This window comes from Dipteris shenzhenensis, chromosome 18 (genome assembly GCF_047967505.1).
Source record: "Dipteris shenzhenensis isolate YYH24624 ecotype China chromosome 18, Dip_SZ_1.0, whole genome shotgun sequence".
In the NCBI taxonomy this organism is placed as follows: domain Eukaryota; kingdom Viridiplantae; phylum Streptophyta; class Polypodiopsida; order Gleicheniales; family Dipteridaceae; genus Dipteris; species Dipteris shenzhenensis.
In genome coordinates this window covers 28,542,606-28,614,694 of record NC_141613.1, presented here as the reverse complement: position 1 = coordinate 28,614,694, position 72,089 = coordinate 28,542,606, and the positions used below count along the sequence as shown (strand labels likewise).

The 72,089-nt window shown below is 40.3% G+C and overlaps 2 protein-coding genes across 2 annotated transcripts; one reads left to right on the top strand and one right to left on the bottom strand.

The window, feature by feature from the left end:
• Positions 1–15,795: 15,795 nt before the first annotated feature.
• Positions 15,796–20,134, bottom strand: LOC147891054 (UDP-glucuronate 4-epimerase 1-like). Its single transcript, XM_087390037.1, has 12 exons — positions 19,917–20,134; positions 19,667–19,748; positions 19,378–19,550; positions 19,160–19,253; positions 18,941–19,027; positions 18,687–18,752; positions 18,530–18,589; positions 18,333–18,397; positions 18,157–18,235; positions 17,827–18,068; positions 16,698–16,772; positions 15,796–15,913 (listed from the first exon to the last, which is right to left on the bottom strand). Exons 1-12 carry the CDS (start codon positions 20,132–20,134, stop codon positions 15,796–15,798), a joined length of 1,359 nt encoding a protein of 452 aa, XP_087246163.1.
• Positions 20,135–49,603: 29,469 nt separating this feature from the next.
• LOC147891053 (pentatricopeptide repeat-containing protein At2g13600-like) lies at positions 49,604–51,379 on the top strand. The gene has a single exon (XM_087389137.1). It carries the CDS (start codon positions 49,604–49,606, stop codon positions 51,377–51,379), a length of 1,776 nt encoding a protein of 591 aa, XP_087245263.1.
• The last annotated feature ends 20,710 nt before the right edge of the window (positions 51,380–72,089 follow it).

The following is a 72,089-nucleotide window of genomic DNA, read 5'->3' as shown; positions in this document are numbered from 1 at the left end:
GTTCCAAAATCTTAGTAAGAACCTTTTATCAATTGGAAAAGTGACGAAACACAACTATCGAGTCATCTTTGATGGAGATGAATGCATGAGAAGAGACAAATCCAGAGGATATCAGCTAGTGGGAAAAGCAGTCAAGGAAGGATGCTAGCTTTGTTACTAGACTTCCATGCCATGTCAACTCAACAACAACCGATGCCAATTTTTGCAATATCGCATAAGAGATATGGTCATGTTAATTTCAAAAGCTTGATGTAGTTGAGAAATCATAATATGGCACTTGGCATCCGAAAAGTTTAGTTTCTTGGAAAAGTTTGTGAAGCCTGTTGCTTTGGAAAATAGAAAAGAGCAAACTTTAGGAGAAGCACCTCTCAAGCAAGAGGTATTCTTGATTTGATACATATAGGTGTATGGGGTTATGCACATAGCCGCAGCATCAATGGTTCACTGTACTACTTAACTTTCATTGACGACTACAACAGATATTGTTGGTTCTATTTTGTGGAAGAGAAATCTAAAGTCTTTTCCAAATTTCAAGAATTCAAAGCCATGGTAGAAAACCAGATGGGCAGAAAGATCAAAGTCATGAGATTAGAAAGTGGATATGAATACATGTCTTCAGTCTTCATGAACTTTTGGAAGAGTAATGGCATTGAAGGCAATTCACATGTGTAGATATTCCTCAACAGAATGCAATAGCTAAAAGGAAGAATGGGACTTTAGTAGACAATGCTAGATCAATGCTTAGAGAGAAGCATCTTCTGAATTAGTATTGGGGAGAGGCAATTTATAATACAGACAACTTGCTTAATCACTTTCGACCGAACGGATTTAGGGCATGACACCTTATGAGGCATTCATTGGATATAAGCCACGCATTGGGCATCTACACATATTTTGATGCATAGCGTATGCCCACATACATGATAAACATCACAAAAAGCTTGCTTAATCGGCTTCCTATCGAACCGATTTAGGGTATGACACCTTATGAGACATTCACTTGATATAAGCCATGCATTGGGCATCTTCGCATATTGGATGCATAGCATATGCACATGTAGATGACAATTGTCGTAGAAAGATGGATGTCAAGTCAACTAAATGGATCATGGTTGGCTATAGTGAAGAGAGCAAAGCTTACAAGTTGTATGATCCCATCAACCAAAAGGTCATAATATCTAGAGATTGTTTATGAATAATATGAAAGGAAAACATCAAATACACAGGAGATAGATACACAAATTAACTAGCCAGCTATAGATAAGGTTGATGAAGAAGAGCAAGAATTGCTAGAGAATCCACGAGAAGAGCAACAACTTAGATGGTCTACTTGAGAAAGCAAACCACCAGCAAGGTTGCTCACAAAGTAAAAGCCAAGGAAGTCTACATGCAGCAACCAGTAGGGCATGTCGAACCAACAAAAGACAATCAAGTTTGCCTCTATGGCTTAAAGCAAGCACCTAGAAGTTGGTATAGTAGAATTGACAAATATTTTGCTAATTTGGGATACATCAAGTCCAATGTAGATCATAATCTCTACAACAAGATTCAAGGAGAAGACATTATTATTGCACTCTGTATGTAGATGATCATTCATCTCAAGCTAAAACAAGACTTATCTATAGAGTTCGAGATGAAAGATCTTGGCTTATGCACTATTATCTTGGTATTGAGTTCTGGAGAGACTTAGGTAGCACCTTCATGAGCCAGCAAAAGTATGTTGATATCTGTGACATGAAGTTGCTTTGCCCTGATATAAATTTCATCAAAATCAGACTAACGAGCAAAAAGTTATGAGCAAAAGACTAACAGGGGGTTAAACTGTCATGAAAACTACTGCCCTCCACCCAAGCTAATTTCGCATGAGCAGGATGCTCCCTCAAGACTCCATCTTCATCAACGATCAACCACTCATAGATTTCTCCTAAGGGAGAGTAAGTAACTCCCTTGGTGGCTCGAGAAATGGATGGACCATGTGTGTGCAATGAGCGGCCGAATAGAAAGAATTTTTAAGGCTTTGAAAGAAAGAAAAGGGAAGAGAGACTCAAGAGAAGGAATACAAAGTGATCTTCATTGGCAATAGAGTGAGACTCCAATCCCATGCAACTCAAAATACTACAAACACAAGGGAGAAGAAGAGGTTTCATATGTACAATAGGGAGCAGAAGCTCCAAGACTACTCATAGAGAGAGAATGAACTAGAGAGAGATGGACTAAAGAGTCTACATAAGAGAATATCTACAAGAGGGAGAGAAGGCTCATGGAAGAGGCTTGAGGAGACTAGAGCTACAGCAACACGAGGCCTAATGGTGGAAGAGATGATGAACAAGGGAGAGGAGGGCTCCTTTTATAGAAATTTTGTCACCCTCCTTCACCCATTTACAACTACTACCTGTAGATTCTTTTCCCCATCAATCACATAAGCCTGTATGTCATCATCCATGTCCTTTTTGGCTACTCTTGCCATGTGTCCCATCAAAAGATTCTCAAGACTCTTAAAATATTAAGAAAGTCACCCAGGGGATTCACTCTTCATTAAAGGGGGACGTCACCTGCGTGCATGAACTTCAAGAAAACCCCCTATTTAAGATCCATGTAGGATTATAAAACACCCCTATTTAAGCTTATAAGGTACAAGAAAAAGTCTAGTGTTCTCCCCCCCTTTCCTTAAACCTATGTCAAGACGGCTATCCTATTTTGTCAAACAACAAGACTATAAGACGGCTATCATATTTTGTCAAACATCCATTTGTCATCCGCACACCCTCCGCACACTTGTTACCATACATGGTTAGAATGGTAATTCTTGATTCAAGCCCAATAATGATGATAACAGCATTTGTTAAAGTTACATCTATCAAAATAGATGTTCTTGATTCATGCCTAATAGTGATGATAAGAGCACTCATTTGTTGGCATTACATCCATTACATGCTAATCACCTACATTGACATGCTAGCCAAGGCAACATTATACCATTTTGCATACGTATTGACTGTACATCTACAAAGAGTATACATATCCACCAATGTATTTCCATAGGATGGGCGACCACCAACCCTCTTCACTTGATTACTAGAATCAATGCCACTAGCCTTTGTGATATGTAGCTTGGATTTCATATGCTCAATCATGCATTGTCGTAGAGATCCTATCTTTGGAAATAGTGGTATCCACTTGTTATCTAGCATGCAGCTTATATAGACTTTTGATAGAGTGTTATAATCTCCAATAGTCTCTGTTACTAGTTGAAACACCACATTACTCTCACTTGCAAAGGTTGAAACCTCCAACATTGCTTCATTTACTTTTTCTTTTCCTAATTCCATAATGTCATCCAATGAACCAAGGCTGTCTTTTCTATGGGTCTCTTGCTCACATAACCCAATAATCCTCATATGGGATGCTGAGTTGATGTGTGAGTGTGTGTAATTATACAAAGTGTCAGGACCCCCTTGACCATAAGAGCAATCACACTCCTCACACCAAATCTGAAACAATGCTTTACCATCCTTGTCCTTTGACATGAGCTCAAATCTATCATGTCGGCCTTTTGCTCTTAACTTTTCTTTGGCTATCTTAATCTCCCTCTGCCATTTTTTGACCTCAGATGGTGTTGCAAGGTGACTCTTCAATTGATTCTTAGAAACACTACCACACGTAGTCGAATCATCCACCATATTGTACCTCTCACACCCTTGAGCAAGATCATGCATACATAAATCTGGAGACACTGTACACTTTGGCTGCATTTTATTGCTATCTCCAACTGAGTCCACTTTTTGGTGTTTGCCTTGTGTATCATATTCCATTTTCAATTGGATGGTTACTTCTGCAACATCAACTATCCATCTCTCCTCTTGCTTGGCCCCTATTGGAATTTTCCTAGATCCTCCTAAAAATATAAACTCATCTATGATGAGATTATCAAGGATGATCTCTTCTCTCAAGTCCTTGTAGGTACCACCGGTTTTAAGATGAACATATCCCAACACATGATTTACAGCCACACCCTCATCTAACACAATCACAATATCATGCCTCTCCATGCTCCTATAAAAGGGCTAGATAACAAAAAAGGTGCCCAACAAGATAATCTCAAATGGACAGCAAAACCTATTGTAAAGTAAAGAAAATGAGGAGAAAATTACATCAAAACCATCTTTAACATGTTCAAAATGAAGGATGAAATGGACATAAAACCTGGAGCAAAGTATGGAAGAATCAGAGCTACTTCAAGCCAACAATGATCTCCTTTTGAAGCTTACAGCTACTCTAGCAACTAGTAACAAATTACAGCACCTGTAAACAAATTCCAACCAAAAACATGTGAGTTGAAGTAGAAACATAGGCCTTCTCAATGCATTATTTGCAGTAGCAGCAAAAGCTATTGTAAAGTAAAGGAAATGAGGAACAAATTACAGCAAAATCATCATTAACATGTTCAAAATGAAGCATGAAATGGACATAAAACTGTTGACATGTATGTGATATACAGCTACAAATGTGATTATGGAAGCGTGTAGACAAGGAGTACGATTCTCAAGCCCACCTTGTCAACCACACATAAGGCCAAGTAGGCTGAGAGCACACTAATAGCACCAAGTCCTAGCTGAAAGCTGGCTGGTTTGAACTAAAAAGATTGCAAAAGAGTATGGAGTCATTGCCAGTTAATTGTGTAGAGAATGGGAATGACCAAGGTGGTATATACAGCTAGCTGTGGCCATTTGAAGGTCTTTTAACATGCTTTTGAAAGGATTTTATGGCTCTTTGGCAAGTCCCCTACTCTATCAGACTCATGGGCAATAATCAATGGCAGGATTCGATGATCAGAGACTCCCAAAGATTAGGGTGTTACGCTAGATAATAATTGAAAACGGGAGTTGGCAGGCAAAAAGACTCGGTCAAATCAGTGGTTTGCCGCCCACGTGGCCAAAAGGGCTAGCTCATCGAGGACCCATGTTTAGCGAGATTCTAAAGGTATTGACTTGATCAATAACGACACCCACCATTTTAATATGCTCAGCTTTGTATTAGTCAAGCTTTCTATGCACGGACAAATGGCACTGCTAGATTTAGCTCTGTGCTGCGACAAATGGCACTTTCAAACACCATTCATGTTGATTCAAAATCTTTGGAGGGGAAAAAATAGCAAACGGCACTCCCAAAAGTCTACCATGTAGGTTTGAGTCTGAGCGGAAGCTAAGCTCCGTTTTTGAATTGTTGTGAGCTGTTGAATAGCAATATGGGTTCTGAGCACGCGTTCACATTTGAGGAGATTATAGTGGGAGCTTGTTAATTATGAGAAGGCTGATGAATGCCCAGAATTGGAATGAGCTAAGGCATGTTGAGACGGCTCTGTAGATTTCAAAACTCTTGTCACTTGAAATCTGGAAGGAAAGTTGCTTTAAAATATGATGGCGTGATGCGGTGGTAGGGGCAGTGCAGTGTGGAGTACGATATTGCTTTGCATGTGGGGATGGTCGAAGAGAACACACTCACACACACACACACACACACATGGATTGTGGGAATGAAAGGGGAAAGGAAGGAATCAAAGATAATGAGCAAATAATCACGACGATCAAGTGCCCGAACAAAGCAAAATCACTTACCTTGCGAGGGATAGTCGCTTCAGTGGAGATGGCGGGGGTGTTGTTGCCTTCTCTACAGGCGCAGCAGGAGCACTGCGACCATCAAGGGCAACATTAATGCAAGAAGGTAAAATGCTAGATCCCAAAAAAGAAGAAAGTAGTAGCCACGAAGAGAAGGTCTCCCAGGACGGGAAAGTGGTAAGTCTGCTGTCCGTCCGAAGACGCCCGACATGGGCTAGCCTCAAAGATGAAAATGGGGAAGAGAGGAGAGGATTGAAAGGCAGAGGTGGAATGAAGCAAAGGGGTAGAGGCGGAACAAAGCTAAAGGGTATAAGATAGGGCAAAAGTACAGGGCATAAGATAGGGCAAAAGTCATGTGCAGGATAGGAAACCCATTTTCCCTCGCTTCCCCATTTCCCCCCTCCATTTTTGGGGATAAAATTGGCTCCATTTCACCATGGTTAAGAAAACATAGAGTATGGTCAACCGTGTGAAAAGCCCTCACTCATGGGATCGGCCACATGTGTACACATACTTGGGAGGGCAATTAATTTCTACTTTTGTTGGCAAGCCAACTAACCTAATTACTTTATAACATCTTTTCCAAGCCCAAATCTATCATGGTTTCCTTAGTTATTAGGTTCACCGCCACTGATCCATAGTGTATTAAGGCATTTGTAAAGGTGTCCTTCAATGCACATCTTTGCTTTGATAGTTCTAGGGTCATCGTCTCTCATAGATTGTCCCAAGACTTACACATAGCGGTCACATGACTTCCTTCCTATCACAAATTCTGAATGAAGGGTTCTATTAAGAAATTCACTATTCAAATAGTGGTCACACAGTCGTAATATTAAAAAGACACATGTATATTACACTACTATAGACACTAGAATAAAATAGTAAACCTATATTAAAGAGAGAATGATTTAATGATATATTTGTTTTATATTATGAAAGACTATTTATATCATGACTTACAAGGTTGGATCTCAAGTTCCTTGATTTGAACCACCCTTAAAACCCATTTCTTGGATCTACAACATTGGGACTCCATGCCCACTCCATGTAGCCTTCCATTACTCCATTTTTTATTTAATCCTCTGATAGATAGTCTCTTTGTCTTTGGGTGATTGGGCAATTTTGCAAAGTGTGCAAAGCAAAGTGTACTAGAAAGATAGAGTGAATATTTACAAATGCCAAAAGAGAATAAGGACAACTTAGGAGAACTAGCTTGTGGTCAAAATCAAAGAGTGAAAGAGTGAGAGGGTATAGGTGTGGGTGTGGTGGTGTTCATGTGGCCATGTTATGCTTAATTTGCTTGTAGGAATGCATTACTATGGAACATTTCTTACACCTTTTTCCATAGCCTTTTCTCTTATTTTCTCTAAACATTAGCCCCTTTAATTAGCCACGATTAGTTCTTTGATTACCATAATTAACAATAAGAATCACCATCAATGAAGGAGACCTAGTGTTAGTTTTGGGCTTAGTTCATGAACACCAAGTGACTGACTTATCGAATGAGTATTTGTGTGTCATTTCTACATTGGGTCTACATCTAGGGTAAAGATTAGTCCCCCCCCCCCCCTCCCACCCCCCTAACTTAAATTTAAGATTAGCCAAAACATAAAAGGGCCCCCACCCCTAATGTATAAGCTCATGCATCATCTGCAAAAAACCCCCCTAGTGTACACTCACGTGATATCGTACAGTTCCCCTTCTGAATCCCCCGAGGAAAGTCAAGAGTCTCCCCACATGGAGCCCATAGGGACGCTCTCTTTTCCATATGTCCACATCCTCCTTATTCTACATAGGAATTCTAGAAGGATTCCTCTTGACTCCACACTCCTCCACATGCCTTCCACACGTTTGGCATGTGATCTCTCTTATATTATTGGAACACATGGACATGAGCCCACCTCTTATATGACTCACTCTTCCTATTTCCTAAAAACCCCATAATATCCCATACACAAATAACTCTCACCCCATACCAAGGTATTTATCATTCATACACATGGTATTTACAATGATCCATTCCACTCATCCTCTCAATCCCATACAATATCTTAGAAAATAGAAATAAGTGAGAGGCGCTAGGCTATCACTTAATACTTACACTCTTATCAAACATAGAAGAAAACAATACCAATGCCAAATAAAAACATATCAATTTTTGGCGTCAGAGATGTGTTCTTGGACTTGTAGAGAGCTGCAAACATATACCATGCTTCTTTCGATGTCTTGACTGTGTTGAGCTATCCTAGCATGACATCTTGCACATTCTACTTGATCATGTGATAGGCATACTTGTCTTTCTTATCCCATTCTACCTGAGCTCAGGCAATGGTAGGATCTGCTACTGGTGCGGAAACTATTTGTGTAGTTGTAGATCGCGTTGTAGATCCTGCTGCTAGTGCTATGACAACAGGTGGAGTAGAGCTACCACTGGCTGGATCATGCAATGGTCTAGGTGTAGATCCATCAACATACTCCCATTTTCCCTGAAGTACAAGAATGGTCTCCATTCGGCATTTCCATGTACCGTAATTGGAGTTATCTAACTTAGCAGATGCCTCCAGATTGAGGTTGCTAGTGGTAGACATGGTGCAAGAAATGTACTCAAAGTGTCGTGAAAATCTATGTATGAATCAACTGCAAAATACACTAACTGTGCCAAGTGAAATCTCTAAACCATCGGTGAAGATAGAACTACAATATATAAAATTTGATTTGTATTACAAGGCTTGTGGCAATGATGTCAGGAATAGCCAAGAGGCTTTACAAGGCTGAAATGATGTGCACAATGCTGTGAAATAGCCGTATAGGCTTTACAATGGTGGCATGTGTGTGTGAAATCAAATGCTATCTACCCACTAAAACAACGTGCAATGCCTTTGTACACTCTGAAGTCGGCTCACTAAATTGATGATTGTCAAGTTTCAGGTAATGTGCTGATGTGAAACCGTATGTGAGCATATGGACTGACTCCAAGTAGGTACTAGTCAGGAATTTTGAGCATGGCTAAGATTGGCAACTTGGAGAAATTCAAAGCGTCCCCTCTATGGTGATCTAGTCTACTTTGATCTAGATCTATACCAACCATCGATCGAAGAAAGAACATCAAATAATTCCTTTTCTTTTGTTCTTTTTAAGTGCTAGGTCAGATGCATCGATGTAGAGGCAGATGTGCGTGTAGGAAGTGGTTTTGTCATCGGCGAGGCTAAAATGTGAGTGTAACTTGTGCCGAAATGTGTGTGTGATGTGATGAGCATGTACAGCACAAAAAATCGAGCAACTTTTCTTTTTGGAGCACCCTCAAATTCTTCCTGGATCAAGAGATATGACCTGATCTATGTGGAGGGACAAAAGGAGTGCAAATGGTGCTCAATGATGATGTGTCACTGTGGGTCACATGCAGTGATTATGTGGCATTGTGTCTAGCAAGAGGTGTGCCTTGGGAGCCCTGTGCTGAGGTGGCAGGAGTGGTCACATGCAGTGACTGTGAAGCACTGTGTGCCTGCAAAAAGGATCAGTGTGCCATGTGGCACTGATGATGTGGCAAGTGACGTGTCACTGATGATGTGGCAGGTGACATGTCACTGATGACATGGTAGATAATGTGGCAATTGAGCTAGTAGGGGTGATGTGGTAGCTGACGTGTCACTGATGACGTGGTTGATGAGCTGGCAGGCTGAGTTGGCAAGATGATGTGCTGAGCTAGCAGATGATGATGATGTGGTAGATTTGATGATGCAGCACCTAACCAATTACTGATGACATGGTAGATGGGATAGAGTGCCACATGGTTGGTCCTTGACCAAGCCCTAAGGTGTGGTTGGGTGAACTCCTTGAAGATAAGGAGAAGGCCACGTGTTGGGTGTTGGGGATAATCGAATCTATGGAGATTCCATCAGAATCACGTAGATTCCATTGTCCTCTAAGGTGCAGGAGGCATAGGAGCTCATAGCTCCATTTGTGGAGGCGGTGGCATTGACCAAGAGCTCTCCTCCCGACTGCTTGGTTGTCAGGCTGTTACTATGTTAGGAGCCGCTCATCATTAGATGAAGCTTGCCAGGAGATGGTTGCTGTCGTGAAGTTGTTGAAGGACTGTCGTAGAGTAGTCATGAGGCTATATTAGAGAGAGCCGCACTAGGCAGATGGGTGCTGAGAGTATGCTGGAGAAGCATGCTAGAGCTTTAGTTGAGCGTTGAGGCAGAAGTCATGGTGGCTTCTGTGTCGCGCAAATAAAGTATCTATGTGCAGGTGGAGCTAGTTGGCCATATGAGTCTATTCGGCTATAGAAAGCTCATTGCTCTTCACTGGAGGTTTGAACATTTAGACCATAATTGCATGTAGATCTACTAGTCGAACGGTGGGATGTTGATGCAGAGGCTCGTTTGCTTGATGGCGCTGCCCATTTGAGACATGGGGTGTGGTAGACTAGCTACTTGTTAAAGTCATCGGGGGTGTCTGTGGTTGTGAATAGGTCATAGTTGGCCATTTGCTGCTATGAATCGACCGGTTGGAGAGCTCTTTTGCAGAAGAGGTCTGCTAGTTGCTGGTCGTGTGTAGTGTCTCGAAGCTGTTGGCTAGAGAAGGAACCGTTTTCCTTACAACGACTTCCCTCTTCTAAAGTCTTCAAAGGGATCACTCAATCAAAATCTCTCAAGGAGAATGGTCTCTCTCTCTCACGGAATAAGGAACACTCAAGCTCACAATGAACTGAACATAAATTCTTCAATATATGAATGGAATTTCATAAAGGAATGAACAAAAATCTTTCATCAATGGAATGAAAGAACTCTCAATCACTCTCGATCTCTCAATCACTCTCACAAGAAGGATGGTGCCTCAGCGGAAGGAAGAACCATGCTCTGATACCATGACAAAATATGAAGAGGGTAGAGGAGAAGAGTGGAGTCAAGGAGAGAGGGCATAGCTAGAGAGCACACCACAAATGACTAACTGTACACTAGATTTTGTTGAAAATGTAGAATATATACAAACCCATTTAGGGTTAGGGTTAGGGTTAGGGGATCTAACCCTTTCCTTTATAGCACTTTATTGGGTTAGTGCTATGCACATATGATCACATGATGGTGCTATGCACACATGATCACATGATGTTGAGCGTGAACTCTCAACAGAGGGGGGGGTGCGCTCTATCGCTATCGAAGAAAACCTTTTCCTTCCCCCCAATGTTGTAAAGTTGTGTTGTAATTCAAGCAACACAAGTCCCCCCATAGAACCCTCACCACACACCTTAATACTACATCATTTCCTCATTGCATGCTTTTGAATGGAATAGCTCCAAGCATGGACCCTCTTAACCACCATTGACAATCGCCATCTACTCCTTTCATGAGTATGAGTCTGTCCCCATCTGTGTGAAGAATGATTGAGATTTATTATAATGGTAAGGAGCACCAACTCATAAAGATCATGTAGTCACTAAAGGGATGTTGACATCTTACTTGCCATTTGGAACATGACTCTCTTAATCAATGGCCCAATGTTTCTTGTACTACCATCTAGTATTTTCATTCATAGCCACTCACTCGACAATCTTTTTGGAAAGCAATTAAACTTACCTAATCATTCTATTTGATGACATATTTTTAAGTCCTAAAGATTATGTCACTGGGCAAGGTCCCCTTAAGCAGATTATTGCATGGTAGAGAATTTTGATAATCAACACATGAAAAGACTAGAAAGTACTTATATAACATGAATATCTATTGTCATCTAGGGCTTCATTACATTAATGCTACAAGAGGAAAGTATAGCAACCATCAATATGATGGCTTGGATTGCAAGTCTAAAAGGATATACAAGCACATTGTAATAATAATGATAAGTGGCAACGAGTTACTCTTTGAATCTGATGATCAGCTGTTTAGTTAGAAACCCACATGAATTATGCCTCGGACTAGGATGGAGCTTTTCTTAGAAGAATCCTAGATAAAATTTAGGTGCATGATGATGTGAATGGAAGGGTGACCTAATCCAATTCCTCTGTAAAGGTATGTATGTTGATACGATGTGGTATTTTCATTCATACCCACTCACTCAACAATCTTTTTAGAAAGGAGCTAAGATAAGCTTACCTAATCATTCTATTTGATGACATTTTTTTAATTCCTTGTGTAGAAGATCCACTTTCAAAATACCAAATGACTTACTTCTCATTGACATTGAGAGACAATTGCTCCCGTGATGCACCATAATTATAAATTGAAAAAGCCCAATCATCCAACACAAAATTATCTTTAGCTCTTTGCAATAATGACACTTTCCTTTCTTCTTAGGCTATTTTGCATCACTCTTTCCTTTGCTATATGGTTATAAATAGAATCAACCTTAGATTGATTGGAGCCACTCTTGGCTTTGTCCCTACCTTTATCGTTGGCAACAAATGCTTGATATATGATGGAAGACTTATTCTTCCTAGTGTTCTCCTCCTATAGTTTCAAACTGTAAGGCATTTCTATCAGCCCTTAAAGACAAAGTAAGAGAAGTATGGAACGGCAAGTCTGACCTTGCTGCTCTCGAAGATCATGCAACTCTCTAAGATGATTAGACATACTGTCACATTCACATTCATATGCATTTGGAATAACTATGGCAATCATTATTTGGGTCTCAAGCACATCCCGTGCATGTTTTATAATTTTGCATGAGGTAAAGCACAAGAATCTCGGTGGTAGGGCAACAATGCAATCTTAGTCCCAAATGTCCTCCACCAAGTAGAAGCATGACAATAAAAAGGCATGATTGAAGTAGGTAGATGGAGCCACATCAAGAACAAGTGATAAGCAACTATGTAGCCTTAACAATGCAGTGTAACTAAGGTGCTACATGCATATGAGCATGCATGCATGTACATAGGAATTGAAGTAGATCATCCTTCCATTCACATCATCATGCACCTACATGTCATCTAGGCTTCTTCTAAGAAAGGCTCCATCATAGTCCTAGCATAGTTCATATCGATTTCTAAATAAACATTTGATCATTTTATTCAAAGAGTAGCTCATTGCCACTTATTTGTTATTATTACAATCATGTGCTTGTACATCCTTTTAGCTTACAATCCAAGCCCTCATATTGATAGTTGCTATTGCTACTGCAATTACTTTCCTCTTGTAGCATTGCGATGGAGCCCTAGATGAATATAATACAAGTACTTTCTAGTCTTTTCATGCCGCTAATTATCAATCACTCCCATGTAATAATCTTGCTTAAGGGGATCCTATCTAGCATGTCTTGTATCTCTTAGACTCATTTGAGAAGATAGTACACGATGCATGCGTGGCCACTTCTATGCCAAAGGTGGGGTTATTGCATGAAATATAGAGAGAACGAACATGAGATAGTCAGTTTTGGGACACTGCACCATGGCTTGTTTCTCTTGGAAATATTTCAGAAGAGAGTACACAATGCATGTTTATTCGCTTTACTTCTGCTATGCCAAGGCTGTGCCAGCAGAGGTAGCCCATGGCATGCCAAATTTGGACATGTGAATTATGGCCATTTGTTTTTGCTATATAAAAGCATCAAATGGTGCAGGATATGCCTCATGTTGAATGCCACCAAGACATAGGAATGCCTTCCCAAGAGATGGATCTATAAGGTATGTCTAGAGATTACAACTCATTCATAGTGATGTCTGCTGGCCTGAGGTTTTCCTTAATAATGTAATGCCTCAATTTGTCAAAAGGTGTCAAACACCTGATATGAAAAACTTTACACCAATAAGCTTATTATTCATGCAATTGTCTTAGTCTTGTAGTAAAGAAGGCTTATTTAGAATTGAAGTTCATGAGTGGAAATGGGTATCCATTATTCGCTCAATTATTGCCTTTTAGAGCTAATAAATGTATTAGGCAAGTATGCACCAAAGGAAAATATAAATTTTTCCAATCATCCTAAGACAATGTTTGGCACTTATTATTGTATGGTGTTGAAATTTTATTCTCAGGAGAGGCTATGAAGTGGGAGACTTGGGTAGGCATATATGGAATTATGGGATGCGTTCTCCAAGCATGGGAACATCTCATAGGATCAAGATGCCAACATAGGAAGAGCCATATGATAATAGGTGCCATACTATGGTAGGGCCAAATAAGTTAGAGCCCACATTAATGGTGATTATCCATTAAGCATTAAATTGCTTAGCATCCATATGATAATTTTCTATTGATTTATAAACAGTCTTTACATAAGATTGATCTCACCCCTTTTCCCAATTTTCATGTGTCTAGATCTTGAATTCCTTAAGACCTTAATGTCTTATGGGGAGCATAGCCTAAGTTAAAATCACACTTTGCTTATGATTATCGGTCTTTGGCTAGGTGGAAAGAGATCCAACTTTGCAAAGTACTCATAGGATAGGTCCAATATGTCCCTCTTAAGAAAGGAGATCTTTAGGGCCATTATATCCAATTAGAAAGCTCCTTTAAAGAAGCGAAAATATTGCATGAACTAAGCTATGTATAGAGCTAATAGAATGAGCAATAGAAAATGTTCTATGAGTGCTAAGGAAAGGAAACTTTGCCTAAATCTAGTAGATCTTAGGAAAAAAGTTACCACAACATGTCCTATGCATGCCAAGGCACATTCGTAATACAAATAATTAATAATTAGATGATCGTAAAGAAGAATTCTTAATGTAGATATTGCAATTATAAATGTGGTAAGAAAAATAATTAAGAGTCAAGGGTGTAAAGGATTTTATCATTTGAAAATACATGGATTGTAGAGTGGCCAATCTAGTGCATAAAAGAAGATCCAAAAAGGCAGTTTTCACTAGTAGAGTTTTCCCTGATATGGTCCAAGTGGAAGCAATGTACAATTGCGAGTTCTTGGAATTTGCATGAACATCAGTATAAGTCCTCCTGATATAAGACTGTATATGTTCTTATCCACATGTAGCAAAGTTTCTTCAAGAGTTATAACAAGGTGGTAGCTTTTGAGATGGTGATCTATAAATTGGAAAAATGTTAATTTTAAAAGCATGGCTCTTACAAATGTTATGATAAAGCATGGCTCTTACAAATGTTATGATAAAGCAAGAAAACCCATTAGAGATAAGGAGGCTTTTTACCATGTAGCATATTAGGCTCTAGCCTAATGGCTCCTAGATTTCAACAAAATCATAAGTCAATGAAAAACCATCAAATACATGATATATAACTTTTGAACTAAGATTAAAATAGGAAGGAAATTCACATACAAAACAATTCATATTGCAATTTGTTATTTAATCAACACCATGGAAAGAGCTTTTTTTTCTAATCTTTGCCTTAATATTGTTTCTTTCTAATAGTGTTGGCTTTGGATGATTAGCTCAACCCATAAAAAATGTACTATTAACCTAGAATTATCAAAATACAAGCAAAAAAAGGAAAAAAATTGCATCCACTTTCTATTAGCTAGGATCTAATTGAATATTAAATAATAAGAAGAAGCAATAAAATATTGTAATACCTTCCTCACCTCCTCATGGCATGAATCGTGGACTTACAATTGGCTACAATGGTGAAGAGGATGGGAAGCAACTTATAAGATTATGGACTCAAGTTAAGTTGTTAATTGTAATGCACATTTGCTTTGTTCTTAACAACTCATACATTAAATGAGTGGTAAGGGTTCAATACCTCACGAAGAAATGAATATTCCACGTCTTGAGGTTTGAAAAAAAGATAGTTGTGGTCTAGATGTTTTTGGGATGACATTTTTATATCACAAGTTTAAAGATCTTTTGTTTTTCAATATAACAAAAACATTAAAAATATGGGAGACAATGTAGGCTTTATAACAACTTAACCTATTTAATTTAGCACAATGTGATGATAGAGTTTAAAATCTCTTCACAAATGCTAGCAAAATATGGCCATTCACCCTCCATTCAAGAAATATTGAGCATGGAAGAGCATATGTGAAGAGTTGTACTTTATATGCTGCAACAGTGACCAGTCTTGCCTTTGGGCAAATTCAACATTAAAATATGGATGTGGATTCTTATGTGGCTACACATGGCATAGCGATGTATCTCTTTAGCATGCAATAACCCAAGGTAGACAACCCTCGATGTGTTATTACAAGCAAACAATATAAAAAGCAACAGAGCATAAAAGCATGCACAAGATTCTCAATGGAACATAAATATTTAGGTCCATAAGCCTTGAAAATGTTAATATGGCTTGTAACCCTTGAGCATGTCTGTATGTTCTCCTCCTTGTTTATAATATGATTTATACCATTTGACAAAAATTTGTAGGCCACTATCCAAATCAGTAGTTGGATTATACCTGTACATCAAGAGATATTCATGGAGATTAGAAGCCCGTGATTTATTAGACTCTCTCTCTCTCTCTCTCTCTCTCTCTCCCCAAGATATTTACCCCTTGATTGATTAGAAATTGCCTCTCGCCCCCCCGCCTCTCTCTCTAAAGTAAATTCAGGTAATCAATATATAAGTAAAGGCCATCCACGAAATTGGTGATTCCTTTAGAAAAAATAAAAAGCATCCTCAAGATTAAAATTGGAGTCCATTCATAACCATTAAAATACAACTCATTGCCCATTTATATGGATTCTTTTGATAAAAGTCCTATCATGAAATCAACACTCCATTGAAATTATACTATATACCTTTGTAAGACTAGAACATATGCAATCGTATAAATTGAGATTTTTTTTTGTTCTAAATCCAATCGTAGAATCCATTGAAATTACACTAGCCCATTTAAAACGGTCATCCAAATTATGAAAATATAATGAAGATAGAGAAAGAGTCTAGTAGGCAAGATCAAAACTCCTCATTGCTAGAAATTAGCTAGATAGCACTACGCAACATTGAAAATCAAAATCCATTCGTACCATAAAAAACAAAGTTAGTTCCTTTTGAAATAATTCAACAATAGAGTCAAAACTAATGAAGGTCTATTTAGCAAAATCCATTAATAAAGTAGAAATCAACTCCTTTGTAAGAGAAACTCATTCAATCAAAGGGATTATGCTTTTCTTGTAAAGTCATCACATTTAGATTATGTAATTCTTTTGAAGTTTTCTTGGTAATGGTTTTAGACTTACCCCAAAGCTGTTTTGGCCCTCGTCACATTGGCATGAGTGAACATCACATCTCCTGTGCTTGGCATTGGAACAATCCTGCAACATCAACAATGTACAATAAGTGTCCTTTCCTACATTAGAAGAAATCCAACAAGGGCCTAGAGATCAAAATGGGTGCGTGTATGCGACCCTGACTATGGGCCTTATGTCATGGAAAAGAAATATGTAAGAAATAGCTATTTCTGTTATGCTGTGCAAATGCACCATGGGAAATAGAAGGAAAATAGGTGGGAAACAAGGTGGGACCATGGGAAATAGCAGTCCATGCTCTAGACCTCAAGGTTCTATTTCCCACACTCTTGAGAACCGTTGATGTGACATTTCCTTTATAGCGTGTCTCATTTTCCCTTGGATCATTATGTCATGCATCATAGGAAAAACGTTCGAATTAGGCTCTTCCAAGGGAAAAGCATCCAAAATAGCAGTCATTATTTCCCCCCTTTTTCCCCTCCACAATGTGCCCCTCGTAGGAACAATGGAGTGGGATGAATTTTTATTTTTGTTTTAACATAAAGACGAAGAAGAGATCCAACACACCAATTTAAGCTAAAGCAAGCACATTTCTCGTGGACTCGTCCTTTGTGGACTCTTCGGATTCTGAAGAGTCTCTTAGAAATTTCACAATCGTCGTCCACAAATGGGTCTTCCCCATCATATGCAATTCCGAATCGCAAAGTTGCGAATCTCTAATGCAAAATCAAAGCGACAGTTGAAAAGCTGCAGGTGTCGGAATGCAAGATTATAAATATTTGGCCTCAACATTTGCGGGGGTATGCCTATCTAGCTTGAAAAGCTATAGATTTCGAATGGACGAACATTGTAACTCGCTGCAGATTCCCAGCTCCAATTCAAATACTTTGTAGAGGCAGGCCAACTCTTGGCAAAATCTGCAGTTTCTTGGCTGTTGCAGAGCTCTCGAATGGAAATGTTTCTCGGAGAGGCGTCGAAAAATGCACGAAACGGACTCTCATCAATCTTGACATGAAGGCAAGAGCATAACGCATAAATTTGTGCAACATTGATGTCTTATGTCATCGACCAAAGGAATATCGCAAGGAGACATTGCTCGAGCCTGGGAGGAAGAACTTACTTGCGAATGGCTTTCTTCTTCAAATGCTTCTCGAGGATGCTCACAAAATCTCCAACTTTGACTGGCTGCGTGTTCCCGAGGTTGAAGATACGGAATTGTGCTTTTCTTCTCTTCTTGCCTCCGCTTCCTGTGCTGGGAAGCGCAGTATCCAAAGAGGCAACACAACCCTGGACGATATCATCGATGAAGGTGAAATCTCTGGCCAACTCCTCGCCGTGAGGACCTTGAAAGATCGTTATAGGCTGCAGATCAAATGTCTGTTTAGCTCACCCGTCAACGTCTTTCTCCGCCATTTCACAAATGAGCGAGTGTGAAAACATGTTTTCCTACCTTGCCCTCCACGATGTTCCTCGTGAATGAGAAATACGCCATGTCCGGCCTCCCCCAGGGACCATACACGGTGAAAAATCTGCGAGACTGAAAGCTCTGACTAAGTTTTGGAATCTCAGGACGCCGCAACGGCAATCTCAACTGCTATGTAAAAGGACGACTGTCGCAGCTATTACCTGAGCGCCGTGATCGATAGGCCATAGATGTGGTTATACGTATGAGCCAAAACTTCGTCTGCTTTCTGCGTTTCATTTATAGTTAGTGTCCTACGAATTCTATCACACCGTCACTACTCAAAGCACTCGCAAGCGGATCAAAAAATTGGTCCTGACGACGAGCAATGGAGATCCGCATATGGAATCAAATCTCCGACCTTTGTTGCTGCATAGAGGCTTGCCGGATGGTCAGTCCTGTCATCCTCAGAAAACGGAACCTGTGGCAGACATCAGAGACCACGGGTGATGAGCCTTTTTGGTCGCCGATGCAATTTCGTTTGCATTGACCCAGTTCTCAAGCATTGAAGCATTCACCTTTGAATTAAGTCCGTAAACACTGCTAGATGATGCGTAAACGATTGCCGGCTGGGGATAGCTGTTCTGTCAAGTTTACAAGTCATCATCGTCAATCAGCAGTTTTTGGGGTCATCAACAATCAGCAGTTTTTGCGAGTCATCATCAATCGACTTTTGAGATGAAGAAATCTTGGATTTCAAAAAACCCAAAAGCACTTGGTTCATTGAAGATGACGATTTCCGTAGCACGAATTCATTCGAGACCTTCCTTACCTTGCACTGTTCGAGCAACGTGACAAAGCCAGCAACGTTGCTGTGCACGTAAGCTAGCGGCTTTTTCACCGCGTATCGCACTCCAGCCTGCATTTGAGCCATTACAAATCCACTGGTGAGAGCAGTTTAGCAGCTCTTGAACTGCAACGGAAAAATGTGGGAGATCGCATAACCTTGCCTTTTTTATGAAATTGAATGGAAGGCCAGTAACACGCGCACCTGTGCAGCTAAATGCAATACGTGAGTGAAAGGCACAAGATCAAATAGCCTTGCCAAGAGTCGCTGATCGTTCAGATCTCCCTCCACAATGAATCTGATTTGCCAACGAATCCATAGAAACGAAAGAATCACAATAGCTGCAGCGATGTCAGAATCTCATAAAGATCTAGCTGGATTCGCCAAATGCGGCAGGAATTCGTCACGATCGAGTCACTTACATGCCAGCGTTCTTCAGATTCGCAGCTCTCGCTCTCTTCAAAGGAACTGGATAATAGTCGTTGAAGTTGTCAAGTCCCACGATGCCATCGCCTCGATTCTTCAGGGCAAGAGCTACGTGAGAGCCAACGAACCCAGCCGCTCCTGTCACCAACACTGTGAGTTGACCCCCCTCCTGCGAAGCACGATTAGACATAAGTTTTTCTGCGTTGCTCCCCATCTCTCCGCCATCTGCAACCAATAAAGAACGCAACCTGCTGGAGCTAGTTGGAGGGCTGGAAGAATTCTTGCCTGCCGTTGTGTGGATTCCAATACGGCCTTAGTCCAAGCAGCACCGAAGTGGGAAGGTGGTTGGAAGACGAATCCCCAGGTTCTGCACAGATCCAAATGGGGTGAGAAAAAACTGGGCAACAAGCCGGGAATGGAATCGAAATACTCAAAAAAAGATCGAGCTGCCTTGAAACATGATCCAATCCAAAGTCCAAGGAGGCAAAAGGACGGCGCAGAAAAGCTGGACGACGAAGAAGGGACGAAAGAGTACATGATGGAGAGGAAGGAGAAGAAGCAAAAAGTTTTGAGGCAGTTTGCGAGGTGAAGGAAGGAAGGAGGAGGACGGGAGTTGAAGGAGGTGAAGCTGCGAGGTTTGTGATGGTAAGGTGGGGACGGGGAGTGGGAGTGGGAGGGGGAGTGGGAGTCAGGGTCCAAGAGCTTCACTAGGTTTTGGGAGAGTAGAGGTTGGAGAGTCTTGGAAAAAGCCATCTGGGAAAATCTCTAATTGGCCCCCAAGTTTCTGTTGGGAGTAGCTTGGGAGCCCCTCTAGGAAGACAAGTTTCTGTTGGGAGTAGCTTGGGAGCCCCTCTTGGAAGACAAGCAGAGCCTGATGGTGGAAAGAGGGTACATGTCTCCTAGAGGTTGTATATATGTATTGCTCACATGCAGAGTGTCGTCGAGGTGTCTCTGATGACATGTTGTATATGCATTAAGTCCATCAGAGCCCGGTGGCAGTCCACACCTGAGGGGGGGTAGGAATTCTCCATGAGGTATCTAGGGGCGTTGGTGCTTGCACAAGAAGCCAACTCTCAAAACAAGGCAAAATGCCACAACGCGTAAGATATAAGCATTTATAGAGCATTGGAAGCTCATGCAGTTTGGGAGTTTACCCACCTGAGCTGGATGCTCGCGGTTGAATTCCTCAAGTTGCTCCTTTGTTGCATGTCTATATAGGCCATCGGCCTCACAATTGGCCATGGGTGGATATAAGCGTGCACCATTCACTAGGAACCTCAAGTCTCCACCTCAAGTTATAAGCATGCATAGAGTCTCCACTTTGCCTTCTCAGTTATGCCAATTTTCATGCATCCAATCGAAATCCCTACATTTTGTATCTTTTTGTTATTACTATAGAATCAATGCCTCACATAAAAACCTTTAGTTATCATTATCTAAATCCAAATGAGAACCACTCTTCAAAGTAGAATAAGTTACTAAAGGCCTTATGACCTTGTGGCAGTTTTGACCTTATGACATTGCAGTAGTTCATTGCCAAGGTGGCATGTGGTCCCCCTACCCTTTTTCCCACAAAAACAAGTGAGCTAAAGCAAGACTAAAGTGGTGGTTTTATTTAAATTTATTTATTTATTTTAAGTGAGCTAAAGCAAGACTAAAGCCTCATTGGTTGTACCGGTGAAGTTGGTTTTACTAAGAAGAGAATTTAAATCATTATTCCTTTTTAATTGCCCACTCACTCTTACTCTTAAGCCTAAACCTACATGTACCCTATGGGCCTATGACTACAAGGACCTATTATACAACTCAAATGCATTAACATCTTTCAATTATCACATATTAAAAAAATATTTTAGATAAAAAAAAACCACCTACTTTTATGTTTCAAGGTCAATTCCAAAAATTTACCATTCTAATTTGCTTAGGGGGTTCATCTAAGGATATGTAAGTTACCACATGAGTTCATACAAGGGATTTTTAATTTCAAAATTTTAAAGAAAAATTCTAAAAGTACATTTATGGAAGGGTTTTTTTTAACAATTTAGGGGCACAACCCGTAAGTTTATCTAGAAAAAGGGTCATCTTATTCATGAATGCACATTCTACATAGGGCCTCTTAGAGCTTGTCCATGCGATAGTTATCATTTGCACATTATACATAGGGCCTCTTAGAGCTTGTCCATGCGATAGTTATCTTATGCAATTTTTAAAATCATGTCAAAACTTGATTGCTTTTTGGAACGTTCATGCAAGCAAGGATCTTCATAATAACTTCATGGGATGGAAAAACCAATGTATTGATGAAGTCCTCTTTCGGAGGCACAATCTAAACATCTACAGAAAGTCAATCATTAAAATTATGCGTGTGAGCAAAAGGCAACCACAACTTACTTTTTTTACATTGGTGTTTCACGGTCCAAGCTGATTGCAAATTAGGCAAGAACATACCCTTATAGGCTGCTCACCCAAAGGCCTTGGTTTGCAAACTAGGTGGGTGCCAAATTTTGAACAGGGAGTAAGAGCCAGTGCACACGAGCCAGCAAATGCCAGCTGGGCTGTGCACTTGCTGCGCACTGTGCACTCATTGCAAATGGAATTTCATGGAGTATTTTAGTTCACGTGGGAGGACTCCATTGCTATCCATGACGACCGGTTGCCCCTGTTTGCCTCCTCTCTACACCCTCTGCCCCACTCTGCATAGGTCATTTGTGAGGGAAGACCTACTGCACCCGATGAACACAAAATGGCACGAAATGGAACTCCCGATGCGCGATTTGCCACCTTTAATTTCTAAGCTGCAAAATTGAGCACTGAGGGAATTGTGCGCCCTCTCCATTTATTTCACGTGGCCCAAAATGGAGCACATCCAGCTGCGCCCTTTGGGCTACATGTGCACTGGCTCTAAAAGCCTGTAGAAAATGTGGTTGTAGGTGCACTTGAAAAGCAACATGGTGGTTTGCAAACCACCCATCTCACATGAACAAGCACTTATCCGCATGCATCCGAGTGCGGGAGCAAGTTCTCATTGGGTTCACACACAAAGGAGTGACAATTGAACAAATCCAACGAAATTCGTTAAATCCATTTTGCCACCCGAGGTGCTCCTTGCAAGTTCAAGAGCCTTGAGGACTCTCCTCTTGAAGTCTCGCATTTCTACCGTGGAAAATGGAAGCCCATTGGCGATTTCACTTCTCCTTGGCCACCTTCTATGAGGGTGAGGCCCTTTGAAGTTTGCACCCACTGCCCAAGACCAACTTTGGTGAGAAGCTGACTCTAAACTTGTCTTTAAGATCCACGGCAACGCAAGATCTTTGGAGGATCGCTTTGGTCTGCACGTACTGTTCACGCTCTGGAATTGACCTCGTTTTATTGTTGATGCAGCGACCATCGTAACGAAGAACGATTTTAGAAATCTACATGCAAAAGAGGAACCAGTGCGGTTTGAAAATTGAGCTGCGCCTTTTCAGGTTTACTAGCTTCACCACTACAGTATATCGCAGATCGGAACGAATAACTAACCAAATCCATCCCGGGATACCAACGAAGTACTTCACCGACGCTAGGCTTCAGATTTTTGGCGGTTTCAACTACAACGAGCTTCTGCATTAGCTGAGATTTGCCAGCTTCACCGTAATAAATACTCTTGTCTGTGTTACGAGCTGCAGTCTCCGCCTCAAGAACGATTGTTCTTGCATCTCGTTGCTTGATTCCTCTACTTTTGAATTAGTTAGATCGATGATCTGGCATCTTGTGCCTGATTCTTCTACTTCTGAATTAGACCGCCCATCTGGCAATGCTCTCGTACGTTTCAAATAGATCCTTAACTTGGTAAAAACGATTGTACTACGCCGCTGCTGCCGCCCCTCCTTTCTAAATATCAGATATAAATTAGTATTGCCTTTCGACACGTTCGTTTGTTGTAGTCCTCGTCTCCTGACCATCATTGACAATGAAAAACTGCGGCGGTTGTGACCTTTCTTTTCACCACAGCAAAAAGAAGATGTCTTGCCAAAAGTCTCCCCTCCGCAACTCCATGCCCACATCCAGATTCGAGATACGCTGACACACCCCCACGTCTCTCCCGAATGACCAATTTTTAAAGAGTACATTCAGAGCACATGGAGGAACGTCCTCCACCGCCACAGTCGTATCTGCCAAGAGGGGCCTCCTTGGTCGACCCTCTGTGTATTCCGAGACTTCTTCGCTCCAGCTTCCAGCAGAACGTTAGGCCATATTCGTAGATTCTATGCTAGAGATGACTTTAAAAACTTGACAGTGGAGTCCCACTCTACGCGGTCATTTGAGCTCAACATACAGGACTACCGCAGCCAATGCGTGAACTGTAATGCGATGTGCATGAAGTGAACAATCGTACACGACGCGCAATGGAGTAGCGTATACGGTGAATTGCATCTCAACGACTCCCCAACGACCCCCCAATCGTCCAACATGTCAGCCTAAGACTCAAGCTCTCGTAACTCGTTTGATCTCTCATGAAGCAAAGTTTCTCTTTGCTTGTCCCTTAAGATCCTTGATTCCCATTTGTGTGTTAACGAATTTTCTGAATTGTTTAGTGTTGTCGTTTTTTCCTTCGTGCAAGGTTTGATGATACATACATAAATAATGTGACAAGGATATTAGAATCCTTATCTCAAGCATCACCATTGCCAAATGCAAATATTGCCTCCCTAAGTGCAATGGCCCATCCTCCTCCCTAAGTGCAATGGCCCATCCTTATCATTAGTGTGCTTTTCTCCCTCATGATGTTGTGTAGTTACTATTTTTGTCTAACAATTGTATTCATTCTCATGGTCCTTAAGTTATGCTTCGCAATTTTTTAATTTGGTTGTCTCCCATAAAGGAGCCGAAGAAAGAGTCAATACTATACACTTGAAGAAATAATACTTGCATAATCACTCCACATGGCTATTAATAAACATAATTGAGACAAATATTTTTCATTAAAAGTGTTGCAGACTCATGAGTAGTTAGGCAAGGAATGGAAGGAAAGGTGCATCAAGTACAAGTTGTGGGTGTGCCAAGCTTTAGAACTACGTTGTATATGCTGGCAAAAAAAAAAGATGCACATAGTCATATGCTTCATTAAAAAACTGACTTAGCAATGAGATCATACACAAAGCTATCCATTGAGCAATAGGGTTGAGGAGTTATGAACTATTAGTTCGTATTTAATGGTGGAGAAAATATCCATGATATGTTCATGTTTCTTCCTCCCTCCTTCAATACTTATTCCAAATAGATAAATAGCATATCACCAATGAAAGAGTCCCACACCTGGATTAGAGGTCTCCCATCATCAAGTCTCTGGCCAAACTATTTTATGAACTATCATTGTCCATCATAGCAGTGATTCTTAATATGTTGAAGAGTTGCACCCACTACACTTTCTTGTGGGGTGCATCTAATATACCAAATGCATTCAAAAGGGAGGGTTTTTTAATTATTTGCATTAATAGTAATGTATTAAAATGAGGGGGCTTTAATAATGTGCCTGAGAAAATTAACATGAGGGGGTTTAATAAAATGAGGGGGGGTTTAATTGCATTAATAGTAATGTATTAAAATGAGGGGGTTTAATAATGTGCCTAGGAAAATTAACATGAGGGGGCTTTTTATTTCAGAAGTTTCAGAAGTATTCTATTGTTATAGTGGCCACATGTATCAACGTTTGAGTTGGGTTTATTGGAGTTTCCCTTCTTGTTGCATACTAAGTTGATTTAAAATAAGAGTGTGGAGTTTCATGAATAACTCACACATTGTTTCTATTGAGTTTCATAACTCACAAATTGTTTCTATTTGATTTAGTTGAGCTTTAATATCACATCTTTATTGCTAAACGCATGCTGAAGCCTCTTTAAAAGGCTTCCTTCAACTCATTCCATGTGTTAAAGTGATAATTAGATATTGATCGAGCCATTTAATAGCCTTATCTTCAAGTGTTGTGGGAAAACACATCCTCTTCCTGCTTTGTATTGCAATGTAAGATATTCACCATTCACAAGAAGCGCCACAATGGAAATATAAAGTTTTTAAATTTGGTATGGGCATTCAATCCATTGCTAGAGGGTTTACCAATGGCGGTGCTAGCCTTCACACATGGTCTTCACATTCGGTCCTAGCCCATTGCTAGAGGGTTCACCGATGGAGTTGCTGATGGACACCTTGTTTGACCTTCCATCCTCATAAGATCTTCGCAAATTAAACTTGGATCACTCCTTTGTCTTTGTGAATTTGGTGAGATTTGGCTTCCTAGATCTTTATACCATGATATGCTTGGTTTCCTCTCTTTGTCCTTCTTTGTGTCCTCTCTCTTCACTTTCCCAATCTTTTCCTTGGCTTGGATTTCTTTGTCATTCAGCGGTGACAAGCTTCCGTAAGTTTGCTCATCGACTCTCGTTGCCCACTCTTCCCTGGTCTAATGAAATGTTTGTTTTTAGCACGCTCTTGCATCCTTTACTACATCTGACATTCATTTTGTGCCCATTTGCATTGCTTACTCTTTGACTTTCTTTAGGCCTCATCCTCCGCATATCTAGTACCAAGGCATTTGCTTCATGTATTCAAAACATACATTATCCCTTGGCAATCATCAATGACAAGTTGATGAATTTATTGGGATGCATCTAACCTTCTTTCCACAGTTCAATGTATGCCATGAACTCAATCTTCCCAAGGTATAAGATGTAGTGAAACAATAATGAAGATAGCTTTTTGAATTGGAGGGCCACTTGGGCTACACTAACTTGGGAAACTATTATTTGCTCATGATACTTCCACACTAGCTTCACCACATCTTACATTTTGGCTCTAACTCAGGCTTGCTTCTCCGAGTTGTTAGTGTCTCCGTCTTACTTCTTCCCATCATTTTGCTTCTTCATCAATACCAAGGTTTCTTTACCAATCCTACAAACTATATCCTATCATATTCTCTTACTAGAACATGAAATGCAAACCTTCACTAGTAGTGATAAATGGTGATGTGTTAGATAAGTAATAAATACGTAAGTCAATCATAGTTTATTCTTTGAGATGTGAAGATCCACCTATCATGAGGTGTGCCTTTTGGCTTCTGACCCATATATTTGGGGGATTCAATTTCTTGTTAAATCAATCTTGATGACTCTTGAAAGATTCAATTGTTGCTATTGTAAGAGAGAGACCTAAGAATGAATGAAAGAAAAAAAAGTTAATTGCATGTGTAATTCCTTATTCTCTACTTTTAGAATGCTTTTTTTAAAAAAATTACAGACTTCATAAAGGATGATTAAGTTATGATCCTTTTCCATATCAACGAAAGAGAGTGTTTGCTATATCTGATTCAATCCATATTTAGTAATGATTTTAGATTCTATCATTTGAAATCTATTTAGTGGATGATTGTTCTATTTTGAAAATTTTTTATTTACCAAGGTCTTGCAACCTATTAAAAGTGATGATTTTGTGGGTTCGAAGTCTCTAACCATGTCTGATGATTGAAGGTGCCAGGAGAGATGGATCAATGAATGTGGTTCAAATAGATGCTATACTTTTTTAGAATGAGGAAGAAGTAGTCGAAGAAAGATGAGGCCTTTTAGCATGAATATTTCTATGAGGAAAATATGATAGGTTCATCATTTAACTTAGTGTTGTTGTGATCAATTGGTGTGAAAAGACCAATTTCTACTCCAGAATTCCAATTTCTTAAATCCAACATCTTCAAAAAGATGTGTCTTTCCAATCATTTTGACATAAAAAATAGGTATTGTTTTGGATCCCACCGATCTGAAGCAATTTTTTAGAAGATTGTTGGTATGGATGTTGAAATGTAGGAGAGTGCATATCAGAAGATCACAATGGATTGGGTTTTAGACCCTACCACACCCAACTTTAAGCTCACCTGCAAGAGGAGTGAATCTCAAATGAACAAAGTCAAGTTCAATTAATGGTTGTTGGAGTACAGTCCAACAAATCACCACAAGTGAAGGAATTCAAATGGCTATCTAATTGTTCGAGAAAGTCATACCTATGGCAAGTTTGGGAGACCAACTATGAGGAGATCTAAATTTTGCAGCATTTGTCAAAACAGTCAACTTGGTCTGATGGAGAACCAATCGCAAATTACAATTTGACCCTTTCCAAACAAGAGGAGAGGAGCAAAAAATGACCAACCGACCTATTAGAGTTAGAGGACACTAATAAGGTCGTACCTGAGTCATCGAAATTTAAAGTAAAAGATCCAGGAAGCACATTTGATAAAAACAAAGAATATAGTAGTATAGAGAGAGCACTCCGACATCAGTGATCCCATCTCAATAAAGAAGGCTACAAATACCACCAATATAACTAGTGCCACATCAACCATTCCCAATACTATTAGTCATGCAAAATTAGAATTTGGAAAGCTTGAAATGTATGTTCCTTGCATTTCAAAACAAAGAAGAAGAAGACTCGTATAGCCATGTGGCACAGTTTGAAACATATTGGCTGACGAGTACCTTTGATACGATGTTCAGTGATCATGAGACATTACAATAGTTTGCTGGTACATTCACTGGTAGAATAGTGATGGGTTGGTTTAATCCTTACAACATAGGTCATTTTGTTGATTATGACACCCTAAAAGCAGCATTCTTGGTAGGATTCAAAAAGTAGACTTCACATGATGTCTAAAGAAAGCCACAAAACTGAGGTAGTTCTAGAAGCTCTAAGTGGAGGATTATACCCACCAACAATTTGGGAATCTAAATGCAAGTTTAGATGTACTAGAAAGGCCATCCAATGAGACATTGGCGGAGAGGAAAGAGATTTAGAGCCTTGTTGGAGGCATAGACCTACCAACAGGTGCAAGAGGGTTCAATGCCCTAATCGAATCAACAAAGCATGCAAAATAAAGGATAGGCATGATAAAAAAGTTGAAGAAAGACAATACAAATTCGGACAGTGCTTCACAATGATTTTGATGATGAAGAAAAAAAGAAAAAAAAAGAAGAGGAAAAGAAGAAGAGGACTCAGAAGTCTAATGCTAAAGCTAAAAAATCTAAGAAGCAAAAGTCCGAAAAAATGTTGGCATTCTTTGAAGTGGAACTATGATCCTCATGAGCACTATGATTGCTGAGGACATATCACAATTGAAAATGTATAGGAAGGTCCCAAAATTTTTGGTAAAAGATAAATAGCTTTGTTGGAAATATCATGCATAAGTGAGAATAGGAGTACTTAAGAATAGAAATTACAAGGAAAAAAAAAGACCATCAAAGTTTGGCAACCTACAATGGCATCTTTGAAGAGGGAACAAAGTTTGATAAAATGACCAGTACAATGCCAAAAAGCAAATATTTCAAAGAAACCCCAAAGAAGGACTCCGAAGGTCATCTTTCTACACAAGAAAATTTATCAATTGATATGTTCAAAGCCCTAAAGCAAGCACAATTTCATATTACATTAAACCAACTGCAAGTAGTTTGGTCCCCTTGTTCTAAAAGAGCTTAATAAAGCAGCTCTTAATGGAAATTGATTCAGATGAGGAAGGAAAAAATACTCTAAAAGAACCATGAGCAACATCCAAAGGACCCATCACTTCTCCAAAGAGAACCAAAGGATGTGGACTATAAGGTTTCTACACTAAAAGTGCACTGCAATGGGTAGGAGCTACCAAATACATTACTTGATGGAGGATGTGGAGTAAATATCCTACCTCATTTCATGTATGAAAGAATGGGACTCGTCAACATGCTTTGACCCACATTCTATTCCAAGTGAAGATGGCCAATCAAAGGAAAGTGTAACCACTCAAAATCATCCAGAATCAACAAACCACTATGTAGGCTCTCACATTCCAAGTAAATTTCATAATTATTAAAATGGAATAAGGGGGTATACTATACCCCATGATGTTGGGAAGACCATGGTTCAAGGCAGCCTAGGTCAAACACGATTGGAGCACATCAAAGATTAGGGCCAATGCACACACTCCCAAAGGAGTGTACCTAGCTGCACACAAATTTTGGGCACGTTATTAATTGAATGGAGGAATGAATGCACCATCGGTGATCCAAAATGCATCCCCCATTTTGGAGGTGTCGAAACTCGCACTTATGCATAGACTCATTCCTACTGGCAACTATCAGTGGGGAAGGAATGAAAACTGCCATTTGGAGGTTTGGGAATGTGCAAAGAAGTGCAGACATGCTATAGAGGGTGCAAAATCATACGACGAAAGCAACTATCTGGTTATGAATACATTTACAATTTTTGCACATGAACTCCTTGGAGGTGGGGAGAGGTTAAAACCAGTGTGTAACTCAACTATGCACCATCTACTCCCTAATGGGAGCATGTGCATTGAGCCTTACAATGTGAGGCTCAAGAAAAAGAAGCTCAACTAGACATGATATCTGAAGGTTATGCTCAAGAAGGAGGATCATCCATTAATGTGTCAACATGCCATCAAAACTGGAGGATAAGGTAGAACATGAAGTCCTTGATGCTAATCCTCCCAATGTACCACTCTTTGAGGTGGATGTTAGTCAAATAGTATAACAATATATGAGAATTAAACCATAGGTATTTTTGGTGCATGCGATTTCTGGAGAGTTCCGATCCGATGTGGAAAAGAAGTGATAGACTCGGAATTTGGAATCTAACATGGAGGAGAGTTTTGATCAATAGAAGTGGAGTGAGAATGTGATTCAGAAACCAAAGAAGCTTATGAGGAGAAGATGTGAAGAACCATAAGGGTCAAAGAAGATGGCCTTGAAGAATTGATTCACTCAATCATTGAATGCCCAAATGCCTACCTCCACACACTATATCAAGCCATCCTCCTCCCCCATGACCATTGTGTACTTGGACTTGCACAAGATGGTTGAGTGGATGGGATTTAGGTGACTAATCACTAATTACATGAGCATGGGAAAATGGCTCCAATGTGTGCATATACAAAATGTAGTTCCCTGACAATTACATCAAATCTCTAAATAATCGTAAGAGTCAAATGCACCTCCGCTTGGAACCTTATTTCAAACTATCTTCATTTTGCTTTTGATTCATGATTTCCTTTCTCTTTTTTCGCATTCCTCTTCAACCTATGAAAATCTCTCACATAAAACTTTTGTTAAATCTTTGTTCATCCCTCCTCTCTCTTATTCCTATCATGTCCATTCATTCTCTGTGTATCTCTCTCTTTCTCTTTAGAGACCAAGGTTGTGTCCTATCTTTACTTGAAAGGAGTAGGACGAGAGTAGGAACAACAAATTGAATTAACCACACAAGAAGGTTCATTCTCTATGTATCTCTCTCTTTCTCTTTAGAGGTCTACCAAGGTGTCCTATATTTACTTGAAAGGAGTAGGATGAGAGTAGGAACAACAAATTGAATTAACCACACAAGAAGGTGTTATCATTATTGTGCTTTCTTTGTCCTTTGGAGTATGTAGACTAAACTTCACAAGAGGGACACATACTTTCTAGGTCATGAAGTGATTCCTCTTTGAAATTTGTCTCTTTGTTAAGTAGATAAGTTTTAAAGCTTGTTTCATCTCACACATTTGTACATATGTTTGTTACAAAAGGAAGGGAGTCAGGGGAGAGAGAGATAGATGATATTTAGAACTAGTTAACCACCTTTATATATGTAGAGAGAGAGAGAGAGAGAGAGAGAGATTATATTAAGGTGCTCTCCTTTCCATGTTTGTTTGAGGGGTGTAATTTGGCGTACCACTTTATGGCATACATTTATCAATGGAAGAGCCCTCGGACTCTATTGTTACAACACAAATTCCAAGGTGCTACATGCGCCATTAGCCATTAGAGGGGGGCATTCCCCTCATGATTAACCCCTACCTCCTTCACTTTCTTCCTTTCCCACTGTCCACTTGTCCCCCCTACCTTCCCCTAATCATTGTCCCCCTCCCTAAAACCTTACTTTACCCCTAACCTTAGTTTAATTGTGCCCATGGCCTCTACCACACATCATTTAGAATAGAGAAATATGCAAATCTCTTACTGTTGGGAGTACCCCCATTCACATGCTAAGCACTGACGTTCCTCTATTCCACTATTTTCTCTAAACTCTATACTCTTGTGTGAAAGTATGAAGCTATTGTGATTTAAACTATATGTCAGTTTTGAGGCTATATTATTTTTTAAGTATAAATTAAGTAATTCAATGAGCATCTTAGCACTGTGTGCAGCAACTCAATTGTTGTTGTGCATGGCAACTGAATTGCCCTTTCTTTCCATTTTGAATTACATTTGAAAAGAAGCACATGCATGCGCGCACACACACACACACACACACCCCTTCATAAGACTACAATACATTCAATCTTACAAATTGAACTTTTTAAAGGAAAGGGAGTTTGTAAGAGACTTTAGACAAAATTATGAGTAAATGAGAAAAATACAATATATTAATAAGTTAGTAACCAAAGCTATGCTTATGTTCTCATGAGTACCCAAGCATAAGCTGCCATCTGGATTTCAAAAGCATAAGCATTTATACATAGATATGGAGCATCACTAGCCAATGTAATGATGTTCAGCTTGGCAGATGCTAGGAAACATAAAATTAAGTTTTAAAAAATAACCCTTTGTATTAATCTAGCTCAATAGCCTCACAATTGTACGCAGTCATTAATATTTAGGAATATCTCTAGTCACAAATGTCTTGCAAAGGGTGTTAAACTAATCTACAAGCTTATACATGATTAGCTACTCGACTTTCGACATTTCATCTCGTTTCTCGTGCAAATGGTGCACGCAAAAATACAACTAGATAATACAATGTAAAAGGATGTCGTCATAGTTACCAAGTCATAGATGTAGACACATCCATCTTGAGATCCTGTGTAGATATACTTCTGCCCAGCTTGCAAAAGAAGACACAATAATACAAAAATATCATTCCAATATAGTAAACATAGCTAAAACATACATAAGATAGAAGTCAACTGTAGTATCCTACAAAAAGCTTTTCCTCAATTTAGATCTGAGTACTAAGTATCATATACACTCACTGTATTCAAATGGTGCATGTAAGCTATTGGAACCGCCCTAATACCTACAAATATTTCTCTCCCTTTCAGATTCTGAGGGAATTTACTATTTAAACGCACTCAATACATCCCCCCTTCCTGCTGATTTAGTGTCAATATCTGTAGAGCTTCACCACATCTTTATCTGACATCTACTGTAGCCATGGATATAATAATCCAAGCACAAGATGCTAGGATAGAAAAGTTCAGAAAATACCAAACAGACAAGGAGAAAGGCTTATGACAAAGTCAGCCTGTGCTGGGCTTGTTAGGGATCTCCCTCTCTCCCTCTCTCTCTCTCTCTCTCACACACACACACACACACACACACACACACACACACACACACACACACACCCCGTGCACTCAGATACCTTGGCAAATATGGAGTAGTTGTTATAATCCAAGCCCAAGATGCTAGGATAGAAAAGTTCAAAAAATACCAAACAGACAAGGAGAAAGGCTTATGACAAAGTTAGCCTGTGCTGGGCTTGTTAAGGATCTCTCCTCTCTCTCTCTCTCTCTCTCTCTCTCTCTCTCTCTCTCTCTCTCTCTCTCTCTCTCACTCTCACACACACACACACACACCATGCACTCAGATACCTTGGCAAATATGGAGCTCCTCAACCTCCTTGTCTTGCTTTTCTCCTACAACCTTAATTCCAACCCGTAAAATCTATACTCTACAGCTGCTGCCTCGGCAGCCCCTCCCTATGCAAGGACATGCCAACAAGGGGACTTAAACACGCCCATTGTTGGCCCCCAAGAGCAGATTTTCTATTTACAACATGGAGTATCGGAAATAAGTTAACAGATGGCAGATCTAGTAGCCCGAATCTAGGTCCTTCAAGAGGCCAAGAAGCAAGCCGTAATTGATGAGATAATGCAAACTTGCAAGGCCTCTTCTCCTACCCCCAATAAGTCTCTACAGTCACAGATCTTGTTCACACAAATGTGCAAACAATCAAGAACAAGTGGCAGTTATTTTCCTTGTCCCATTCTTTGATCACTTTCTTTTCATTACTTGTACCTTCTATGATCTTCTTAGAGCTACAAGTAGGAACTCGACAAATGAATTTGTATCAGAATGTGCCCCCCATTATGAATTTGTACAAAATGATATATTGATTTATTCGATATGGTAATATTTTGTGCAATGATAGTGAAAGTTCAAGCTTACATACTTGGAAACTCCAAGGCTCCACTTTCAACATTGAAGGAAAACAACTGGAGAAATTTTGGTGATACTACCGCAGCTCGCCCATCGATCGTTGAGTCCACCCACTGTACATGCCCATGGAAGAGTACCGTCTCCTAGTTCACCAGAAGAAGCAAGCTTTCGTCTGGTTGCATCATGAAGATTGGGCCGAAGAATAGGACCCCAGGTATGTGTAGGATACAACTACCTCCATAGGTAACCCATCTAATGTGAACTACTCTCTCAGCATGGCTACCCGAGATGTGTTGAAGATCATGACTGTGGTTTTACCAAGATTGACCTTCGAGTCGTGCATCTCACAAAAAGTGTGTAATGCTCCAGGTATCGTTTGAGTTCCTTTGCTGAAGAAGATAGCAAGACCACATCATCTGCATATAGAAGTATCTGAAGCAAGGGTCCATCTAGAGAGCAACCGATCCCTCCCAAAGTCTTGATAAACATCTCAAGCTCATCTATATAGAGATCGAACAAGGTCGGTGATAAAGTACAACCTTGTTTGATCCCAATGGTGCTCATGATCTCCTCTATCCATCCTGTACCAATCCAAACCCTACCTGAGACCCCCTCATAAAGTGCCATGATTGGCCAAATGATCTCTTGGTCATATCCTAACTCTTGTAGGCATCTGATGAGCCAAGTTCTCAACATTGTCTCAAAAGCCTCCGAAAATTCACAAAGCAACAATGCACCCTCTCTCTCCATGTCCTAGCCTCCTAGATGATCCCTCTGAGTGTGAGTATATGGTCCATGGTTTCATGATCTACCTGAAAGCCTGCCTACCCCTTGGCTTTGAATCCCCAAAGCTCTATGACTAGGATGACCTCTGCATAGAGTATTGATGCATAGATCTTGGAAATAACATGCCCAATTATAATGGTCTTGTAGTTTTTGAGATCTTCCGCTTTGTGTATGGACTCATGGAATCTCTTGCTTTGTGTATGGATGTGATGGTGTTAAGGGTCGAGGTAATTGAAGCATGTTCAAACTGTTTCATTGAATAGCTTTGAGCAAGGCATATATTCCATATGCAGTGAATTCATTGTGTAGGCCCTTATGATCTTTTGCGCATCCATTATGAAGCTTTTGGACTGCATGTTTGATGCCACTGTTGTGAAAGGATGCACGAAGTGGGGTATGATACATGTGAGAGGTCAGGTGCTGTGGCTAGTTAGGGATATCGTGCAATGTGTAACTGTAGACATGCCAAGTTTTGGTGTCTGTGAGAGGGGATGGGACTCCATGTTTGAGAAAACTCCATAAGTATTTAGAGTTGTTACTGAATCACACAATAAACCTCACCCTTGAAGGAGAGGAAGAAAAACAGGTTTTCATTGGAAAATAGCTTCGACAGGAAGATGAAACCAAACTCAAAGTACTTCTAATGGAATACTGTGACAACCTGGCAAAGTCATACAAAGAAATGAAAGGAATTTCACCAGACGTGATAGTACACACGATACCTATGAGGGAAGGTGCCCACCCTAAGGTATGTGGACCTTATCGCACAAATCCTAAGTATGGCACCATGGTTTATGAGACGAGCTAGGAAAACTCTTAGATGTTGGATTCATTTATGAGATAGAGCACATTGCTTTGGTTTCACCCATCATCATCATGCCTAAACGCAACAAGAAGCTCAAAATATGTGTAAACTTAAAGAATGTGAATGCTGCCACAATTAGGAATCACTATCCCATACCCTTAACATAAATAGTGTTGGAAAAAGTGGCAAGTTCTTATATATATAGCTTCTTGGATGGCTTCAGTGTCTATAACCAAGTGCAAATTGCTCCTAAAGACTAATAAAAAACAACACTTCCTACAAAATGGGGTATTTTTGCATATAGACTCATGCCATTCGGCCTTTGTAATGCCTCGGCCACATTCCAGTGAGTCATGTTCACAGCTTTCAAGTCATTTCTGAATGAGTTTTTCCAAGTGTTCTTGGACGATTTGTGCATCCACTCAAACAAGAAAGACCACTTCAAATGTCTTGAAGCAGTACTAATCAAATGCAAGGAATATGGCATCTCCCTAAATCCAGGAAAGCAACATTGATCCTCTTACCAAGACACCGCAAACTTGGTTTGCTTTGTTGAGCTCCTTACCATGAACCGAGCTCTAATACCATGTGAAGAGAGTGGGAGAGAAGTAAGGATCTCACTTGTAGCTTTCTCACATACACAATGGGGGAATACACATAGGTGGAGGCTGAAAATAGTTTTCCTCTTCTTAGTTGTGGAAGCCAAAAGAACTCTCTCTCAGTACAAAAGAAATAGGTGAACCCTATATGTGGGTCTCAAACCAAACTTAGCTAACCTAGGTGGCATACTAACTGAGCCACTAACTAGAGTACATAAAGATAGCTGTTATCCAGCTATTATTCATGGGCGACATACCAACCGCATCTGCAGCTAACAAATCGATGACATAAATGCACAACAGTCACCCTGGCATATCACGAGTGGAGCTCGATATCTCAACATCATCTTGCCCAAGTACATGCGTACATCTTCTTGATAGCCTTGTTCGATCTTGCTTAGTTGGAGAGTGGGATCATCTTGTAGTCTCTCTATTTGAAAGAGCCTCTTGAATTCTGTTTGAAGCAGGTGCCATGTGGCTTGCTCTTCCACTAGGAGGTCTAGGTACCATTCTGATGCTTCATTGGTTAAGGCCATCGGAAACTAGGCCACCTTGGTTTCATTGGATTGACAGCCCTCTTCCATTTCTCCACAACTAATACTTTCTAAACTATTAATGACTAGCAAAATGAAACAAGATGAAGGATCTTCATTGGGCCTACCCAAATAGGGTATTGGTTTTTTGGGGGTTTCCCCTTTTTCAATTTGGTTTTTCATGACGTTATCATTGTGTAAAGTAGAGAGTAGTCTAACCAATAAATGTAGTTTATGATGTGTTTTGTATGATGTTTGTTTTGGTTGGTCCATATTTGGTCAATTGTGGATCCGTATATTGTTGTAGGTGTTGCAATAAGTTGCTCCATGCCGTATGTTCTCATAACATCTTCTAGTTTCGCTTTTTTGTTCGATTCGGTACTGAAGTCAATGTTCAAGTCTCTTACAGTGTATGCTTTTATTGCGGGCAGTGTCCTATTAAGTATTTGTTTGACCATTGATGTCAAAGTCTCTATTTTTGCTTTTGTTGCTTTGTATATGTTTATAATAATTATATGTTGTTTGTCTTTTGTTTTGAAATGTGTAAGTAGGGCTTCACATCCATTGTCATAGAAGCCTTGCTGTTGCAGTAATGTGTGTTGTTTCTTGTAGTATGTGGTCATAGCAAATCTAAGTTGTGTCCCTTCTTTGATCTCGTGTTAAGGCTTTGTAATGTTGTGTCATTGTTTCTTTCTTCTCCAAAGTTGATTTGTTTGCATATCCATTGTTTCTCCCTTCTCAGTCTTGATAGTTCTTGCAGGACTTGTTGGTCCACTTTGATGTGTTTTCTCTCTAGCTTTGGGAGGAAGAAAAGGTTTGTATTTGTGATCTCCAAAAAGATCCAAGCATTGAAGTTGTCGTGGATTGTGTCATGAAAATCCACAAGTCTTTAACTGGGCTTACTTGGCAAAGGTCACCACAGAGCATAACATCGACTCCACCAAATGGCTCGTGGTGGTTTTCTTTAATTTCTCGCATTCGCATGTCTGCTGCAAGGAAAGTATGAATAACTACCAATGAAATTTCATCGATGAGAACCATGTGCACGGCCTCGTACTGTTCGGCATGCATCCCAATGTATGAGCTTGTCTGTAAAGGCAGGTGCACAGCTGCATGCAATGTGCTCCCTCTAATAGTTCTTGCCACCTTTCCAGTGTATGTCAACAGCAACAATACATTTGGGAGATCAATGCTTGTTGTGCTTCTGTGTGTGTAGTAGCTTCGAAGTGCCTCCGTTCATAGTGTTGCGACAAATGTTTTCCCTACCCCTGCGTTCCCAGATAAGAACAAATGAATTTTTTTGGTTGGTTCTGATCTTTTTTTGAGCATTATGTCCTTAAAAATGAGTCGTTGTTGTGGGTTCATTTCTCTAAGAGAGGAATAATAGAATTGAATTTGGGTACGATGGAAAAGCCGCATCGGTGTACATGTAAAGAGAGAATTCTGAGAAGATCTAATAAAAAATCTTACAAAGACAAAAGACGTCTTTACATGGGAGTACACTGATACAAAAGGAGTCGATGTGTTCATAAATTAATTTAAAGAAAGATGCAAATTCTGTCAAACAAGTGATTTATAAATTGTTAAAAGTTGGTTTTATCTACCTACTTGAAAAAGTCATGTGGTTGTCACCTATTTTCATTCATCCAAAGAAGAATGGTAAGTTGCACATTTGTGTTAACTATAGGAAGCTAAATATTGCCACAATCATAGATCTATTCCCACGGCCATTCTGTAACACAATGCTTTGATGTTTTCATCGAATATGAGGTATATAGCTTTTGGATGTTCTTAGTGGGTACAATGGGATTCAAATGGTAGAAGAAGACAAATATAAAATAGCATTGTAAAAGAATAGGAAGTGTTTACTCTCTAGGTACTAGAATGTCATGAGTGTCGAATTGAAAATTGCACCTCTCTTATTTATGTCTTGGATCCAAACATGTGCCATATTTGACAAGCTTTATGAGGGTGTTTTTGGACTCTTTTAGTGCATGTTTCACAAAAAAAATGAGCACATTCAACACCTTCTACTCTGCTTTGATAACTATAGGATGGTCATACTAAGCCTAAATCTGGCAAAGTGCACGTTTACAGTCTGTAGTGGGATACTACTTTATAATACCCTCTTTACAAATTTCCAGAATGGATATTGATCCCAAAAAAGTGGAAGCCAATCAAGGTGCCGAAGCAGCTGCAATGTGAACGAAGTTATGAGGTCCATTGGAAGTCTTTTTGAAATCATCAATGTTCTTCTTGTGAAGAGATCCAAGCATTCACGGAAGTGGCACAACAGGTCTCTAAGGTATTTATTATATGTTTGTTAGCCACTTATCAAGCTTACAAAGAAAGATGTTCAATTCATTTGGCAAAAAGAGTAAAACAAGGCATTCAAACTACTGGAAAATGATGTTGATTGTCACACTAAAATAGTACTATTAAACTAGAACTTGGAGTTCCATACAGTTCTTGGTGCGTCTCGACATAGGGATCGGAGCTTTCTTAATCTAGACAAGAAAAAAGGGTTAGTATCATCCAATCTATTATGCACGTCAGGCTTTGTCACCAATGGAATAGAATTATTCCGTTACAGAACTAAAATATTTGGGAATGATTTATTCAGTTCAAAGTTTTACCATTATTTTTTGGGTAACCAAATTGTTTTTCATGTCGATCACCAATCAATACTCTATTTGTTAAATAAGTTGCAACCCACAGGAGGGTGAACATGATGGATATGATTATTATAGGAATTTGACTATAGTGTAGTTCACACAACCAAAAGTCCCCACTTAATTATTGATTACCTCAATAGGTTGGAAATAGGAGAAGTGTTGATGGAAGGAATACTCAATGATCTACCAAATAGGAGAAGTGTTGATGGAAGGAATACTCACAATGATCTACCAAATGCTATTTTGTTTGAGGTGGAGGCTATCAAAGGGATATATCCATATGATAAGCTGCTTAGATTCCTCATGGATGGTGCCTTTCCAAAGACAATGGTGAAATATCAAAGAGGCATAGATTAGCATTGAAGAGCAAAACATTCTTGGTAATAGCAAGTGCACTTTACAGCATGAGGTAGATTAGATAATCTGACAATATCCTTCAAAACTTGAAAAGCATACTATACTGCAAAAAGCACATCAAGGTGTTTCTAGAGCACATTTCTCCACTAAAATAACATCAAGAAATATCTTTTAATCAGGATTATGGTGGCCTACTACAATTAGGATTCTTATATGCGGGATAATTTAAAACTATAAAAGCTAGATTTAATGTGCAACCTATTTTGACACTAAATAGTTGAGATTAAGAGCACTTAATCTCTTATCACTCTTAGGTGTTTGATATATACTTATAAACACTTGTAAAAAATGCTTGTTCATTGCAATCATTTTTATTGTCAAGCATGCTAGACAAAGTTTCAAATTTGAGCACTTTTTGGGTGACTGTGTAACCATACATTTGTGAGCATTTTGTAATCACATGTAATGGTTTTTTGTGATCCATATATTTTTTAAAAATACTCTTATGAGTCTACCTTAAGCTCAAGAGAGGGAATCATCAAAAAACACATCTACATCTCATCTACATCAAGTTGTGATTTTTTTTGCCAAAACATCAAAAGGACATTTTTATGTCCTATGATGCTACCAAACTAGAGTTAAATCCTCATTTTTTCCTAACATCACACTTATGTCTAATATTGATAAGTTGTTGACAAGCAGTGATGTTGTAGGCTCCCTTCATCCTAATGTGCCAACATTGAAGCATCCTAAAGAAGCATAATAGTCATAGCATCTACAGCTATGCCTCCAAACAAAGAGATTCAAGTTTCCAAGGATGAAAAATGAATGAGTAGTCTTGGATGTTGTGGAGAAGAAAGCCAATATACTGTTTGATAAAATGATGTATGAAGAGAAAACAGTTCTAACCATAGTGCAAAAATATTCCTAGTTTTGAGTGTCTACAAAATCTTTACCTATTGTTTAGCTTGTTGATCATATGGTGAATTAGATAAAAAGAATAATGACATTGCGACAGAATCAGAAGGTTTAGATTTGGAAGACATATCAGTAGCCTAGTCTACTGAAGAGATCCTTACTATAGAGACTATGATTAAGGACCAATAATCTGTGTTTTTAAGTTTCATTACTCTTATGGATGTTTGATTGTAGTGTTTTGTCACAATCAACTTTGATTGGGTAATATTAGCTAGAATCCATTTTTGCCATTAGTTCCTTCTAGTAGGTGTAGCAGACATTATGGGGGGGGGTTGTCAAAACCTTGGTATTGTGAACTCTTCTATCAGTTCACCACATAGGCTTTGACTGATAAGATGTTGCTTCGGGAGAAGGGTCTATTATATTTAGATGATAGAAATAAATCATTTTGGGTGGGTTTAGGTCAGTAATTTCTCCCAAATTCCTATCCATGAGTGCACCAGTGATAGCTAATGATAAATCTAGCCCATATTTAAGTAATAAAAACATAAGTTGTAGTTTATCTTATGAGAAGTAAAGAGAAACCTATCATATTTAAGTAATAAAAACGTAAGGCGTAGTTTATCTTCTAAGATGTAAAGAGGCACCTATCATGAATTGTGCCTTTTGGATTCTCACTCATATGCGTTTTAGGATCCAATTGCTTGTTGAATCAGTCTCAATGACTTAAAAATTCAATTGTTGTTCTAAGAGAGAGATCTAAGATTGAATGAATATATCAAATTTTATGCTATGTGCAATTCCTTATTCTCTGTTTTTGGAATGTTATTATTGTGTTTTTGAATTGCATAGTTCATGAAAGATTATTTTGTTCTAATTCTTTCCATATCAATTAGAGATATATCTATTTGAATCCATATTTAGCAACGATTCAAAGTCTTGTAATCCAAAACCTACTTATTTAGCAATCATTCAAAATCATGTAATCCAAAACCTACTTAGTGGATGATTATTCAATTCTAATTTTAAATTATTTCTTGAGGTCTTGTGACCCATTAACAAGTAAGATCTTCAGCAGTCGTTGTGGAAACTGCTTTTAGGAGGAAATTAAAAAAGAAACACATTTGTTTACCATTTTCACCAAGTGAGCAAACGAGGGATTCGAGTGGCATTTCACCCCTAACCACAACTCTTGAATTGTGAGAGATGGCGGAAATGTGGGTCTTCTATGCTTAGACATGCATATAAGTTTCCCATGCTCTAGGCTCTATGAACCCAATACGCCTATTACTAGGTGGCTAACAAGTGCACTTTTCTTATCATGGAATGGATTTATCATGCTCACACCCCCCCTTGAAGTTTTTACTCTATGAAACATATGTGAATGCGGTTACACATTGCCTACAATTCCAAATAAACTCCTACAAGTTTTAAATGGGAAGAATTTAGTCATTACTTTATCATCTCTATTGATGTAGTACAAGCAAGCATCACCACACTTGGCACACGCATGGCTTTTTCCCCTTCTCACATACATATCTCTATGCTACCTTCACACTCTACATGTATTTACACATACTCCCACGTCCCCCACAATTGAGTACTAACTACTCTAAATGCTCTCCCTTCATTAGGCTCATGGTCTTTCCTACACTTGGAGTCTCTCCTTAATGTGTTCATTGATGCCATTGAAATTTTGCTAAAATAGGGCTTCCAAGATTCATGCACAAAGTTGTTTCCAAAACTGTTGGGCATAATATTGGTGTAAATTTTGGCCACCCAAGTCTATGGATGCTTGGTGCACCTAGCTATTAGGACTCAATCCATTTGATTCATAGTTTTGGTTGCAGTAGCTTGCTCCATCCTTTGATTCATCCTTTGCATTAGCTTCACATCATTATTGAACGCCTTCACTTTAGGGCTTCAACAATAAGGAAAAAATAGATGCTACAATATCCAAACAACAATGGAACATAATTACAATGTTTGTGAGGGACGAACAATGTTAAGAACAGCTCTTGCTTTTATAAGAATTGGAGGCAATAGGATTGGCATTAGATGCTTATATAACATGTTTTTCATCATAATGAATACAAGCTATGGTATTTAATTGATGGGACAATTCTATGAACCAAGTTTAGGTCATTCATACAAATCATATAAGGCTCACATCACAAGTGTAGGTCATTCACACAATTCATATAAGGCTCACATCATCAAAAGCTTTATTCTACACCCAAGGATACATTTGGTGTCAATGATAGTAATGCCCCCAAGAGTTGCATGCCCAAGAGAGTATACTATGTGACTTTAGAGATGATTTGTGGAATGTGAAAGAAGTGCATAGAGGTGGTTGCAAGCTAAGGGTTCCCACTTCTTCCTTGGAATACAAAGCAAGTGGAAGAAAGGGAAAGGGGGAACTAAACCTCGATCAAGGTATTTCAATTAATTACAAGGTAACACATGGCACCTCCTCTAGTATTGGGAGTCCTATGTGGCAATTTACATGCAATTTGATCAAAAACCCTACTTGGCAAATCATGTGGAAGGACAATACCTCAATTGAGATTATTCATGGCATCTACCTAGCACACACTTGGCAAGCCAATATTTCAATTAAGGTAATTAGAGCATATGACATGGCATACATGAGGTATGGTAATGGTTCATGTGGCACACACTTGTTAATTGTATACCTTGATTGAGATTATTGAAGGACCCTATATGGCATACCCAAGGTGGGAAATACCTCCATAAAAGTTACTACATGGCATAGACTACATGACAAATACCTCGATCAAGGTAATTGATGGCCCTTATAGTGCATACCTAAGGTGGTGAATACCTTGAGAAGATAATTAAAGGATCCTACATGGCATAGACTACATGGAAAATTCCTCAATCAAGGTAATTAATGCATCTCACATGGCATTCCCAACATGGCAAATACCCTAATTGAGGTAATTGATGGATCCTTTATGGCAAATAGTAGCTAGATTTTTTTGGTATGACACAGCTATCTAGGTGGAAGGCTCACCCAAATTGAATGATGTGGCCAAACACTTTTCTAATCATACCTCAATCAAGGTATGCAAGATGGCAGTCCAATTGAGATGGTAGGTGACATGCCATGGTGGAGGATCTAGGTCATGATCATGGGATGCCAATCTAGGCATTACCATCATGTGTGGTGCATGTATCCATTTTCCATCATCCCATGACTATTACCTCATTCGAGGTATGTTTAGCCCCATATACAATAAGGAAAATTAAGCTAGGCCTTTTCCTTTGTAAGTTTCACTTTTGGGGAGAGGGGCTTTTCCAAGCCTCCACATTTTGATGTGAAGCCCTTTTGTTGTTCTGCCACTAGCATTTAATACTTGCCTTATGATCACTCCTCCTCTAGATTTTGTTATCCCCTCGCTCTTAGCATTTCCTCTTACCCTCCCACTTACCATCCCAATTAGAATTACTTGTCATACATCCCCTTCCCCTTCTAGCCCTCCCCTTCCCCTTGTCTACTCCCCCCTCCCCTCTACTCCCTCTCGACTCCTTTTCTTGTCCCCCCAAGTTGTGCCCCCATTCTCTCTTTCTTTCATCCCTCTTTATCCATCTCTTGTCTCATTTTTTCATCCATCTTTGCCTTCCTACCCTTCCCCACAAATGGTGGAGTTACCCTTTAAGATCTCATAGTGTCTCTCAATAGGGAGCTATCTAGTATCTGTGCTAGGACTCTTGACATCCCATCTATCCTCCATCTTAATGGGAGATCTAGAATCCATGTTGGCATCTTTCCATAGTTTAGGTAGTACAACTGCCATCCATAGAGGAATGGTTAGCTACCTAGCACCTCGCTTCCATATCCCTAGGCCTTTTATATGAGGATGTGAGAAATTACTTGGGGTTAGGGATGTTGCCTTAGACATGTTCTTGGATGGTAATGGCAATAGTGGAGTGAGTGGAAAACCCTTAAAGATATCTAGTTATTCTCACCCATTCGTACCATCATATATCTATAGTCAATATGTAGCTACCAACCATGGAGGGAATCCTAATAATCACCAAAATCCCCTATATATTATAGCATGTAGTTGTATATAGAGTTTGTATTAGGATTTTAGGTAGATTATAGTAGCATGTAGCTTGGTAGAGGAGCTAGTAGTGGGAGGATGCAAGAGTAGCCTATAGCTTGGCGTGCACAACCTATTACACATTCTATTGGTGGGCCACACTTAGGAGGTCTGGGCATACATTTATACCAGCCCCTTTGTATAGTCACTAAAGACCCAAATCATAGTAGTTTCAAATCAATAGTCAAGCCACTCAGTGGTGTTGATTAATGTTTCAAGATCTGAGTGATTCAATAGGTGTTGAGTAGGATTTCAAGGCGAGACTCCCATCGGCATGATATAATCTCTTTTCTTATTTCCTTTTCTTCTAGTTGCAAATTGAATTTTAAGGTACTTATTAGTGTTCTAAATATGATGTGAGTGCCATAATCAACCTCTTTTAGTGCGGAGATGGAGGTATTGTTTATGGATCATCATCTTTGGCTCCTTTCATCCAAGAGAGGTATGTTTGCAATAAGTTCAATTTATATTTGAATTTTTAATGATGTGTTCTCATAGATCATCTTAGTATTTATTCCATAAGTTTTAATTTTTTACAGATTTATTAAATAGTATTGGCTTATTTTTAGTACTTTCTTTAGCACGTGTTAGTTGACCATTTGTGTTAGTATTTGTAGATTAGTGCGTTTGTGTTAGTATTAGTAGATTAGTTGAACATTTGTATTAGTATTGGTAGATTATTTCATAGACAATTACATGGTCTTATACTTATGAGGACTTATACATGGCCATATAAGAACCTAAGAGTTTTAGTCAATTAGGGTACTATATAAGGACATACATGGCTTATACAAAAGTATGTGTCGTATAATTTTTTATAGATTTGTTAAATAGTATTGGCTTATTTTTAGTACTTGCTTTAGCACGTGTTAGTTGACCATTTGTGTTAGTATTTGTAGATTAGTTTGTTTGTGTTAGTATTAGTAGATTAGTTGAACATTTGTGTTAGTATTGGTAGATTAGCTCATAGACAATTACACGGCCTTATACTTATGAGGACTTATACATGGCCATATAAGAACCTAAGAGTTTTAGTCAATTAGGGTGCTATATCAGGATATCATGGCTTATACAAAAGTACATGTCGTATAAGGATCTACATGGCCTTGTAAGGCCATAGAAAGGCCTATGAGGAGTTGTAAGGACCTATATGGTCCTTATAATCCCATTCAAAGGGATCTTCCATTACATGGTCATATAAGGGATCTATATGGTCCCTATAAGATCATTCAAATGGATCCTCAATTACATGGTCATATACAAACCTAAATGGCCTTATAGATGGCCATATAATGCATTACATGGCTATATAAGAACATTGATTAAATAGGGTGCCCTATAAGGACTTGCATGGCTTTATATAGAAGTACATTTTATTTCTAAGGACTGACATGGACTTGTAAGGATATGCAAGAAGAGATGAGGAGTTGTAAGGACTTATATGATCCTCAAAAGGCCATTCCAATGGATCTTCAATTACATGGCCATATAAGGACCTACATGGCATTATAATAACCCTACATGGCCATATAAGGACCTACATGGATATATAAGAGTATTAAAGGGTTCCATATAAGGACCCAAAATGGCCTTATATGGAAGTACATGTTTTTTATAAGGACCTATATGGCCTTGTAAGGACATATAATGACCTATGAAGGGTTGTAATAACCTATATATTCTTTATAAGGGATCTTTAATTACATGCAAATAAAATTCCATTCAAAGGGATCTTTAATGACATGGCTATATAAGTATCTACATGGCTTACTTACTTGTCTTCTTACCTATAGACATGGCCTACATAAATTAATTGTAGTACTTAATTGTTTTTAGAATTTACTAAATATTATTTTTAGTATTTGATTTACCATGTGCTAATTGAATAGTTGTGTTCAAAAGTTACTAGAATAGTTAAAGGAGTTTCCTAACATACATACCCTAAAACCTATGAAGGTTTGCCTAACATTTTTGCCCTAAACTTTAAAGGGATTGTTCCAACATAAACCCTAAACCTTGTGAGGAGTTGCCCAACATATATACCCTAAACTAGAAACCCTATGAGGAGTTGCCTATCATTGCTAATGTGGTGACGAAGCCATAGGATATTTGTATGAAAAATCATATATATGTGCTTAGATTTAGATTTTTATTGATATGAAGTTTTTAGAATTTGTTAAATAGTAAAGTCCTTATAAGTCACATGGTCCTTATAAGGCTTTGATAGAGCATGAATCCATTTATATGTTGCATATAGGTACTACCATTCACCCCTTCTACCATTGGAGGTATGTTGTATCATCCGTGTTAGAACCAATTTCCCATACTGAGGTATGTTTCTCTATTCTTCTTTTTTATATTTTATTTTACTTGATAAGAGTGCCTAGATACTGAGTGCTTGTATTATGCTTGGCCAACCTCAAGAAAACATGCATCATGTTCAATAAAAATCCCCTCTGAAACTCTCTTCCTCAATGCCTTCTTGAATATTTGTGATGCTCTACAATTCCTCTCCAAAAATTGTCAATCCAAGGCCTAGTTCTAGCATCAAGCCACATTCACTATGAGATCATGACCACTAGATGCCCATAGAGCATCAACATCATTGGCATCCAAACTCCCCTCCTCATCATGCCCACTCTCATTGTGCATGGTGCTATGTGAAGGCTATGAGATGTAGCATGCACATGCCCTACCATGATGGGTTTGCTGATAGCAACTACATTAGCACAACGAGCTATTAAAGCATATGTGATGTGGCTCTTCTTGATAGAGGAAATATAAGTGATGGACACTATTAAGCATATCACTACACCTACATGCACCAAGACAAGCAAGAAGTTTACACTCTGCTTACTTAGGAGAATCAATCAATGAAGTGAGAACAATTGAGACTGTAATGAAGGTGTGAGATCACAAAAGAATGAATGAAAGATCCTATATGCACAATGACTTATGCCCGACTTCTGTAAGTCGTGATGTGATCCATCACTCTCGATAGTAGAAGAGGCCTCCAAACTAGTAGACAGTGGTGCAAGGGGAGTAGCAAAATCATGGGGAGTCTCTAAGTTAGGCATAGGAGGAGGAGGAAGAGGAGGAGGTGGAGGAGGAGGAAAGCGAGGTGAATTGGAGAAGGGGGAGGATTGGCATCATCATTAGTAAAGGATCAAGCTTGTTCTCTCCTCTCTATCTTTTTATTCATGAGATTCCCTCTTTCCCTCTTGCTCAAGGACTTCATGGGCAAGGGGTTTCCTATTCCTATCATTTTTCTTTCTTCTATAACTTTGAGAACCATTCTCTATGAAGTCAATAGGAGCTGAAAAGAGATCAAGATGGTGGAGAGGCAAGGAGGACTCATGCTACTCATTTCATTCCTTCATAGTTTGAAGCCTAGTATGCCTTAGGAACTTACACTCCCTTTCCTTGGATTTGATTAAATTTAAGTCATTCTTATAGTTTGACTCAATTGAGTGGTTCTTATATTTGACTCTTGGTTATTTCATATAATTTGAGGTGATTTTAATCAATCAAGATATATAACTATACCATATGATTGAGATGTGATTATAATCAAATCTAATAAGTATACCATATGATTTAATCAAATGCTTGAGAGCCTGTTTTAATCAAGCCATATGACTATAACTAGAGGTGATTTTAATCATAACCATGCTATCCATGCATGTGTGCTGATGATGTGTTATCTAGCTGCACATCAGCTCTATGGACATGTGAGGATAAGGTAGCATGTACTATCTTGCATAAAATGATGTGGCACCATGCAAGTTGATGACATGTCTCACATGATGTGTTGCCTTATATGATGTGGCAAGATGAGGTGGCAAGTAGGGCCTTTGCATGGGTGATGTGGTAGGAAGCACCTTGATGACAAGTCTTTCATGATTTTTCAACACGTATGAGGTCGCAACTCATGATTTGTCAACACGTATGAGGTGGCCACTCTGGTTGGCAAGGTGATGTGGCATGTTGTGTCATCATAGATGAGGTGGCAATATGAGATGGCAATGGAAGGTGACAGCCATGATGATTGTGTATGATGATTTTGGCAAGTGAATGAGTTCACCATTGTTGATGTGGTATCTTGAGGTGGCATTGCGATGTGGATGATGTGGCATTTCATGAATCCTTTGTGTTAGCCTAGAAGGGCTTCTTTTAAAAGACATGTCATCTCATTGGCTATACGAGTAGTTCTATGTCAAGAAAATGGCAACAAGGATAGCCCTCCAAGTCCTTGATGAACACCCCTAGAAGATGTGCAACCTCGATGATCAAAATGAAGGCCCAAGGAGCGGCCTTCGATCTGCTACCTCTAGGATAGAGACTCTATCTCGGTAGGCAACACAACAAAGGTAAGCGCAAGCATCAATAGCATCTAAGCCAAAGGCCACATCTAAGACCTTTTACATGGATAAGTTGCCCAACTCTTTGGTTGCGACTAGGATTGGTCTTCCCATAAACTTGAATTTCCAAGACTAATACCAAGCCTATGGTATTTGGGTAGTGAGGCTTCTCCTTCTATTGAGTATTTTTCATGTAGGGAGCGCACAATTGACCTTTCCTTACTCAAATTTCACCAAAAAAATATTCATAGATTTATCACATCAAGGACTACTATTCTTGTGAGTTTGGATATTTTTTAGACTTGTTTAGTAATTTATACATTTGCTTTTAATTTGTCTAACCAACCCTCTCACAACTTGAGGTAAAAATAAAAAATAGATCTCACAAGATCTAAGTGTTGGATTATGTATTTAACACAAGCCACTTGACCTTATGTGTCCATGAACCCCTACATACTCAAACGTGTAAACAATAATTTGGGTACCTTTAATTAGTTCGTAAAAAATGCATATTTTTAGTATCTTGAACAATTTAATTGATCTTTAATAAAGTAAATTTCCCAAAAATAAACCAAACAATTGGGTTAAGCTCTACATTATGTGAGGTACTCAACGGAGACTACTTCCGGATTCTTGGGCGAACGCGATTGATTGCCTTCGTCCCTTTTGTGGGCTTCACTGCTGCAGCAGCAGAATCCATAGATCATCGTTCAACCCACTAGCAAATTGTCGTGAGGATCTTCATGCCTGCGATTTTCGGTCGTTTCGCCTGAGGTAGTTCTCCGGGTGTGGCTTGGAAGGGCTATGGGATCTAGGCAGTTTAAGGTATCTCTCTCCTTTCGTTTTCACTGGTTATGGGCCCACACCTGAGGCCGCCCCAATGCAGCTATTTCCTTGGTACGGGCAGAGCTGGAAATGCAGTCCACAACAGGTTGCCTAAATTGAATGCTGATAAAGAAACTTCTGCTCATACTGTAGAACGGTTAAGTGAGCTCTCACTGCTTGAGACAAACAATTTGATGCATCTGTATGTTAAGCGGGGGAACTTGGTGGATGCTTGCCATGTATTTGAGAACATGCCAAAGCGCAATGTGGTGTCGTGGAACATTATGATCCTGGGGTATTCAAAGCAGGAAGAAGCAATGCTGGCTTTGGCCTTGTATGCACAGATGCATCAGGAAGGTGTTCAACCAAGTGCTCGAACCTTTATTGGAGCATTGAAGGCTTGCAGTAGCCTGGCGGCATTGGAAGAGGGTAAGCAACTTGATGGGCAATCTGTGATAAAAGGATTGCTGGAGAAAGGTAGAGCCATCCACTCCCAAGTGCTAAAGAGGGGCTTTGAGTCATATGTATTCCTGGGAAACACCCTGGTGGATATGTATGCAAAGTCTAGAAGCATGGAGGATGCACATCGTGTCTTTGCTGAATTGGCTCATCGAGATGTGGTTTCTTGGACTGCCATGATCCTGGGTTATACCAAGCAGGAAGGAGGTGCACTGGCTTTGGAATTTTTTGCACGGATGCAACAGGAAGGTATCCTAGCTGATCAGCGAACCTTTGTCGGTGCATTGAAGGCTTGCAGTGGCATGGCAGCCCTGGAAGAGGGAACAAAGACAAGATGCCTGGAGAAAGGTAGAGCCATCCACTCCCAAGTTTTAAAGAGTGATTTTGAATCAGATATATTTGTGGGAACCACTTTGGTGGATATGTATGCAAAGTGTGGCAGCATGAAGGAGGCACGTCGTGTCTTTGGAGAGCTACCATATCGTAATTTGGTTACATGGACTGCTATGATCGTGGGGCATACTGAGCAAGAAGAAAGTGAGGAGGCTATTAGACTGTATGCGCAAATGGAAGAGCAAGGCTTGTCGGTGGACAGCAGGGCCTTTGTTGCCATCTTGAAAGCATGTGGCAACACAGCAGACTTGGAAACTGGAAAGCGACTACATTTTCAAATTAGCAGAGTTGGTGTTGAAAGTATTGCAACTGTGGCAAACAGTCTTATTGATATGTATTGTAAATCTGGGAGCATGGTTGATGCCCAGCAGTTGTTTGATACACTGCCCACAAGGGATGTTGTTACGTGGAGCTCATTGATTGCAGGATATGCCCGTCAGGGAGAGAGTGGACTTGTGTTTCATTTGTTTGAGAGGATGAGGCAGGATGGCATACAGCCAGATGGGGTCACCTTTCTCAGCCTTCTCACTGTATGCAGTCATGTGGGTCTACTGGACAAGGGCCAGACGTACTTTCAGGTTATGAGTAATCAGTATGGCATTATCCCAACTATTGAGCACTATAACTGCATGGCCGATCTCCTTGGCCGTGCAGGCCAAGTGGACAAGGCAGTGAAAATGGTAGAAAAAATGCCTTTTCAACCCAATATTGTGTTCTGGTTGAGTGTGCTAGGTGCTTGTCGAAAGTGGAAGAATGTAGAGGTTGGAAGGTATGCCTTTGAAAATGCGATGAGGCTGGATAAAAAAATGTTTGCACCGTATATCTTGATCTCAAACATATATGCAGATGCTCACCTGTGGGAGGACCATAATGAGATCCAGGTAATGAGGATAAATGCTCAGGCATGGAAGAAGCCAGAGGTTAGAGTTGGTGGACTGATCTGGATGGAATGATGCATACATTTATGGCAGGGGATAGGAGACATCCCCAAAGCAAATGTATATATGCAAAGCTGAAAGACCTTTCTTTAAAAGTGAAGGAAGAAGAATGCATGTCTGATTTAGACCGTTCCCCACAAGAAATTTATGATGATGCAAAGGAAGATGCAGTATGTGGACACAGTGAGAGGCTGGCTACTGCCTGTGCCCTAATCAATACACCTGAGGGGACAACCATATGTGTCATAAAAAATCTGCGGGTTTGTGATGATTGTCACAATGGCATTGCTCTTATATCAAAAATCGAACGGCCAAATATTATTTGCCGGGATGCAAGTCGCTTTCATACTTTTAAGGACGGAAACTGTTCTTGTGGGAACTACTGGTGACAATGCTGAATCTATAGCAGTGTCTCTGTTCTCTCATGTGGTCTGTCCAGAATGGGGTATGCTGTGCGGAGTGCAATGCATTTTTTTTGGAGGTCTGCTTCATAGAATCTTGCACGCTAGTGGAGAGGATATTGTCCAACCTCAATGTCCAACCTCAATACATGACTTCCCAGTGTTGGTGACAGTAAATTCTTCCTTTTCCTCACTTCAGGATTACAGACGCTTGTCTGAGATTACCTGGGGAAGAGTGATGTGAAAGGCAGACAGCGTAAGAACCAACGGGCCAAGTAGCGTTGTTTGTACTCTTCCTGGAATTAAGCTGTTAAACCGCCCATGAAATTAGTCCCTTTGTCAGTCACTCACTGTCTCTATTGGGTAGCCATATCAAGAAAATATGATCTTGTACAGAAATTTTGCCATGTAGTGGCTGCATTGTTCTTGGTTGCATTGGGCTCTACATAGTCGATGGCATAGTTTATAGCTACCAAATCATGTTGGCAACCCTTGGATGGAAGAGTGATTTATTATTGCACATGGGTGCCCTTGACCAAGCCAAGAGGTTGTATTTTTCATTGGTCTGCTGTGCAGAGACAAGTGCTGGGCAATGGGTTTTTCTGGAGGTCTGATTCATAGAATCTTGCATGCTATGGAGAGGATATTCTCCAACCTCAACATATATCTTTGATGTCCCAAAGTCGGTTCTTCCTCTTCCTCACTCTATGATTACAGAGGCATGTCTGAGATGACCTGGGGAAGAGTCATGTGAAAGGCAGACTGTAAGAAACAATGAGTGTTATTTGTGCCCGTCCTGGAATTGAAACTAGTCCCTTAGACAAAGAGCAACCAGAGAAAGGTGGATTGCTGTTTGCTGAATGCAAGTAAGACGAGAGTACAAGAGAGCAGTGCTGCTGGTTTCCATAACAAGAAAAGGTCTTGTATAGGAAACCATGTGTTGGCTGTGTTGTTCTAGGTTGCATTGGCTCTATGTTCGATCACATAGTTTGTGGCTACCAAATCATATGGGCAATGCATTGCATGGAAGAGTGATTTATTCTTGCACATGGTGCCCTGGTATCTAGCTCCTGGCAACCTTACTTTACCGGGTTGGATAAATCCTATTGGTCCTTATTGGATGCACTCACCAAGTTGGTCCCTGTCAGATGTGCTTTGTGATGAAGCCTTCACATAAATAGTTTGAATATTTTAAATTCAGGATGAGTGGTCTAAAATTTGTAATGTTGAAATCTAAATTATAATCAAGGGAACAATATATGCTTCTTGGTTGTCTGCCACTATAAAAGAGTGGATTTTTCTAGAACTTGCAAATGCATACACACAACAACAAGTTATGCATTTACATACTGGTTTGGTCCAAAGTAAAAAGTATGAAAATCCTTCTATAGCCCTTTGTAGAGATGATTTCTAACATTGAGATACATTCTTAATGTTGCCACAAAGTTTGTAGTGGACACATTTCAATACCATAGAGATGTTCAAAGAGTGTTTAGTTAGGCAACTCAAACTGTAACTAGTGTGTTTCTTTACCAAGACTAGAATGATGCCACTAGCCATGCTTTCATTCTTGGTATTCAAACACCATGGCAGCTGAGCATGCTAGCCATTGGGCAACAATGGGCTTTTGGCCAATGATGCCACATTTGGGACCAACAAATATATGGTAAATTTTTTATATTTTTAGCTTTATGTAGTACCTCAAGTGCTTAATTACTAGAACTCTATAATGGATGATATATTTTTGTACTTCCATTTGTATCGTATCTGAATGTTGATACATATTGGAATAGTGTTCTTGTAGCATGGGTAATTACGTCCTCCTCCAGTACTGAGGAGACAATTTTTTGACTGAAAACCTTCAATTATACCATCTCGACTACAATTGGTCTTGGGAAGCAAATGCCTTCATGATGGATCATGTAGCAGTTGAGTTGCAGGCTATATGGTGGGTAAAGAAATCTATATGTGGGATGGAAAGATCCAAGATTTGCATTTAGTATATGTTTTTTTTCCTCTTGTTTCATGTGGTTTAAACCATACTAGCGGTTTTCATCTTGTCATGTACAATAAGGTATCTCTGATCCCCATTGATCTCTACTTATGGCATGTACAAAGGTGGTAGCTAAAGCATCTTCTTCTAAAAGTTTGAGTTGGCCGACGGGCAACCATGATCAAAGATCTTGGAGGGATCATGGATATGAGGGGGATGGGATTCCAAGAGAGAGTGTATGAGGCTAAAACTTTGTGAAAGAATTGAATTCCAAATGTGCCTAGCATGCTCTTTTTATCGATTATTTCAAGACATGCTTAGATGCAATACAAATCATACACCTAACAATGTTATGCTTTTACTAGTACTTAGCTCTCTAGCATCTCTTGACCGTCACTTATTTTGCCATGTCTTATGAATGTGGATCCATTCTACTAGGACTATGCCTCTTGCTAATCAAGATATGAATGGTGCTATTGAGTCCTTTCACTCTATGTTGAATGCTAAGTTCTTGGTTGGAAAGAAAAATGCATGGAGTCGATGAGTGGTCTGTGGCATGCATTTTCATGTGTGTTTAATGTGCTTAATGATCATGGTAGTAGTAGCCTTTGGTAAAAGAATATAGCATGATAGTTTATGATGCTAGCTTAGTACATTGCTCAGTAAAGGATTTAGGACTACTATCATGTTGGTATCATGAAAATTGTAACAAGGTAGTTGAATAGGACTTGTGGAGTATTTTCCTTGCCACTTGCATGGAGTTCAAGGATAACGGTAAGCGGATATTGATCAAAGGTAGAGGTTGGATTTGTCTGAGTCATTCATGCAAGGGGAATCTTAGCTGATTGCTAAATCAAATCAAGATTCTTGGTCTTCATTTGTGATTAATGTGCTTAGAGTATTGGCTTGCTTTGGCCCTATTCATCTATTGTCAGCATGGACGAGGAACCATGAAGAGCTGGATATGACAAGAGAATGGCCTTCTATGCATGCGTATGGTAAAGAAGCTATTTGGGCAATCAGAATGTTGTTGTCTATAACTTACATAAAATCTTGACAATAGAACCTGAAGTTTTTAATTATGGCAAATCTTGAAAATGTACTCATGGCTATGTATCTCTGGAACACATGTTGTATGGGCAACTTACTGATCAGCATAGTGTGTACATATTTGGGATGTGTTGCTTGTACTTTTCACAAGGAAAAAAATCTTGAAATTTTGACAAGGAAAAAAGCTTATCGAGAGATTTGTCCTTCTAGATCTCTTATGTTCTCATCCATAATTGCCTTGTAGGCCTGCCTTAGACAAATTTTAAGCATTATGGAAACCAACCAATATTTCCCTAGCATATACCTGCTTGCCCATTTCCTTTATTGTAGGGATTAGTGACATAGAAAACCATATGGGTGGATCTAAGGGATTGTTTAATGGACGTCTAATGACTCTAGTGTTCAGTACTTCAATTCTCGAGAAGCTCTACAAAGTGAATATTAAAGCTTTTCTAATAATTATGTTTTGGGTTCCAATCTTGTTTGTAGCATTAGTAAGCCACTTTTTTTATAAATTATTTTATGGGTTTCAACCTTGCTTGCAAAACTAGTAAGCCATGATCATATGCTCTATATCTATGTCATACATGTATACTTTAATAACATCGATGTGTGACACCCCGTCTATCACTTTAACCAGGTTAAGAATGCCATCTTGTAAAATGAGTGTCATGTTATCAAATTTGCACAAAATATATGGCCCTCCTACTAAAAACTGTAGCTTTTCACACAATGGATAAACTAACCACTCAAGATCACCAAACCATCACCTTCCAATAAGTATCAAAACACAACAGTCTCTAAACTATAGAATAGGGTATTAATTGATGATTGTTCTTTTCTTCCTCTTTTGCATGATAATTGGATAGATCCTTTAATGACACATTCTATATTGTAAGAAAAGTGAAAAGAAAGGCAATGATAACAAAAGCTGCTTCAAATCAAATTCAAATTATCATTTACTAATCCTAGAGCTTTAGATAATCCTTTACACCCCATTGAAGTTTGGAATACGTGTCATTTTAATATATCCAACATGTCTTTCTGCCTTTGTCAAAGACAAAGAAACAATTTGTTGCTTGTTTGACAACCATGATGTAACACCATGACCAAGGAAAAATGCATTCCTTGTGTGGAAATTCTAGTCTGATGATCTTTTGCATAGTAATTATCATAGTATCCATGCAACCTTGGATGACTTACTTTGTATTCTATTCCAAATTTTCTTGTACCTCTGGTGTACCTTAAGACTCTCTTGGCTACATTCTAGTGAGACTATTTTGGATTTTCCATAAACTGTGCAAGTGAACTTACTATTGAATGTAGGCTTTGGATCTTTTGTAAGTTTCAAACTCCACTCCATGGGAGTGGTTGTAATCTTGCAATCTGCCATATGAAACTTCTTTAGGAGGATATTGTGACGCCAAAAATTGATATTTTTTATTTGGCATTGGTATTGTTTTCTTCTATGATTGATAAGAGTTTGAGTATCAAGTGATACCCTAGCAGCTCTCACTTATTTCTATTTTCTAAGATATTATATGGGATTGAGAGGATGAGTGGAATGGATCATTGTAAATACCATGTGTATGAATTGTAAATACCTTGGTATGGGGTGAGAGTTATTTGTGTATGGGATATTATGGGGTTTTTAGAAAATAGGAAGAGAGTCATATAAAGAGGTGGGCTCATGTCCATGTGTTCCAATAATATAAGAGAGATCACATGCCAAGCATGTGGAAGGCATGTGGAGGAGTGTGGAGTCAGGAGGAATCCTTCTAAAATCCCTATGTGGAATAAGGAGGATGTGGACATATGGAAAAGAGAGGGTCCCTATGAGACTCTTGACTTTCTCAATATTTTAAGAGTCTTGAGCATATTTTGATGGGACACATGGGAAGAGTAGCCAAAAAGGACATGAATGGTGACATACGGGCTTATGTGATTGATGGAGAAAGGAATCTACACGCAGCAATTGTAAATGGGTGAAGGAGGGTGACAAAATCTCTATAAAAGGAGCCCTCCTCTCTCTTGTTCATCATCTCTTCCACCATTAGGCCTCATGTTGCTGTAGCTCTAGTCTCCTCAAGCCTCTTTCATGAGCCTTCTCTCACTCTTGTAGATATTCTCTTATGTAGACTCTTGAGTCCTCTCTAGTTCATTCTCTCTCTATGAGTAGTCTTGGAGCTTCTACTCCCTCTTGTATGTATGAAACCTCTTCTTCTCCCTTGTGTTTGTAGTATTTTGAGTTGCATTGGAGTGGAGTCTCACTCTATTGGTAATGAAGGTCACTTCAGGTTCTCTCTCTTGAGTGTCTCTTCCCATTTTCCATTGCTTTCTCTCCCAAAGTGCTCAGAAGTGTCGTCTATTCGGCTGCTCTTTGTGCATACATGGTTTATCTATTTCCCAAGCCACAAAGGGGGATCTTTCTTCCCTCCTAGGGGACCTCTATGGGAGTGGGATCTTTGATGAAGTCTAAGCATGGAGGTAGTATTCTCCCAAGTCGGCACCAGTAGAAGGAGTAGGTGTTTTTCATGACAGTCTGACCCCCTGTCAGTATTTTGCTCATAACTTTTTGCTCGGTGGTCCGATTTTGGACGAAACTTATATTAGCAGAAAGATCTCTTCAAGGAACATCATCTTATGTCTTTAGTTATTGTATTAGATGTCAAACCAAAAATCTATGACTCTTTGTGTGTGACCATATCTTTCCAACACCTTCTCTGTTTCTTACAAAACTTATATAAGAGAGAAGCCCATTTCAAGGCACATCTCAATATATGTCTGAATATTTGATATCATGTCTCTGCTGAAAGTTATGGGTCTTTGTGTCTTACGATATTTTGGAGAGTGTTTTGAGGTAATTGTAAAGGTATCTATGAAGGAAGTGCAATGTTTCCCCGGAAGCTATCCATCCGACCCAATGATCTCCTTCAAACTCCTCGATATATATCAGTTCATGTCATGTTAAGCCACAAGATCTTCTTTCAACAACGTATCACTCTTCTCTTTGTGCATACATGGTTTATCTATTTCCCAAGCCACAAAGGGGGATCTTTCTTCCCTCCTAGGGGACCTCTATGGGAGTGGGATCTTTGATGAAGTCTAAGCATGGAGGTAGTATTCTCCCAAGTCGGCACCAGTAGAAGGAGTAGGTGTTTTTCATGACAGTCTGACCCCCTGTCAGTATTTTGCTCATAACTTTTTGCTCGGTGGTCCGATTTTGGACGAAACTTATATTAGCAGAAAGATCTCTTCAAGGAACATCATCTTATGTCTTTAGTTATTGTATTAGATGTCAAACCAAAAATCTATGACTCTTTGTGTGTGACCATATCTTTCCAACACCTTCTCTGTTTCTTACAAAACTTATATAAGAGAGAAGCCCATTTCAAGGCACATCTCAATATATGTCTGAATATTTGATATCATGTCTCTGCTGAAAGTTATGGGTCTTTGTGTCTTACGATATTTTGGAGAGTGTTTTGAGGTAATTGTAAAGGTATCTATGAAGGAAGTGCAATGTTTCCCCGGAAGCTATCCATCCGACCCAATGATCTCCTTCAAACTCCTCGATATATATCAGTTCATGTCATGTTAAGCCACAAGATCTTCTTTCAACAACGTATCACTCTTCTCTTTGGTGCAGACCGGCTTGTTGAGATTATGGCCTTCGCTGATCCTTTCCTTCTCCCTATGCTTGAGTACAACATCACTTGGGATGTTACCATCTTCATTCTCATCTAATGGAGGAAAGTATGGTGTGTTCTCTTGATATAAAAGCTTCTTTTTAATGTCCATTTCCAAGTGATAACTATCTCTATCACTCAGCTCGAAAGCAGTAGGAAGTGAAGAGGTGCATGAAGTTTATTACCCCCAACTTCATGTCACAACTTTTGGTGGAGACGCTGGGTACGTTTGGTATTGGATTCATCCCACCTTGCTAAATGGTCTCGGGTGTACTTGATTGCATGTTATGCCTAGTATAGGCATGTGTTTTCTGATGTGATAAAGAAGATGCCTGGAAGAACTCCGTTAGAAGAGATTGCCACCCGTTTAAGAGAACTAGAAGATTGTGAAGGTGATGCTCAAGCTATTCGCACGGTCATCATGATCATATACTTTATGTTTGCACTCTTGAATATGTTGGTGAATCGACAATGTCGGCAGTAGGCACAATGATAGATTGGGGATTGTTTCATGCATTAGCAGCTTGGTGTGAAGAAGAGTCGAGTCTTTGGGTAGTTTTTGACTATAACAGTGGAGTGGTAATTCTCAATGCTTTCAACTTTTTTTGCTATGCAAATGATGAAGAGTACAATATCTTGAAGCTGTTATGTGCACTTCCAATTGTGAGAAGGGTGATTCTTGAATACATGTATACATAATGTTTTCACGGTGCTGGTTGGTCACTTATTTTTGAAGATTTTATTGAGGATCACATTGTGGAGGGCTTTCAACAAGTGGTTATGCATATTAAGTTGGTCTTAGTATACTAAGGCTCTGTGGGATCTTGTTGAAATATTATTTGGATCTTGGTGTTTCCTTTTTGTGTTTCATCATGATGAAGATTCCATTGTTTCGAGGGACCCAAGGGGAAGACCTAGAGTCTTATCTTTGGGATTTTGTTCGAGGATGCCAGCTTTTTGGATGGTCCATGAAGGATCGAGCGGAGATTTTGTCTGATTTTCTTGAAGGTGTAGCCTTGAGTTGGCATGAGGCCTTGCTGGACTCTACCAAGGAGGACTAGGACTAAGTGGTGGCTACGATGAAGCAGAGATTTGGGGCAGTGGAGTCGCCAAATGCTTTGATGTTGCAGTTGGACCGGTTCTATCAAGAAGAGGGTGAGATGGTCTCTGTGTTGGCAATCCGATATGAAACTTTAAGGACAAAGTATAAAAGGGTAGCTTTGGGAGCTGTGGCATCTGCATCATGGGCCCCTCAAAGTCTCGTAGGGATGGAGCACTTAAAGATGAGCAAATTTGTTATGGCTTTGGAGCCTCGTCTTCGCTTACTTGGAGGCACTTCGCATTGCGACCAAGAAAGAAGCTTCTCTAAAGATCGAATCCTCTTTTGTATCTTCAATAGCTTCAACTTCTAAGGTGGAGGTAATGGGCACTCCTTAAGTACCAAAGTCCTCTGAGTTAGATCCTAATTGAAGGCAGAGTTTGCTGATTTAAAATTGCATTTGGTTAATGCATGACAACCTAGAGCACCAAAGAGTGAGGATAAGCCTCAAGATAAGAGTGGGGTCACTTGCTATGAATGTAATGAAAAAGGTCACTATTGCCCCGAGTGTCCTAGATTGAGAAAGAAAGAAGAAAAACAAGTATCCTTGTTAGAAGCTTCTTGAGGGGATGAGGAAAGAGAGGTAATGATGGCTAAACAGGGGCGTGGTAAAGCAAAAGAAGAAGAAGAAAGCAAGGAAGAAGTAGAGGAGGAACATTAGGAAGAGGAACGCCGTATTAAGAAAAAGAGGGCATCTAGAAGGAGAATTAGCCAGTCAGACTTTCCTTTAGGACAAGGCATTGGAAGCTATGACTTGTTGTCCGACCTTAAAGAAAAGGAAGCTCATATCACCTTTGGTCAATTACTTGCTTTGTCTCCAAAACTATGAAAAAAATCAGGAAAGCTAGCAAGCACAAGAGTGTCAAAGAAGAAAAAGAAGAAAAGTGCCATTCCTATTGTTAAAAAGGTAGATATAGATGTTGGTGATGATGTACCTGTGGTTGATGTGATCATTGATGGTCAAGTGATTTCTAATGTTTACATTGATGGAGGTGCATCGATTAATGTCATGAGTGAGAAGACCATGATAGATGCTGATTTAAAATACTCTAGTACTACCTCTCCTTATCGCATCAAATTGGCTGACAACACTAGGGTAAAGACCTTGGGAGTTATGAAGAATCTAGAAGTGGATGTATGTGGAATTTTTGTGCCGACTACTTTTCAGGTCATCCCTACCAAGCCAGATGCACGTGCCTATCCATTGATTTTGGGAAGGCCTTGGCTATGCAAGGTGAAGGCTGTTCAAAAGTGGGATACTGGAGAATTGATTTTGTAGGGAAATGATAAGAATGTGCGTTACAACATCAGAAGTCGCAAAAAGGAAGTTGTCAAGGAGTCATCTTCAACATCAGACAATTCGAGCTCTAACTTAACCGATGAAGAAGAAGAGACAGGGTGTAGCTCCGAGGAGTCCAGCTCAGAGGGTGAGGTGGAAGGAGTGGCCTTTGGTCTTTGTCTTGGTGCTGATCGGGATGAGTCAGGAGGGAACAACGTGGTGGTACAAGAAGATCTTGTAGAGACACTTTAGGTGGAGGATGTGGAGCGCACTAAACGACGCCAACGCAATGAAGAGCTTCTTGGTGATTCTCTATCAGGTAGTGAGAAGCTCCAGTACTTGGATATGCTAGATGATTTCCCATATCTCTTTGCAACAAGCTATTCATAGGTTCGACCAATCTCTCTTGTGGAGCAAAAGATTGAGTTGAAGCCAGAAAGCAAGCCAGTTGTGCAATGCTTAAGGCGATTGGGGGTGATCCAAGCTGAGGCACTGAAGAAAGAGGTAACACAACTACTTGAGGTGGGATTCATCTTTCCTGTTGATGATTTAGAATGGATATCTCCTATAGTTGTCACACCAAAGAAAGGAAATAAGTGGCGGGTTTGTGTGGACTTTCATCCTTTGAAAACATGCACTAAGAGGAATCATTTTCCTTTGCCATTCCAAGATGAAATACTAGACCAAGTAGCAGGGCATGAGATGTATTTCGTATGTGATGGGTATTCTAGGTACTTTCAAATTCGTATTTAGGAGGAAGATCAAAAGAAAACATCATTTGTCACACCTTGGGGAGTTTTTGCTTATAGAGTGGTGCCTTTTGGGTTGACCAATGCACCAACTACATTTCAAAGGTTCATGAGTCAAGTGCTCGAGCCTTACTTGGGAAAGTTCATAAGGGTGTTTTTGGATGATTTTTGCATTTATTCTCAGCGCATAGAACACATGGAGAAGTTAAAGATGGCCTTAGCTAGGATTGATGAAGCAAAAGGGTGTCTAAATTCTAGCAAGTTTCATTTGGCTCAAACAAAAGTAGTCTTGTTGGGGCATATTGTCTTTAACGAAGGCCTGCAAATGGATCCTGACAAGGTTCAAGCAATCATGGCATTGCCAAGTCCTAAGAGTGTTACTGGTGTTCACGGAATTCTAGGAAAAAGCAAGTATTATCAACGCTTTTGTGATGAATTCACAGGGATAGTGCATCCCATGAACTTGTTGACAAGAACAAGAGTTTCTTTCCAATGGGGTGTGGACCAACAAGAGTCTTTTCAGCAACTTAAGGAGGCCATGAGTAAGGGCCCAATATTGAAGCCCCCTGATTGGTCTCAAGACTTTTATGTAAATCCAAGTGTATCTTTGCATTCAGTTGGTGCTATATTGCTATAAAAAGGAGAGGCAGGTAGAATGCAACCCATCTATTATGCCAGCCTATTATGCCAGCCGACAGCTTACAGAGGTGGAAACTGAGAGTGCTCTCAACGCAAGCAAGAACGGAAGAAGGAGAGAGAGAGACAGAGAGCCACACAAGTTTGGTGGGTGCAGAACCACCCTAATCTTTTTTTTCATTCATTTATATATGTGTTTGAGTATTGTACATAACTGGGGTAAAGGCACAGTGAACTTTAACCCCCACAACCTCCCACTTAAAGGACAATGTGCCTTTAAGGGAGAACAACTAGTGAGCATACTATCCAATGCCCATCAATACACGACAATACTCAAACCGCTGACTAGGTAGACTCTTCGTCAGCATATCTGCAGGGTTATCATCTGTATGAACCTTGACAAGCTCTATGCACTTGTCCTCAAGTACCTCCCTGATGAAATGGTACCTGACCTCAATGTGTTTGGTCTTTGCATGAAAGACCGGATTCTGTGCTAGCTGAATAGCACTCATGGAATCACTATGCAATGTCAGTACACCTGTATGAATCCCCAAATCTCCCACGATCAAGCCATATAGCCTCCTTGCAACCCTCTGTGGCTGCAACATACTCAGCCTCTGTGGTAGACAAAGCAACGCACTTCTGTGCGCGAGACATCCACGACACTGCACCACCTGCAAAGGTGAACACATAACCAGAAGTGGATCTCCTACTATCCACATGCCCTGCATAGTCTGAATCTGTGTACCCAAGTACACGCATGTCTCCTTTACCAAAGCAGATGCACATCTCGTTGGTACCCTTCATGTACCTCATGATGCACTTAACTACCTCCCAATGCCTCTTTCCTGGATTAGCCATATACCGGCTAACAACTCCCACTGCAAATGCAATGTCTGGTCTAGTAGCTATCATAGCATACATAAGACTCCCAACTGCTGATGCATAAGGAACCTTGGCCATCATGGCCTTTTCCTCATCTGATTTGGGACTATCTGTATGACTCAGTTTCACATATGGAGGCAATGGAGTACTCACTGCCTTCCCCCCCTCCATATTGAAACGCTGTAATACTTTTGTAACACACTCTTTTTGTGAAAGCCAAAGGAGTTTCCTACTCCGATCACGTGTGATGCGCATACCAAGAATATGACCTGCAAGTCCCAAATCCTTCATATCAAAGGCCTCATGCAACTTGGCCTTTAATGCATCTAGCTCATAAGTATTCTTGCTAGCCAATAGCATATCATCCACATATAGTGCCAAGATTATCAGGCTATTATCCTTAGCCCTTTGAGTGTAGAGGCAGTGATCAATTTCACTCCTTCTAAAACCCTGGGACCGAATGAAAGCATCAAACTTCTGATACCATTCTCTAGGTGCTTGCTTAAGACCATAGAGACTCTTCTTCAGTTTGCAAACTAAATGCTCTTTGCCCTTTTCTTCAAAGCCTTCCGGTTGCACTATGTAAATTTCCTCATGCAAATCCCCATGCAAGAAAGCTGTCTTGACATCCATCTGCATAAGCTCCATATCCTCTGATGCCACTAGTCCAAGCATGCATCTAAGTGTGGTCATCTTCACAACCGGAGAGAATATCTCATCAAAGTCTACACCCTTCTCTTGCTTGAACCCTTTAGCAACCAAACGGGCCTTGTACCTAGGCACATCATCACCTGTGACCTTCATTTTGTAGACCCATTTACATGGCAATGCTTTCTTTCCATGTGGCAAAGAAACCAAGTCCCAAGACTTATTCTTCATAAGTGAACTCATCTCTGATTGCATAGCATACTCCCACTTGCGTTGATCCTCACGCATCATAGCCTCTTTGTAGCAAGAAGGCTCCCCGCAATCAGTAAGCATCACATAGTCTACCCCTAGAACAAACCTATCAGGCGGTCTAGACACTCTAGATGATCTTCTCAAGGGCATTTCAGCTTGCTGTCCCACTTGCATATCAGCCACATTTGGCTCATCATTTCCACCAATAGATGATCCATCATCTACCCTTGATTGTATACCTGTGGGAGTACTTGGTTGTACCATTTCTTGCACATTTGGTGCATGGACAGCTTGCTGTCTATCAACATATGCAGGTGGATTCACATCCTGGAAAGTGATTCTCTACATTTCCACATCCCTCATGGGTGCCTTATGCATCTTCTTCTCATTGAAGACCACATCATGGCTGCATATGATCTTCTTTGCTTCTGGATCCCAGAGACGATAGCCCATCTCTCCACTTTCACCATAACCCAGAAAGATGCATTTCCTAGACTTAGGATCTAGCTTCTTTCGAAGCTCTTTTGGCACATGTGCATATGCCTCACACCCAAATATATGCAAATGAGAGTAAGAGGGCTTCTTGCCACTCCATGCCTCTTCAGGAATACCACCATCCAAACTCTTACTAGGTGATCTATTGATCACATGCACTGCAGTCTTCATTGCCTCAGCCCAAAAACCATCAGAAAGACTTGCATTGGAAAGCATGCATTGCAACCTTTCTTGAATGGTACGGTTCATCTTTTCTACAACTGGATTTTGCTCTGGAGTACAAGGGGATGTAAGCTCCCTCTTAATCCCACGAGTATCACAGAAATGTTGAAAGTCATGAGAGAGATACTCTCCACCATTGTCAGTCCGTAGGCATTTAAGCGTTCTACCTGACTGATTCTCAACCAAGGCCAGCCATTTCTGAAATACCTGGAACACATCACTCTTCCGAGCTATAGCATAAGCCCACACTTTCCTAGTTGCATCATCAATGAATGTCACATAGTATTCAGCCCCGCCTAATGACCGTGTAGGCATGGGACCACATACGTCTGAATGCACCAAATCAAGCATTTCAAACTCTTTCTTTCCCCTTCTTTTATGGGCTGATTTAGTCTGCTTCCCATAGAGACAGTGCTCACAAAATTCAAAATCAGAGAAACTCAAATGCGGTACATAACCCAAACGGCATAAGAGTTTCATTCCATTCTGGCTCATGTGCCCCAACCTGCAATGCCACAAAGAAGTACTGGGCTGCTCGGTTATTGCAACAACATGATCAAATACCCCTGATACATGTAAGGGATACAAAGTCCCACACTTGGCACCCCTAGCCAAAAGCATAGAGCCCTTTTGAATTTTCCAACTTTGAAAGCCAAAAGTGGTGTGAAAACCAGCATCATCTAGCTGACCCACTGAAATAAGACTCTTGGTGAGCTTAGGCACATGTCTCACATGTTTCAAAACAAATGCAGACCCATTTGCAAAAGAAAACTTTATGTCACCTGCTCCCACTATGTCACATGCATAGTCATTTCCAAGATGCACACAACCTGTCTTTCCACTATCATAAGTAAAGAACCATTCCCTATGGGGAGTAACATGGAATGAAGCACCAGAATCCAAAATCCAATCCTGGGAATATGCATCATCTGAAGTGGTAAGCAACTCTGTAGATAAACTAGACATGAAGAGAACGTCATTGTCACTATCATGTGTGACTGCATTGATCTCCTCGATCTTCACTTTTCCTTATTCCTCCCTTGGACTCTCTTCCTTTTGATTTGCACCCCAATTTGCATTCTTTTTCTTATCCCTTTGCTCTCTTTTTAGCTTGTAGCAATCCTTTTTCATATGGCCCTTCTTGCCACAGTGGTAACACTCAATGTTCCATGCCCTGGATTTGCTACGTGACTTCCCTCTTTCTTGGGACTTCCCCCTGAATTGTGATCTGCCCCTTTGTACATTTAAGGCTGCATCCTGCTTGTTGCCATCCATAGACTTCCATCTAATCTCCTCGGCCAACAAGCTACCCACAACATCATCAAATTTCAGCACTCCACCAGGTGCAGAGTTACTGACAGCTGTACGGAAGGTATCCCATGAGGATGGCAATGAACATAAGAGAAATATTGCCTTAGTCTCCGCATCAAAATTCATTTTTTGAGCCTGAAGTTGGCTGAAAATAATATTGAATTCATTCAAGTGAGAAGCAATGGAGACCCCTTCCTTCATTTGCAGCTCAAACAACCTCTTCATGAGGTAAACTTTATTAGAGGCAGTTTCCTTCTCATAAGTGGCACACAGTTTCTTCCACAAATCTTCCGTAGTCTGCTCATTTACTACTGTGAAATAAACTGACTCTGCAAGATGAAGTCTAATAGTAGACTTTGCTAATGCATCCAACTCATTCCAATCATCCTCAGACATATTTGCAGGCTTAGCTTCAATCCCTGCCAAGGGTTTAATCTGCTTCTTTTGAATAAGCACATCCCTTATTTGTTCTTTCCACAAAGAAAAGTTTGTCCCATCAAACTTTTTAATGCTGAAAAACTCCTTTTCAGGCATGGAAGAGGATGCCATGATGCAAATAAAGCAAAATCCCAAATGCTAGTACCTGCAAGAGAGAATCACACCAAATACTAGGTGCACCAAATGTGTATGCCACAATAGACTGAAATATCACCAAAGCTCAAAGCTCAAAGCATCAAAAGATGCATCTGACTCATGTGCATATACTATGCATCCATATGAGCAAATCTGGCCCAAAAGAAAATGCCAATAAGTGCCAAATGACTCAAGCATAAACACTGTCCACTGGCATATGCATCAATAATGTCTCATCCAAGAGAGCATAGCACTATCAGTGCATCACTTGCAATGTTTCAAAGCTGTCCCTCAGCATAAAATAGCATCCATGTGCAAAGCGTCCATAAAAAATAGCATCCCACAAGGCAATTTGGGCCTATCAGCGCATCCAACAAGGACCGCAATGCATCCAAATGGCCTATAAATCATCCATTGCAACCCAATGCATACCACGAATGAGCGCACACTGCTCAAACTACAACCAGAGTGATCTGCATAAGGTATGCTCAAGAAATCATAGTCCCATGGTAATGAGCGCTACTGAAAATAGAACCTGAGATGCTTCAAAACATGGGCGCCATTGCATAATCGGACTCAGCAAGAAAATCTGCAAATATCTCTCTTCTGCCAAAACTCCAAAATCCCAACCGATGAGTGAGAAATGGGAGTCAACACTTATCCACTGCCATGTGGCATAAATCTAAGGTTTCAAAACCTTAGTATGAAAAATGCATAACAGAGAGACGAAATCGAATACGCAGAGATTTATAACTCTGAAAATCCTCCACCGAATCACGCAAGAACTGATAGGTAGGGGTTTTTGTGCGTCCGGAACGCAATGGGACAGACGGTTTTGGAAACCGTGGTCTCAATCACTGGGTCCAACACACGGACTGAAAAACGTTTTTGGAAACAGAGCTATCTGTAGACTCCACCGGAGTGCGAATGATGAGCAACATAGAAGTTTTAGGACCTCCTGAGTCCACCGGAACTGACAGATCTGCAAATGGTTGCTCCAAACTTGAGTTCCAACACCCGGGCAAAAAACGCAGGAACTGACACAGTGAGTCAAAAATCCAATGAAATGATCCCAGATTCAAGAATGAAGGTGTTTCCAAGCTCCTGAAGTAATGTGGACACCAAACGCAAGCAATAGTTGCCTCTACAAGTCAATACGGAGTCTCTGTCATCGAACGGAACAGGAAAAAGCTCAAAAAACGACTTTTTCTTTGAAAGCTCTTAACAGGCTCTCAAAACCACTTCGCAAAGCCAAAGTGACTTTTCCAAAGGTTCCTCCAAGGTCTCTGCACACTCGGATGCAAGTAAAGTCACCCACAAAGCTTCCCACAAAGCTTCTCCTTCCTCCCACAGAGCTACTAAGCTTCCAAGCATTCACGCACGCTTAGCTAGATCACCCGGGCTCTGATACCAATTGAGAGTGCTCTCAACGGAAGCAAGAAGGGAAGAAGGAGAGAGAGAGACAGAGAGCCACACAAGTTTGGTGGCTGAAGCTCTTGGAAAATTCAAACAGTGGCAAAAGATGGTGGAAAACGAAAGCGGGCTGAAGGTAAAGAAGCTTCGCACGGATCGAGGAGGAGAGTTCCTGTCAAAAGAGTTCGACACATACTTGCACGAGAATGGCATTAAGCGCCAACTCACGACTGCACATACTCCGCAACAAAATGGTGTTGTAGAGCGTCGCAATCGTACTACCATGGAGATGGCACGATGCATGGCACTAGGTAAAGGATTGCCTAAGTCTTTTTGGGCTGAGGCAGTCAATACAGCAGTCTACATCCTCAATCGAAGCTTCACAAAGGCCTTGACGGGCAAAACACCTTTGGAGGCTTACTCAGGTAAAAAGCCTTCCGCTTCTCATTTCAGAACATTTGGATGTGAGTGTTTTGTTCATGTTCCAGATAGCACCAGAAAGAAATTAGATCCAAAGAGCAGAAAGTGTATCTTCATGGGCTATAGCCAGGAGTCAAAGGCGTACCGGCTATATGATCCAGAGGCAAAGAAGATCGTGGTCAGTCGTGATGTGGTGTTTTGGGAACAGCCACATACAGTGGAGGAGGAGGTATGCCCTTCCACTTTATCATCAGCCGTAAAAGTAACTCACCTTGTGCCCGTATCTAAAGCAGAGTTGCAGAATGAGGAGGAGTACTTCGAGGAACAAACTCCACCAACACCACAACATGCCTTGGCTCCACAAGGTAAGCCACTTCCAAAGTGGGCAAGGCAGCTCTTTGATGAGAAGAATCCGGTTCCAGACTTGGCGGAGTCATCTGCAGATGGACTTCGACGATCAAAGAGGATAGAGGAGCAGAAAAGGGCTTCTGAACACATAGTCAATATGGCCTTGATGGCTGAGATTATGAAAGTTCAAGAGCCTACGAATTTGGATGAGGCAATGGCGGATCCAAATTGGAAAGCTGCCATGCAAGAGGAGTATGACAGCATCATGAAGAATCAGACTTGGGACTTGGTTGATCGTCCAGAAAAAAGGAAGATCATTGGTACCAAATGGGTATGGAAGGCTAAGTACAAATCTGACGGATCTTTGGAAAAGTACAAGGCTAGGCTTGTTGCACAAGGATACTCTCAAGTTGAAGGCTTTGATTTTGAGGATTCCTTTGCTCCTACAGCAAGGATGACAACTATTCGGGTGGTACTTGCCTTGGCTGCTCATAAGCAGTGGCCGGTGTTTCAAATGGACGTGAAATCTGCGTTCTTGAATGGACATCTCAAGGAGGAGGTATATGTGTTCCAGCCACCAGGATTTGAGGTGCCCAATTCAGAGAACAAGGTTTGCAGACTAAAGAAGGCATTGTACGGGCTGAAACAGGCCCCAAGGGCATGGTACCAACGGATTGATAGCTTTCTCATATCTATTGGTTTCTCAAAAAGTGCTTCTGATGCTAACCTGTATGTTTGTAAGCAGGATGGCAAGTATGTGGTAATAGTCCTTTACGTGGATGACTTGATCATCACAGGAGATCATGAGAAGATGCTGCAACAGTTGAGGGAGTCGTTGAGTTCCGAGTTTGAGATGACAGATTTGGGGCTCATGCACTTTTGCCTCGGCATTGAGGTTTGGCAAAAACCTGGCAAGATTTTCATCTCTCAGCAGAGATATGCTCGCGAGATCTTGAAGGCATTCGATATGACCGAGTGTAAGGACGTGGTCTCTCCCATGGAGGTGAATGGTAAGCTCTCAGTGGAGGATGCATCACCACTTGTCGACATCAAGGAGTATAGGAAACTTGTGGGGAGTCTCATTTTTCTGTGCAACACTAGACCTGATATCAGCTTTGCAGTTGGTGTACTTAGTAGGTTCTCAAATCAACCTCGAGAGAACCATTGGAAAGCAGGGATGCGTGTGCTAAAGTACGTGAAAGGTACACTAGAGTATGGCATTACCTACAGAGCAGGGAAGACCTTGGCGGGTTACTGTGACTCAGATTGGGCGGGAGATTGTGATTCTAGAAAGTCAGTTTCTGGATATTGTTTCTCACTTGGTTCAGGAGTGTTCTCTTGGATTAGCAAGAAGCAACCAACAGTGGCACTATCTTCAACGGAAGCTAAGTACAAGGCAGCATGCATTGCTGCTTGTGAAGCAGTTTGGCTAAGGAGGATCCTGCAAGACATAGGAGTTCCAATCGAAGATGCGACGGTACTAAAATGCGACAATCAGAGTTGCATGGCCATTGCAAAGAATCCTGTGTTCCATGCTCGTACAAAGCACATAGAGATCCAGTATCACTACGTACGAGAGCTCATCGAGGATGGAGTCATAGAGCTGGAGTATTGTCCCACAGAGGACAATTGCGCAGACATCTTCACGAAGGCTCTTGGGAGTGATTTATTATTGCGGCATCTACATCGACTCGGCATTGGTCCGAACACGTAGTTCATCTTCGGGTGAACATTGAGGGGGGGTGTTAGAGTTAGCTCAAATGTCCACCTCTCATGTAACCCACCAATATTCTGTGTACCCAATGTTGTAAGGCCCCCATATGAGGAGAAGCCATGATGGGTATCAGATATTGGGAGGGATCCCCAGTTTAGACACTGGAAGGGGTCTTAGAGTAGACCAGATGGTTATGAGACGGCTTAGGAGCCAAGAGTAGATACCCGTCTGCACAAAGGGGGGGGTTCGGGGGGCGATAGCCCCCCCGATAGCAAGGGGTCCGGGGGGCGCAGGCCCCCGGTGGGGGTCTGGGGGCAAAGCCCCCAGCGGCAGGGTCCGGGGGCTGCCGGTAGCCCCAGGCCCGACGGTATGACCTATGCGCGATCCTTCATCTGCCCGACGACATGTTTTCTGAAGGGTCGGTGGTCTTCCAGGCCGACTGTCTATTAGGCCGACTGCCTATTACACGGCCGACCGTCAACCACTTACACTATATAAGTGGCCACCCCCTATCATCAGATCACCAGTTCTTCACGCTCATAGTCCTCCGTCCAGCATCTGTCTAGATCACCATCGAAGCTCTGTCTGTAGAGCGCACGGGTGGACAGCCAACCATCAGTTGTATCAGCAGTTTGGTATATCAGAATTTTTGTATTCTCTCCAGCTTTCCATCGTGTACTTGCGTTTTGTTGTTATCTTCCGCTGCGTACTATTTTCTTACAGCTAGATCACCCGGGCTCTGATACCAATTGAGAGTGCTCTCAACGGAAGCAAGAAGGGAAGAAGGAGAGAGAGAGACAGAGAGCCACACAAGTTTGGTGGGTGCAGAACCACCCTAATCTTCTTTTTCATTCATTTATATATGTGTTTGAGTATTGTACATAACTGGGGTAAAGGCACAGTGAACTTTAACCCCCACAGAAACAAGGTATGAAGAAATGGAGCAGCAAGCCCTCTCTTTGGTGTTTTCAGTCAGAAAGTTTCGCTCCTATTTATTACCTCGACCATTTTTCTTCCTTACCTCTCAGTCTGTATTAGCATATCTAGTTTGCAAGCCTAATCCTGGTGGGAGATTTGCAAAATGGTTGACAGAGCTTCAAGAGTTCTCTTTTTCTTTTGTCACTGAAAATACCATTTGGTCCACTATGGCAGATTTGCTCACAGAACAGCAGGATCTAAGAGAAGAAAAGAAATATAAGGAGGACATTAAAAATGAAAGGAAGACACCACCAACAGCTTTTGTCTGAAGGTCCATAAGTATGGGCAAGAGGACAAGAGCTTCCAGGTATCACAACTAACAATGCAGCTGAGTATAATGCTTTGATTCTTGGTTTGGAGGGTTGTCTTCAAAGTCAAGTTAAAGAATTGAAGTAAGAGGAGATTCTCAGCTTATTATAAAGCAAATGCAAGGGCATTACAAGAAAAGAAGTCCTCATTTGATGGAGCTTAATCAAAAGGCTATGGCACTATGTAGTTGATTTGATTTTTGCAAGTTTGTTCATATAAATAGAAAAGAAAATCAAAGGGCAGATGAGTTAGCTACTCAAG

Bases quoted from the DNA above. Each gene is read 5' to 3' on its own strand.
- LOC147891054 (XM_087390037.1), bottom strand. From the start codon at position 20,134: ATGGCTTTTTCCAAGACTCTCCAACCTCTACTCTCCCAAAACCTAGTG. The intron at 19,254-19,377 runs GTAAGTGACTCG...TTGGCAAATCAG, and splicing joins AATCTGAAGAACGCTGGCAT to ATTCATTGTGGAGGGAGATC. The intron at 18,069-18,156 runs GTAGGAAAACAT...TTTGATCTGCAG, and splicing joins GGAACATCGTGGAGGGCAAG to CCTATAACGATCTTTCAAGG.
- LOC147891053 (XM_087389137.1), top strand. From the start codon at position 49,604: ATGGGCCCACACCTGAGGCCGCCCCAATGCAGCTATTTCCTTGGTACG.